We start from the raw sequence: 60,948 nt of genomic DNA, 5'->3' as shown, positions 1-60,948 counted from the left end.
ATCAATTCTGCGAACCAATCCTAATGAAAAATCCATGACAACACAGTGCCATTTATATTGAGTGGTCTCCCTATCATATTTGAGAGATATTTCTAGAACGGATCCTATAGTTTAATGGGACTCTGATAATGTTGTACCTGAGTTGTTTTATATTTGAAAGTCATAGTTGATAGTCTATTATTTCAAACATTTTACCAAACCCGTAAAAGGGGATATTTTGTTGTTTTAAAAAAATTAAAAGACTGAAAAACAATAATAGAATTACAGACATGGGCTCTGTCACTCAAGATGGGAGACATGACCATAGCCTTGCCTCCATTTTACAAAAATTGCCGATAGTGTAAACAGAACTATCCACAATAGCGATCAGCAACATTACATTGAACCGTTAAATAATGTCCATCATATAGACACTATCAGCATGGAACTTAGATAAGTCAATTTCAAATCCTAATACACATTCACAGCCGAAACCAAATGGAGACATATTGTTTCCCTTTTCACTATCCCCTTCAACACTCAACTTTGCTAGTTATGAATTACAAACATTAGATTAGAAACCGTATATATTAGAAGCTTGGCCGCTGGATTTTTATATGTGGATTGCACCAGATCTTGAATGTGTGTTACCTTGTGATACTATTTTTCATGAACAAGAGGAGAATACACAGGGTACCACATATTGTGTCGGACATACTCCACAGTCTCCTCCTGCAACATTAAGCAGTGGCAAAATATTATCATGTGAAGGGTGGGACTTATTCCTGTTGCTAAGTTCACATGTTAACACACTCTACACATTCTACAGGTTAACCTCCATTCTGCCAGAATTTCTAATATATCAAAATCTCGAGTAATTGGGAAAAGTTACATACTTTTGACATGTGTGCAAGTTCTCTAGACCCTACTTCGCCATATCCCTCTGCCAGATCTTCTTCAACTGCTGCTCGAAGCACAGCAGCTCCAACCTCTGCGGTAACATCACGTATGCTGCAGTGTGCAAAATAGCGTTAATAAGATAAAACTGTAATTTCAACAACTTAGAATTGGCAATAATTTCAACTACTGAACTATTTAGTTTCTCAACAAACAAACCAAATCAACAAGACTGTTTCTATTATAATATGAAAGTCAGTGAGTAGCACACATCTTTTTAACCAGATCTCAAGCTACCCCAAAACGGACTGCTGCATATCTTAGACGAGAGTGGATCAACACCTATTTTGTTAGATTTATGGTATCAAACTTTGCTTCAAAATTCTAGATAACATTCAGAAAACTACATCTTAATTTCATTAAAAAAACTGCAAACTTCATTTGTTCTACTCATCATAAACGAGATAGGAAATGCAGAGCCAAGTAAAAAAAAATCAAAACATATCAGAGGGAAAAGGGAATATTACCTATTAACTGATGGATATAGAATTCCTTTTAAGATATCTTCCTCATCCATGTATGAAGCAAGGCTGTCAGAATGACAATGTATAATGTTAGTAATTTATATGACAAGATGCATCAAGTGACAACCATCGGGAATGGAAAAATAAAATAAGATTGCAATTTAATCCAATGAAATTTTGATCATATGCGTTGCTTTAAGAAATGCACTGAATGATAACAAGCACTGTAAAACCTATGGTGAGTGCATGGGCCTGACATGTATAGAGTTATCATGTTGATTGTTGACAATTTTAGCAGCAAAATGTACTCTCACAATATAGTGCATGTGTACTTTTTGATAAAATAACCTACTCAAACAATGGATCACGGATCACGATTCACATGGAACAGATTTCAAAAAAATATAGTTAATGGAGAAAAAGTAAAAACATTCAGCAACACATAAAACAAGGATAAACTGCTCAATGACTCATTAACTCGGATGTCATGGCAGCCTATTGAATTCTATTATAATACTCGATAAATTTAAAGATATTGTCAGATTTTATATTGGGCCTAACTCATCCTTACAAAACCGGCTTGTAAGGTGAGGGTTGCCAAAGCTATATAAACACTACACAGGCCATATCTCTTAGCAATGTGGGACTAAATCCACCCCTTTACACCCAACACAATGAAGGTGTTGGAGGCTGCAATGAAGGCAACCCAAATACCGCAATTAGGCAGATGGGGGCGGACCGCAATGAAGGCGGAATATCCAACACACCCCCTCACGCTCAGGCCCAATGGGCCTGAAGCGTGGACGATGCGGGAAGCCCAATAATAGATCAAGGATAGGCTCTGATACCATCTTAAACCCTAGCCGCCTTCATTGCGGTCATAAACCCTAACTGCCTTCATTGCAGGATTAGGATTTGTTACTACTGCCTTTATTGCAGTTTTAGCAAACAGTTGCGAAATCACTGTTCACGTGGTACTGTTCATCTATGACTGTTCACGCGCGTACTGTTCATCCGCGACACTGTTCACGCGTGTGCTGTTCATAGCAGTACTGTGCGTCACTGTTCATTCAAAAAAAAAAACTTGGGTTTTTTTCTATTTTGTTCTCCTTATTAAGACAATCACATGACATCGGTCAATATGTCAAAAAAAGGATTTGTTCCACTCAACCAAGATGAAATAAAGAGGTTGAAATCTTTTCTTAGTGAATTGGAGACACCAACAACGGTTACAACTTCTCTGGCATATTCAGGTATGTTTCCGTTTCCACTTTCTCTTGGTAAGTCTCAATTTTCTGTTGGATTTAATGCTTCGGATAAACCCTATAACCAATATTGGATACTGGATTCTGGAGCCGCTGACCACATGACACCCTTACCCACACAATTTTCCACTTATTCACCTTGCCTCTAAAACTCCTATGGAGGTTCTATCCTCATTTTATCCTGATGTGTCCACCCCTTGTAATCTCATTCCTAGAATATTTGGGTGTAAGTCGTTCGTCCATATCCATAGTGATGGTAGAGGGAAACTTGATCCTAGAGCCTTAAAGTGTGTCTTTATAGGGTATTCTTCCACCCAAAAGGGTTACAAATGTTATCATCCACCGTCTAATAAATTATTTGTCTCTCGAGATGTCACCTTTCATGAACAAGAAAGTTACTTCGCTCAAACTCATCTTCACGGGGAGAACACAAGTAAGGAAGATGAGTCTCTTATACTTCCTGACCTTAATCTCGGACCACAAGTTGAGGCTGAAACTAGAAGTGACAATGTTGAGACTGAAATTGATTCCGAAAAAGATGGAAATGTTGGTGTTGATGTAAGATATGGGAAGAATTTAGTATACACAAGAAAAAAGAATATCATTCCTGAATCTACTCATATCCATGAATCCAATCCAACATTACATGAAGAAACTTTCCTTGACCCTTCAAAATCTAGTGATTCAATTTCCGAATTTTCTCCTGTTCAGGTACCAGAATCTAGTTCAACCTTACAAGAACCCAACCCGATAAAAGATAAAAAACCAAAATCAAGAGAAGTAACACCAATACACTCTAAAGACTCGCATCTCCCAATTGCCCATAGGAAAGAAACTAGAACCTGCACCAACAAGCCACTTTACCCTCTATCCAATTACTTATGCTTTGAACAATTATCAACTACCCATAAAGCCTTCCTCACAAGTCTAAACACTACCACAATACCTACTTCCTTGTCTGAGGCATTGTCTGATAGGAAATGGAAACAAGCCATGGATTTGGAAATGGAGGCACTTGATAAGAACAATACTTGGGAATTGGTCTCTCTACCAAATGGAAAGAAACCTGTAGGGTGCAAATGGGTATACACTGTAAAATACAAGGCTGATGGATCTATTGAGAGGTACAAGGCAAGATTGGTAGCCAAAGGGTTCACTTAGACTTATGGAATAGATTACTCTGAGACATTTGCTCCAGTTGCAAAAATGAATACTGTTAGGGTGATATTATCTTAAGCAGCTAATTACAATTGGAACTTGCAGCAATTTGATGTAAAAAATGCTTTCCTTCATGGAGAACTTGAAGAAGAGATCTACATGGATGTACCGCCCGGATATCGTGAAGATATTGCTGCCAACACCGTGTGTAAGTTAAAAAGGGCTTTATATGGACTAAAGCAATCACCACGAGCTTGGTTTGGAAGATTCACTAAAGTTATGGTTGGTTTGGGCTTCAAACAAAGTCAAGGAGACCATACTTTATTTGTTAAACACTCTAAGTCAGGGGGAGTCACAGTGTTATTGGTGTATGTGGACGACATTATCGTAACAGGCGATGATGAACAGGAGCAGCAAATGTTAAGTCAACACTTAGCCAAGGAATTTGAGATTAAGACCTTGGGAAAATTGAAGTATTTTTTGGGAATAGAAGTGGCTCACTCTAAGAAAGGAATTTTCATATCCCAACAAAAATACATTACCGACCTTTTGCAAGAGACTGGCAAGACAGCATGCAAGCCTGCATGTACACCAATTGATCCAAATATAAAGTTGGGGAATGCAGAAGAAGATGTTGCGGTTAATAAGGAAATGTATCAAAGATTGGTCGGCAAACTAATATATTTATCACATACTAGACCTGATGTTGCTTTTGCTGTAAGCTTGGTCAGCCAATTCATGAACCAACCAAAGGAGATTCATCTACAAGCTGCACTCCGAATTGTTCAATATTTGAAAGGAACTCCAGTAGAGGAATTTTGTTCGAACGAAATGGAAGTGTGGGACTTGAAGCATATACTGATGCTGACTATGCAGGGTCAATTGTGGATAGGAGATCAACTACAGGATATTGCACTTTTTTAGGTGGAAATCTTGTGACTTGGAAGAGTAAAAAACAAAGCGTGGTATCCAGATCTAGTGCTGAAGCAGAGTTCAGGGCAATGGCACAAGGTATATGTGAATTACTATGGCTGAAAAGCATCTTGGAAGACTTGAGGATAAAGAGTGATGAACCAATGAAACTCTATTGTGATAATAAATCTGCTATTAGCATAGCTCATAATCCAGTGCAACATGATAGGACCAAACATATTGAAGTTGACCGACACTTCATCAAAGAAAAATTAGATAGTGGTCTAATTTGCACTCCATATGTCTCTTCCCAAGGCAACCTTGCAGATCTTCTAACTAAGGGGCTGAACGGCAATAACTTTGAAAGAATTGTTTCCAAGTTGGGAATGATAAATATTCATTCACCAGCTTGAGGGGGAGTGTTGTAAATAAATAGTAAATATTCTATTATTAGGAGTAATCTTCTATTAGTAATTTGTATTTGGCCCATGAGCCCATTAGGTTAGAATAGCCTATATAAACACATTAGTGATTGTAAATTATTCATAACTTGAAATATAATAATATATTCAGTTTTCACAGATATTTTGCCAAACCTCCATGAACCTAAGCTCTAATAGCTTTTAAAAAATAAAAATAAACACCATACCGTTCAGCAGCTGCCTGCAACATTCCATCTGTAATAAGATGAGCACCTGATAGAAGTGTTCCCAAACCAATTCTGAAATGTAAAGTTCAAAATAAAAGTTACCCCAATAACTCAATCGTAAGCATATAAAATCCAAAAAAAACATGCCCTACCCGGGGAAAAGGTACATATTGTTTGCTTGATTTACATGGCCTACTTTCCCATCACCTGCACAATTTTCATTGCAAATAAACAATAGCTAATGAAAATCTGAATTATACAAGATTTACCAAAACCAATGAAAGAGGTAATTACCAAAATCTACATTTTCGAAAGGACTTCCACTTGCAAATACTATATGTTCCCCAGCATGATTAAAAGCATCAATAGCAGTGCACTCAGCTGTCCCGTAATACACACAAAATGTAAAAAATAAGCATAAATATTATTATGGAAATGAGAATGCTTAATAAGCTTTGTACAAACAAACCATTCAATGTGGGATTAGACATGGCAAAGATAGCAGGTTTTGTTGAAACAGATTCTCTCATTGCCTTAAGCACCTGAACTGAATCTCAACCGTTAAATTTTAAGAACGAAACTAAGAAAAGTTCACGCAGTAACCAAAGCTGTCAAAGATATCTATTTAATAAATTGTTGCAACTACAGAAGGTAATTACCTCCTCATTGAAAATACCACCAACACCAGACAAACCTAGGAGCACATGTGGCTTAACCTTCTTAACCTAAAGATCAATAGGTTCAACTAGTAAAGGATCAACATAAGTATGCAATAATATTTAAAATTAGCATCACTAAATAGGAGTTTAGTTCTTTTATATCAAAATGATTCTTTTCAATATCATAAGAGTATATAGCCTTGGCCCAAATAGAATTTTCCTTTATGAATCTTATAACATTTACCACTTCAATTATACTAGCACCCTCAGTAAGCCCATCTATGTCTCTTGGATTTTTAGCAAACGGTGCAGCAGCTGGATCTAGATTGTTCCTTTCTGTTGTGACTAGACCCTGCATACGAATATGGCGTTGTTATTAGTCAGAAAACAACAGTCAAACATGAAATAGCAGCATCCATAAATTGATTGCACACAATACAGTTACTTATTTCTTTTATATGCAAACAACATTAGGAATTAAAACAAATAAATCAAGAAAAAGATTGACATGAAAAAAAATTAAAAAAATTGTTTGTATTACACAAAGGTCAGTCAATCACAATCGAATTAGACATTTTGTTATGTATATGAAAGTCAACACAATATGATTATCAAGCTTTGCAACTTAAATGGACTGAAAATGGTAGTAAAGATTGTGAGTGAAAGCATACATTTTTATCGATCAGAAAGAATTGACTTTTGGCAGCTGATTCACTGCACCCAGAAATTCTTTCAACTGCCTGGATGGCCATTTTCAGAACCCCTAGCCCTGCACTAAAATCCAGGCCAAATAAGAAATGTTGAAGCAAAAAGTAGCAATAATGAGGCACTTGATAAAACAACAATAAAACAAAAGAAAATTAACACTCAATATCTTTTGTAAGTACCTCCCAGCTCCAACCACAACTATCTTTTGGTTCACAAAATCAGACAATGGTCGACCTTGAGATCTTACACTTCCCAATAATCCAGCAAGTGCAACACCAGCAGTTCCCTATAGGGCACAGTAACATTGATGTTTCAGTAGCAACTTCAATAACACAGCATTGGAAACACCTTAAAGATATTCTACATTAACAATACTTAATGTCACTTTCTCACCTGTATATCATCATTAAACATGCAAAACCTTTTCTTATATCGTTCTAGGGTTTCAAAAGCCCACTTCATTTGGAAATCTTCAAACTGATAAAATTGGCACAATAATTTAGCTACAACATTTAATAATTGATGAAATCTAAAATGATGGAATATATATATATATATACACACATTCAAATCACCAGAGAAAAAGAAAACAAAAAACCTGCACAATAGCCTTGGGCCATCGAGCATGAACTGCTTCCATGAATTCATCAACAATTGACAGATACTCTTCACCTTCCAGTCTTGGTTGTCGAAGTCCTAAATCTATCACATGAAAACAACACCAGAAAATCCAATGCCTATCAGGATAAGATAATTTAGCGGCTAGATGTCATGGTAGTCTTTGCATTTTCAGAATGTAATTACATGTCAAGGATAAACTAGATGAAATCAAGCAAGAAGATTCAAGATACAGAAGTAATTAAAATCTATTTCACAATTCTAAATATGGTCAATATTTTATTTGAATTCATTCATGTTTTAATTTTTTCCCGCTAATACCTTCACTTTTATTTGCATGAAGTAAATGAATATATAAAGACTTGTTATTAATAATTAGGAACGGTTTCTCAAAAGATCAAGAATGACAATAATCAGTCTGAAACTTCTAAAATACCATTTGTACAGTAGTCAGATATACCCAACCTACAGTAATCGTTTTTTAACATGGTGTCACGGTCATAGTAGTCAAAGGCAAACAACTGACGAGCATGACAGATTCCATTTTTGCAGGCATAAATTCTTATCCCTTACTGACTGAGCCAAGGAGCGCTAGAAGGGGCTCTGACTCGCAAAGCTCAAAGCTAAAAAATTATATATAGAAAATTTGTTATCATTGAACTTAGTAATAGTCTAATTATTTGGTTCGGTTTTTATGCTGAAGGTAGAAACAGTTTAATTGAACAAGTGACTTTGGTAATTTCTTCTCTAGTTGACACGCCCAACATAAATCTTTTTGTTTCATCCCTGCTCCCCAATAAACTAAACTATGAGACATAGAACAGCTATAAATAAGCAAACAAAATATCTAAAAGAATAGTTTTACTCACAAAGGCGATCTCCAAGTAGCTTTTGATTGTTGGTGCCAACATCTAGCATGACTGGAAGTATCTGCAATATTTGAAAATACAACATAGGTTGAGCTAACAGGATTTATTACTACTTTTACCAAGTGGTAGTTAAACCAAAGGAACCTAATTGACATATTATTCCACGTGACTGATCTTGAGAGAAAAAGATCATGAAAACACAGCCAACTCGTATATAAATGCCACATAACTACACATGACAACGATAGATGGCCAGTATCCTAACACAGGTAACGATCCTACCCATAAGGCCCCTGGCAATATGCTTAAGCTGGCGCTCGCCAGAAGTATGCTAGAAATTAGAAAACAAAAAAAAAATACAGACAGAGATTGAGACCGCAAAATAGGTACAGAAAAGAAGCATACTCTTTGTGGGTTGATACCAGCAGCAGCAACATACACATCAAGCTTTCCGATGGGTATTCCTATTCCTTGAACTCCAAGATCACCCAATCCAAGAATTCGACTTCCATCTGTCAAGACAATCATGTCTACCTGTAAAAGAGCAATAAGATGTTGAAACAAAGCCTAATGTACGAATAAATGTAAGACGGTCTATTTTCACTTAATGAACCGAGTGATGAGAAAGCACCCACAATTAGAGTATGAGATCTAACTCTAAGTCATCGAAAAAATCTATACAAACTAAAAAGTGGGTATCAACTTTATGCATGGAACATATTTTGAAAGTATAAAAGAATCTCCCTTTCAGAAGGCAATAGTAAGTTGAGGATTGCCTCTACTTTATAAACACTTATTCAGGCCATCTCGCAACCGATGTGTGACTTCTTAACTCGCGCCCAGCACTATTGGGCTTGGTATGCGGATATAAACGGTGGGCGGCCCAATAGCGGATATAAACGTTGGGCGGCCCGATAGCGGAAACCTGATAACAGGTGGCCCAACGGATCGTGGAGAGGCTATGATACCATCTTAAAGTTGAGTTGAGTATTGGGCCTAACTCATCCTTACAAAACCGGTTTGTAAGGTGAGGATTGCCTCTACTTTATAAACACTTATTCAGGTCATCTCACAAGTGACGTGGGACTTCTTTAAGACACCCCCTCGCGCTCAGCACTGTTGGGCTTGTTGCACGGATATAAATGGTGGAGGGCCCGATCAGAAACCTGATTGCAGGCGGCCCGACGAAGTGGCCCAATGCTCAATTCTAAGAGATTTCTTTTACTGAACTACTTAATAAGAGACTATTGCAAAACCAGGTCAATTGATTTTCTGTTTATTACTCAAAGAGCGCAAATTTACAATATTTAGCATAAGGATTAGAAAATTCAAGTTTTCATAATATTGAACAGTATGCTATAGGGATTAGATAGCAAGAATGAAAGGTGAAGAGTTATTTCGAATTTAAACAATGAAATTAAGAAGAAAATTATATTATATCACTGGAACTAATGCAATACCTCATGAGCTGGCCAGTTATAGATCATTGACATCATCTCTCCTTTGTCTTTGGCACTAAAATACATTCCACGTGGCCGTCTAAATAACCCTGAATAATTTTGACACACTAATCCAACTGTAGGAGTATATATTATTGGAGCAAACTCTTTAATATTATCAATAAGAACCTGAAGAAAATAAGAATCAGACACAAAAAATCAGTTATGCTATTAAATCACCAAGCAAATCGAGTTCAAAATAACCAAAAAAGAATATGTAAACTTCGTCATCAAACTCACTCTGTAGTACAAAGTTTCATTCCTGTCATGCAGTCTATTTAAGATTCTCCATTTCGCTAGGGAAACAACTTTTTCTGGTTGTCCATGAGTATTCTTCTCCAAAGATCGGAATGAATCCACTGAAAATAATAAAATAAAATTATAATATATTGCTATCAAATATTGGTGAAGAATAAAATTACAAATGCCTTCGACGTGAGTTGGACCCAAAAAGCTCTCTTAAGACGAGAGTTGTCCTCCACTTATAATTACTATGAAGGTCATCTCATTGTCTATGTGGGACTCTCAAACACCCTTTTTGGGTCCCAAACTGAACATATGGAGCTTGAAGTTTGCAAGATTTGACGTGTGGACGGCCCAACAAATTTAAGATGACTCTAATTCTATCTTAGAATTTTGATTTAACATAACTCAACATAAAAAAAGCTAACTCTTTGGATGAATGTTACCCTACTTACTACCACTATTCAAACAATATCACTACCTAATGTGAAACTCAACAAAATGAATAAAAAGCATGAAACCAGACACATTATTATATCAGAAGTATAGACCTCAAACTTACTAAAGCGATCATATTGCTGCTCGAATGATATAACACGAGGAGGAAGAAGCCCCCGAAGCCCCAATCTATCCCTTTCAGTCAAAGGAAACCCAGTATCCTGCATTCCAAGAATTAAATACCAAAAAATTAAAACAAATACCGATTTCAGGAATCCTGAAGAACAAACTTAAAGACAGGTTTTCATGACTAATTGATATCATCCACCATATTACACAAAACAAACGGCCACGAAAAGCAGCATTCAGTATTCAGTTACTTACACATACTCAGCAGCACTCAACCAAATTCTAAACACATGCCATAGAAAACATCAACAACAACAACAACAACAAAGAAAGTAAGCAGCGTCAAATAAAGGTTTGTTTAGATCGACTTATTTGAGCTTATCTACTGACATTAGTTTTGTGAGATTGTTTGGAGGAACTTATGAAAATAGCTTATTATAATTTTCATAAACTTTTTTCAGTTTATTTTCACAAGTTCTCCAATATAGCTTATCAAAACAGCTTATTACATATACAAAAACAATTTAAATTTATTTTATCTTTCGCTATAGAAATAACTTATGTAAGCTTATACATAAGTCTTATCGTGATAAGCACTTGTTTAAAAATTCAAGATACGATACGGCCAAGATACTATATAAACATAACTAAAAATAGTTTTCCTTGCGTCAAAATAAATAAATAAACTAAATAGTTTTCCATATCACATGTCGTGTCGGTGTCACTCAGCCGTATCATATATGTGCTATTCAGCCTTATCCAACCATATTGGCCCATATTTTAAATACAAATTTAATTGCCGGACACTTCCACTTACTTATCTTATCGTATAAGTGTCAGATGCGTGCGCTCTACTCCAAGCTTCTAGTTAGCTAAAAAAAAGGGACTCCCTAAGTGGGGCACATGGGTTTGTGAAGAGAGGAGTGCTAGCAACACACTCCAATGACAAACACACTTTAACACACTCTATTTTATTGGTTAAAATTTATATGGATCCCATAAAAGTTATATGGGTCCACATTTTTTATGGGACCCATGTGAATTTCAACCAATAAAAGAGAGTGTGTTGGAGTGTGTTTGTTAAAGAGTGTGTTGCTAGCATTATTCTTGTGAAGATGTGTTGGTTGATCCGGAGACATGGCCACTACTGTCCTACGGTCCTGTCAGATTGCATAGCACATGCTAATAGCTGCGATGCCTGCCAGAGGTATATACTCAGCGCACGCCGCTTCCGAGTTATACCCGATTATCAACCCTTCAGCTAATGGAAAGCGCACGGGATCTACGAGCTAAGAGATTTTTCCACCTCAAGCCGTCAGACACACGTATAGTTTGCCAACTTTGGAGTATTCGGGCTTCATAGTATCCAAACAGATAATTCGCTTTTCCCCCTATTATTCATCCATGATATTTAGAAATAAAAAATATCAATTAACAAGCATTGAATGTTTCCATAGCAAGAGTAAAATGTTTCTGTGGCAATAATGAACATCAATTAACAAGTGTAAAATGTTTCCATAGCAATAATAACAACAAATTCAAAGTAATCTACACTATAATTAAACTGATTCATTCAAACAGTGACTTATATTCTCACTCATCAAATCAAATCACAGAAACTAAACAATAATATACTTTTCTTTTCTGCTAAATTAAGCTGAATTTGTAGAAATTGTTATAGTGAGAGAGAGAGAGAGAGAGAGAGAGAGAGAGAGAGACCTTGTTGAACCAGGGATCGTGGAGGATATCAGCACCGCGTTTGTGAACAATGCAAGGACCGGGAATCGCGGTGGAGAATCGACGCGATCGGAGGAGTTTGGAAGCTGAAACGACGCGTGCGAATTTCCACATTCTTTCTTTCTTTCTTTCGCTTCTTCGTCCAAGGAAAGTCGAAATTGAACTCAACGCTGACTTATTAACTAATAATTAATTACCCAGTCGAATCTATAAGCTGAATTATAATTAATTACCCAATCGAATCTACTATAAGCTAAGCTGAATTATTGTTCTCAGTAATTTCTCAAGTGTGTGTGTGTGGCTACTACTATGCTAAATGCTGTGTTTGTTTTCTACAGAGAACAACATTTTCAAGCGGTAACCGTAAAAAAATAATAATAATACTAATAATTTTCAGGCGGTAATTTGAGTCCAAAAAATCAAGCGGTAATATTTTAAACTTTTTTCTACTAGTAGGTAGTAGCCGGTAATTTTAGTTTGAGAGGATTAAGTAATTTTGTTTTTAATCATACTATTAATGGTAATGTCTAGTTTGAATTCGAGTGTATCTCGTTACCTATTCAATTGTACAATTGTTTGGGTAAAATATGTTCGTACGAATGTTTGTTTCACTTGTTCATAACGTTTAGAATGGACTATATTAGTTAACATTGTAATTGAAATTAAAGTTAATTAAACTATGTCTTTAATTAGGTTTCTTTGTGACTCTCGTATGTTTTGACGGCCTTGTCGCAGTTGAGAGTTCTTTGTTGATTTTTAGGCGGTCATTGGAGGTTTGTTGTTTTCATTACTTTTGGCGTCATTTCTTGTAGATGGTGAATGGTTTCATGATCTTTGACGGCATTTCATGTGAAGGGTGGCACCTTTTGACAACAACTGAGTGATTGATTGACTTCGTGATCTTTAATGGCATCTCCTGCGAAGAGTGGTGCCTTCTAACAACATAGAAATTATGATTTACTTTATAAAAGTATCCTTCATTAACTATTGGAAAACATAAATTAAAATAATTGGGGAAAAAGTAATAAATAGTAACGGGCATAATAGAAAACATTAATTTATTGATTTTGTAAAATAACATAAATTGAGATGAGCATAATTTGCTGACATAATTTGAGAGTTGGGAGTAGTACATTTAATATTGATTACATAAATTATGTCTGAGTGAGAGTTAGCATAGTAGTACCATTAGGCTTGTCTAACATACCTAATATCAAATCCAAATACATTACACTTTTTTTAGATTGTTTGGAACAAAGTATAAGTATAAGGGTGCGTTTGATTCGTAAAACAGCAAGAACTGAACTGAACAGCACAGGACAAAACAAGATAATACAGGACATGACAAAACTGTACCGGAGAGATATAAGGCGATAATATTTTTATATATTATTAAATAGGTATTTTCATATTTTTTATAGTTGTACTGTGGATAAAAAGTTATACTGTAGTTTAGTGAGGGACAAAAAATTTTGTCCTGTCCATTGTTACCTAATTTGTCCAGTCCCATAATCAGTTTCAAATCAAACAAAGTATAACAAAAGTTGTCCAGTCCAATCCCCTGTTTTTTAACAGATCAAACGCACCCTAAAGGCATACTCAGGAAACTAGCAAAACGATGTTCTTATTTTTCATCAATGTTTAATTCAATCCAACTCCATTTTCACTATTAACCCAAAAACGATAAATTATCGACTAAAAATCCAAACCAATTATAGTTGAAATTTGTTCACAAGTACATCAATTTATCGCAAAAATAGCAACACGTACACAAAACTTGATATGTAACTCTTCTAATTCACCGTTTGAAACAAGTCATCAACTCAAGTCAATGGTTTTTTTTTTTAAGTCAAAACTTGAAAAATTGTTGAAGAATTGCAATAGAGATGGTGAGCTTCTTGTTTCCCACAATAAAATCAACCATTTATCAACCTGTTCAAAAATAAATTGTATGAGTCGCAAGTATACATTGTTGGAAAGTTGCATAACATACTAAAGAAACGCAAACAAAAATGTCATTATAAATCTTATGCAAAAATTGTAGAAAACATATTAGTTCATGAAAAACAGATAATAGACATATTTAAAAGTTTATGCTCAACATACAAACTAAAGAAAAGTAAACATAAAGGAAACCTAACATAAAAAAAGCAATAATGAAGTAAAGTTTCCCATTCAGTGACAGTGACAGTTCTCATCCTAATTCAAGAAACTTAACGGCCCATTAATCTTCTTCCTCTAATAAAAGAACTTATCCCACTTCAAGAACCTTTCATTTTTTTTCCTTCCCTCCACTCTAGTTCACCAGAACCCATGACAGAAAGTGGTCCCGCAACCATCTCACGGTGGAAACCACTCCAGCACTACAACCTTCTTATGTGAAATTTCCATCATTGATTCATCTACTACTTAACATAGCAACAAAAATAAAAACAAAGATAAAAGGAAAGATAGAAAGCAGAAACTTGGTGAAAAAGTGATGACAAAAAGAAAGATAGAAAGTCGAAACTGGATGAACCCATCTGACAGGATCTGTAGCAGGAAACTAATGACATCTTGCAGTTATCACTACAAAAAGAGGGTGAAGTCAACAACTATAAAACATGAGGATAACAATAACACAATAAAGGATTAGATAAGTTTTTTTTTTTTTTGACAGGAAACATATTTCATTAAAGAACAGAAACAGGAACTACAGCAGAGTTAGCTTGAGTTGGGACATACCCCGACCAAGTTCTACAACCAACAGTTTTTGACAAATTAACTAAACTATGAGCAACAACATTTAAATCACGCTTAACAAACACTACATTCGAAACTTGAAAAGCTAGAAGCAAGTCTTTGCAGTCCTGAACAATATGATCAATGGCAGCTACATGAGCCTTTGAGTTGTACACTTCACAACAACTTCAGCATCAGACACAATAGTCACAGTCTGCCAATTTGCATTCTTTGCAGTTTGCAATCCCCACCGAATACCAAGCACTTCTGCAAGAAGAGGATCAATTTCAATGCTTTCTTTTCGACAAGCAGAGAGATAAATTGAGTTGGGTTGATCATAAGCAACCAGACCCCAACCTGCTGAACAATGTGAAAAACAGCCTGCATCAACAAAGATAGTATAACTTTCAAATCTAGTAGACAAATCTCAGACATCAGTTGGGAGGGGGCATGAACATGACCCAGAGCATTTGAAGAATTTAAATCTAGCATGTAAAAATTGACTTTAGTGATTAATTCAATGGGGTTTGGAGATTTAAGATAAGTTTCAACTAGGTAAGTCGGGTGTTTTCAGAGCCATCATCCACTAAAATATTGCAAGGAATGTTCAGTGTCGGTTGACACACAGTTCCAAGTGCCTAGTGGCTACAAAGTTCCCATAATGCTACGGCATTGTGAAAAAATTGAAACTTTAGCTATTTCAAAACAACAAAATGGAAACATTGAAAAAGGTGGATATTGGAAACATTGAAACAATAGCATTTACCTTAGAAAATCAACATCAATTCCAAAAAATTATAAATGCATTCTTCGCACCCTGTTCGAGAGAGTGTGTAGTGGGTATACTCGATTTACTTGTGTGTCATAAATCTATTTTCTTTTTTTTTTATTTAAGTTTAATTGTTGTGCCCTCTAAATTTTTTATTTTTTAATTTAATTATTCAATTTAATATTTAGAGTTTAATTATTGTGCACCGTAAGTGTAAATGGGGAGCAGCAGCGGTTATGGCGCATCTGCCGTAATTTGACCGCCGGAATATACAATTTTCCTTGTAGTGAATGACAGCTTCCTCCTCTCAATTACTTCAAATAAGGTTCAGTTGTTGCCTTTATGTTTTACGGCTACCCCCTTGTGTATCAAAGAGTAATTACTATTATTTCCTCTTTATATCCATTGTTTTTTTTTCCATAAACTTCTACTTCTAGTATCAGAGGGAGTTGTTTTTGTTGGCCTCACTTTTTACTGTAAATAAATGTGTTTTTCCGTCCCCGTGAGCATGACTCAGTTGATAAGGACATTGCAGGTAATATGCAAGGAGCAAGGACCGGGGTTTGAACTCTGTTACTCCTTCCCCCTATTTCACCTTAAATAAGTGAAATTCTACTCACTAAGCTACTTATTCAGATTTCATTTAGAGATTCCTAGATGGCCAAAAATAAACGAAAAAAGTTTTTTCCCTACCTTGAAAAATGGAGATGAAAATAAATACAACAAAAAACTCATGAACAATCTAAACCGCGATAACTTTTATTTTAATTTTAAATTTTTCCAACTTTATTCTTCTCTCCCCATTCTCCACCAACATTGAAACTTTCTTCGGTTACCTTCTCCTGGTGTTAAGGCTTTGTCAGGGTTATGATATCACTGTGAAAGGCACTCATCTGGTTCACCAGAACCTATCTGGTAGAAAGTGGTTCCGCCATCATCTCACGGCGGAAACCACTCCATCACTACAACCTCATCTTTTATTCATCTACTTAACATAGCAACTAAAAGAAAAAATAAAAACAAATGGAAAGATAGAAAGCAGAAACTTTGTGAACTCGCCTATTAATCAAAGAAATTACGGTCGGTGAAAAAGTAGAAATCATCATCGGATCTTCAAATGGAGGATGCCACGAGGTGTTGTCCGGCGGATCAAGATCTGGTAGAAATTAGAAAAATGCAATTAATAAATGCAAGAGAAAAAGTGGGATCTGATATAATGGGAAAAATTGAAAATCCAGTCCAGGGGACATACATATAGCCAAGCACATGGCAGCACGTTTGAGAAGAAAAAATGGATAGTGAAGGGGTTGTTGTAGCATCTAATTATTATTAGGTAATGTGTGGCTAATTACTTTGATTCACCTACCTATATATATATATTTGTTTTGTTTGTCTTAAGTTCAATGAATCTTCTTCTTTGCGTAAGGTTCCTGAACTAGATAGAGCAAGGGTATTAACAGTGTTCTCCCTATAATCCAAACACACCCCTGTTACAAAATTTGTTGAAATTTATTCATCTTTCATTGTCTACGGGCATATGCATGCATTCACTATTATTATCAGTAAGTGAGTTGAGTTTTGACTTTCAAAACATTGAGATATCAAGAAATTGAGGGACAAAAGAACATCATTCATACCGTTGCAAACAAATATCTGAAGATTTCATCAGGTTTTATTTTGTTTTCGACAAGCAAATATACTAAATATTTGATCACATAAAATTATCTTATTAGTGATCATTAAGCATTTGGATTAAACAAATTGAAAGAATGAAATTTAGTGTCAAACTGTCAATTGATCTCATAGATCCCTATCTACAATATGCATATATACCCAAAATTTGATAAAACAGTGATAATCCATAAAGGAAAAACAAAATTTGATGAAAGAGATAACACAATAAACAGACTTGGTAAAAGAATTTTACCTCCTCCAATAACAACTAATTTCATCTTTTTTCCATGATAGTTTTCACGGTGAAATTATAACACTTTCTCTCGAAGATCACCATAATCATCCTTGTCACCCATCAAACTCTTTTGTTGCCTTTATGTTCATGAAAATAAATATATAAATACAATATCATCAATTTTCAAATATAGATAGAGTATATAATCTAAAAAATGAATCGGCGAAGAATAACATAATACAACAACAACATACCACAGTGGAATACATTACGGTATGGATTACTTTGTTTCAATGTGTGGCTTCTGAGCATCTGATTATCTTTCTCCTCGCCAAATTCTGTGTTTATAGTAAAGCTATTATGGTTAAAATAGCTTTTACGCCAAAAAAAAGTTGGGCCAAACAGTACCTAATACTACTAATACTTCTGATAAAAATTAATATATTTAATATTAATAATTTAAATTTATTACTAAGCTATCTATACATAGATAATTCATCATACCAAATCGAGGGCTGATGGACTCCTCTTATCACTGTTGAGTACTTCATCTTAAGCTAGTTATGTGATAGAAGTCAGACTGGTGTTATTATTAAACTATTAAGTTGCTATTTTGTGCGTCTATGGGGTTTGTGTTTATACTTAGATAGTACAGATGTGGTTTAACTGGCTAGGAATTTGTATTTTAAAATGGCACTTACTATTGACAGACCTTGTTGCCTCACCAGACAAATAGTAATTAAAATATATCTTACCATTTCTTAAAAAAAAAAAAAAAAAAAAAAAAAAAATCATCATACCGTAATGGGTATAGTGTGTCATAAATCTATTTTGTATGATATGACTATGAAAGGCACTCATCTGGTTCACCAGAACCTATCTGATAGAAAGTGGTTCCATCACACTACAACCTCCATCTTTTATTCATCTACTTAACATAAAAACAAAAGGAAAGATAGAAAGCAGAATCCTTGTGTGAACTTACTCACCTATTAATCAAAGAAATTACAGTCGGAGTAGAAATCATCCTCATCGGATCTTTAAACGGAGGATGCCACGAGGTGTTGTCCAGCAGATCAAGATCTGGTAGAAATTAGAAAAATAGAATTAATAAATAAATGCAAGAGAAAAAGTGGGATCTGATATAATAATAATAATGGAAAAAAGTGAAAATCCAGTCCAGGGGACATACATATAGCCAAGCTCATGGCAGCGCGTTTAGTGAAATCCTATCTAGAGAGACTGATATGCAGAGTTGAGTTTCAAGCACTTTATTTATGGGTTAGAAGAACGAGACTGTGCTCTGCTCAGTGTGCTCTATGACGGAAGATCGATTTGGGTTGCAATCTAGCATAACTCAGCCTTTAAAGAGTGGTTAGAGTAGTGCATCTTGCATAAGTCGAATACAAATTCTAAAAGAATACTCCCTCTGGTACATAAATATAAGAAAAAATGTGTATTTTTTTTAGATTTATTGAATAAATCTATTATAGTCCAGATACATTTATTATTCAATGAATCTAAAAAGTGCATTTATTGTTATATTTTGTGTCCATAAGAAGTATGTGTCTTTTGTTGCTACTAAAAAATTAGGGGTATTGCTAGTATTATGAAAAATTCACACAAAAAACTCATGTATTCTCTTTATATATAGTATAGAAGTATAGGTTCAATGTTACATTGAAAATTTATGTCACATGGATATCCATAATTTTTTTTAAATAAAAAAAAAAGGTTGATGGTATTTTATTGAATATAATCTTGATGAGTTTCAATAACATATTTGTTGTCAACATGGTCATCGTGATATTATGCATATATTATATGTTTTGCTTGTGTGTGGTATTACAGTGGGTATGTTAGAATCACAGTGGATCACCGTAATTCTGACTCACTCACCGTGATATCAAACATACACTAGCACACGTTGGACCATGTACAATTGTATTCATGTGTTAAGCACACACCGGTTGTCTTTCAGAAGTAGACAATATAGAGGAAAGAACATGGTCCAAGAAGAGACGTGGGTAGGAGTGAGTGGTGACCTAAAAGTGGTAAACAAAGAAAACTGAGTGGTGCGGTCATAATAGGTTAAATCATTGAATATTGTAGTGTGCGGTGTGTTTAATCTATTATCGAAGATTTAACGGTGTAAAAGGACATATAGCCTCAAGTCATAACAATACGGTCATATGGATAACGGTAGTTATCAGAAAATAGAGTAAGCAACAAGGGGACATAGTTCGACAGCGTATCAACGTGATGCCCTGGAAATTGAGACTTAAGTTTGTAGGTAAGGTAACTATAAGATGTTTATTGAATGTGATGCAAACGCAACACACATGCGTTCAACATCATGAACGATTGAAGGATGAGTTGCGTATGCAACTTCATTGCAAAGATTGATGTAGTTAATTCGGCTCGGTTGTATCTGCAGTATAATTGAAATTACGAGCAATCATTGTGCAAGCTAGTAATGTGGATGGAGTTGATTCCATGTATAATGAATGATCTACCAAGTGATTTCTTCCAACAAAGTGACAAATAAAAGAGGAAAAGAAAGAAACAAAAGATGGATTATGGCGAGAAGATGAAGAAGAATGTGCCACAATTATGAAGATTGATAAGCCAAGAAGATTCGCCACAATGGTAAGGATGTCATTGATAAGAATTAATTAGGGTTCCAATCCAAAACCTAAAAGCTCTGTTATACTCTCATGAAGAAAGAAGTCAAGAACCCAAATCAACAACAAGTCCATGGAAATTGTGAAAAAACATTAACTTTTTATTCTTCGATTTATTTTGTTTTTTTCCTAAAAAATGATAAATGTGATTTTCAATTTAAAAGTTAAATAAAAAATACACGTAAATATCCACGTCATCAACAAGTCCTATTTAGCATATTTCAAATCATCAACAATTTGACATGTCAGCAAAAAATCAACCTCATGGACCTTTTTGAAAATTTTGAGATTTTGCAGGAACTAAAATCAAACTTTTTTTTACAGGGACCAAAATCAAAACAAGACGTAATTGCAGGGATCGTTTTCATATTTAAGCCTATATTACACGAAGATAATTTTGTTTTTTATGAATACGTGCTCTCCTTTCAAAGTATGTCGTAAGAAAGGGATATGAGGGCCGCTAGATATTTCTACTGTTGCGATATTATCATCTAGACGATCGTAATCAAAATTACTATTATATGTGTGTTGCTCGTCTTCGACAATCATATTATGCATTATAATGTTATGCATACATTATTATATCTTTTATTGTATTCACGTGTCAAGCACACACCGGACCATGTACAATTGTGAATCAAGATTGAAGAACTACAAATACTCGTTCTACGTCCTTTCTTGTGGATTTTCGTTGTTGTGGCATCGAGATAATCTTGACATGTTAAAACAAAAAATGTTAGAATCGATAATATCTCATTAATTTTGGTTTTAATGATAATAAAGCAAAGGAACAATTTATTTACTAATTGTGGGCTTAAATGTGTATTGACTATTGAGGAGGAGGAGATACTGTATCTTCATCTCCGTAAAATCATTGTGCAGTAAAATATTGTTCATTGTTACCATCTTCAACCTAAGCGACATGCCAGGGTCATTTCATTAAGCTTTCAGGTAACATCAGATTTCATGATTCTCATGACATAATGTCTTATAGATAACACCATCATCTTTCATGAATCTCGTAACATGTGTCTACAATCATCATTGATTGTTTTATCAACCAAACAACAAATTTTAATCAACATGATTATATAAATATAACATTAGAACACCTGTATTTTTGTGCAAGAGGTAGAGGTGAGTATTGGAGCTTAGTTTTAACACCTGCTGAAGCAAACTTAGCATCAGTTCTGGATGCTCTTCTAGCTCAAATATCACCCACGCCTGGTGAAAATGATACGGCACATTGGTTGCCGGACAAGGTGCGCGGTTTTAGCGTCAAATCCTGCTATGAACTGCTGCAAAACATGTCTTGGAGCAATTTAAAGAATAGTTTTTTATAAAATTTGGTAGCAAACAAGCATGTGTTCCATTAACTGTTATGACACTGTTTTAATAGCGCCATCTTTAAATGAAACAGGATAAATTTTTCGCGTTTGAACTTTGAACCAATCTACTGATATCCTTATAGTTATGTTATGTCAGCTGAGGACTTAACAAAGAACAAACATATATCAGGCTAAAAGTGCTCAAATGTTCATCAAAAGATAAATGAAGAAACTGTGATGGCAGTGAAATGGAATGACAATATAAAGAATCTTGAATCCATGATTAACGAATAACATTGAAGGTTACTAATTTCATAATCACAGAGGAATGCAGCAACACTTATAGTTATGAGGAAATGAAAATATAGAGAAAAGTAAAGAATGAATAAGAAGAGCTAAATGTGACCAACCAAAGCTACCATATCATCACATAGCTCGGAACACATAACAGGTAAAAAAGATAACAATTAACAAGTATAGTTCCAAAGCAACCACATTAAATCAACCATACTTTCAAGTAATCCAAATTGAAATTAAAGCATCATTTCGAAATTCTGTAAAACAGTTTGAAAAGACCTTACAAAATCAGTCATCTTATTAGTCGAAGAACAGAACCAAACCTCTGTTTAAGTCATCAATGTCAAATTCAAGCGGATTACAACATAAACCAAATCTATATTTCTGCTCTAAGAAAAATATTCCTTCGCGGAATTTTACACTTAAGTTTAAGGTTTAGGGTTTGAGGTTTCAACATCAGATAAACCAGCCAAAATATCCTTAACAAACTTAATCAAAGAACAAAGACCCCCTAAGAAATTATGATCAATAGCACCTTTAGCATCAACCACGTGAGCAAAATCAATAAGCTTAACAACAGCACGTGCACTTTTCTTCGCTTCAATTTCTTCTTTGTCATAAACCACAAGAATAGAACATGAACAAAAATGAAAAATGGTTTGAACTTCAAACCATTTCTTAAGCTCCAACAATTCCTCCAAAACATGAACAAAAACCCTTGAAGCAAAAACACAATCAGGCTCGTCAACATTACCATCAGATGAAACAAATTTTCTCAAAATCAACATAGCATCCTCAGCAGAAAGATCCATAAGAACCTTTCTATGAGGCTGCCATAATTGATTAGTGGGACCCATAGACCTCAACCCGGAGATTCTAAACCCTAATTTGATTGTGGAAGTTTCTCGATCTTTCTGGAGGCACTTACGAATGTAATCTTCGGAGGATTGTGGGTGCCATGTTCTAGAACCGATCTTGATGTCGGCCACAGAGGGGTTGGTGTAATTGCTGACGATATCTTCTAAGACGATGTGGGGATGTAGACCGGAACCGTCGGAGGCATCGACGACTTCAGTGCCGTGAAAAGAAGGGAAGAATTTAAGAATGTTGGAAGGGATTCGTGGATCGGAATAGAGGGAAGTGTAGAAAGCAAGTTCATTGGAACCTCTTTCGTCATCTTGAAGAGGCTTGTAGAATTTTCCAGAATCGTCAATGAGAGGACCTATGATTCCAGTTTTTGCTTGGTGACCGGCAACTTGATGGTCTGGGATTTTCAGCTTCACCATTTTGCTACTGAAGCTGTGTCCATTAAACACAAATAACAACAACATAAAACAAAAATTGTCAAAAAATTAATAAATAGATGAAATCAAAAGAGAGGTACTATATATGAAAAAGGAAGACAAAAACCAGAAAATGATAAGCGGGGAACCACATGAGAGAGAGGAATGAGGATAGTTAGTTACGTATCCAGAACCTTAGATTAGGGGATGCAAACTATTTAACTTCAATTAATAATTATAATTATATATATATAACATAGGCTTTGGCTAAAAAGCCAAAAGTAACCAGTTTCTCATACCATGAGTATAATCATATGTGTCAGTGTCCGACACCAGGACACACCTACTCTGAGGAGAGCTGCTTCATAGCTCTCACAGACACAGGGTCACACACCCGACACAAATGATTTCACTGAATTATGTCATTTTCTCAAATTATTATTGATGTTGACATCCATACGTGTTCGGTATTCGTGCTTCAAAGGAAAAGAGGCCAGGCTTCATAGCTCAAAACTACAAACATGACTCTAGGTAATTCAAATGTGAAGATCCAATTATAATCATGCAATAATATGCAATGCTTGAAAGAGACAAAACACTCTAATGGATCCAATACTAAGAAAGTAGAAAGAAATCATACAAATAATTTTGCAAGTATGTTACAACAATGCAATAACAACAATGTTCTTCAGATTCAGATTACAACAATAAAATACACAATTCCCAATTTTCAAGTATCACAACAAATTTCCCAATTTTAAAGAATAACACAAAATCCCCAAATTAAGAAAACCTAAAGATGGAGTTTTTGATTACCTTGATGTTGAATTGTGGGAGGAGATTTAGAGATTGAGGTGGAGCAGGAGTAGTGTGTTGGTTATGGTGTGAATATAAAGTAACAATATGTAATGCAAACTTTACGCTAGAGATTTCAACCCACTTGTGTGATATTTTTTGTGTCGTATTTTCAATTTTGGAATCATATGTTTGTTTGTTTGTTTTTGGTTGTTGGAATTATATATACTTGTTTGAATGGTTGTTACTTGTTATGATATGAGATCAGAAAAGGTTTCCTGAAAAGTAATTATTATATTTTTTGCTTATAATTTAATCAGTAATTCATATTATAATTTTTTTTTTAAGACGAGTAATTCATAATTTCATATTATAATGAGATCGCATCTACACTAATTCTTGAGATCACATGCAAATTAATTTTAATGAGATCGCATGCATGCAGACTAAAGAATATTCTGAATCGGTAATTCTCACAATTTAGATGCACCTGATGTTAACATGTAGTTTGGGGGATTTGGATTCACCCCAGTCAGACACATCTATACCGTCCTATCAAGATAAGATGGTTCAGATTTTATAATTAAATTTTAATTTTAATAAATGAAAAAAAATTTGAGCTTAAATTTTTAGACCGTTCGATCTTAATCAGATGTGATTATTGTGCCGATTATACCGCAGTCACGATAGGTCATGTGTGATTTATACCCACAAATCAAACTAAATAAGGCTTAATTAGTAAAATGGTCCCTTAAAGATATTTTTGGTTTCAGATTGGTCCCTTAAAGAAAAAAATGTCCAAATAGGTCCCTTAAAGAAAAAAATGTCCAAATAGGTCCCTTAAAGAAAAAAAATTCCGAATAGGTCCCTTAAAGACATCTCCGTTAATCAGTTTGGTCATATTTAGACCTATTTTTAGGGACCAAACTGATTAACGGAGATGTCTTTAAGGGACTTATTCGGACTTTTTTTTCTTTAAGGGACCTATTTGGACCTTTTTTTCTTTAAGGGACCAATCTAAAACCAAAAATATCTTTAAAGGACCATTTTACTTATTAAGCCAACTAAATAATGTTGGTGGTGTGTCCAATTTTTGACACAAACATTGACACCGACATATGTAAGACAAGTAATTATATTAAGTTAATTTCGTTTTTTAAATTATTATCACTGGCAACATATTTTCAGTGTATTTCTAAGTGTGTCATTTTTCCTTAACAATTCAATTTTGGTTTACTCCAAGTTATCATCTTTTTTTACTCAGCCAAACAAAGATCAAAGCAGCCATGAAAACACTCATCTAAGATTTAACTGTCAGAAATATGTATGATACAATACAAAAGTGAACATCTTTTGTTATACAAAATGACACAACAAAGACCTTAAAACTACGATTTCTTTACAAGAAATGGTTCAAGAACACAAGACTTAGGATTCTTCATAGGAGGACCTTTTTCTCTTCTCTCCAATTCTTCAAGCCTGAAAGTGATCAACTTATCCCAATTCCCTCCTTCAAAGAGTACTCCTGCTTTACCATCAGTGATTCTTTGAACAATACCACAGTACATGTAAAAAGGATTATTTTCATTTTTCACAATAGCAATCATTCCTGGAAGTAACATAGGAAGTTCTGGTGGTTTTGGTTTCTCTGACGATGAAAGTTGAAGTCTTTTATCATTAGTATCAGGTTTTGGAGGAGGGTTTTCTTCGATAAATTTTCTCAACCCTTTTTCACCGCCAGGAAACCCTCCGGTTAATCCCATTAACTCTTTATCGAAACCATCTTCAGCAACACTTTCAACGGATTGCGTTGAGTTTTCTTGATCGTTGTTACCTTCTTCTGATGGTAATGGTTGGTTCTGATCATCGAAACCAACTTCTCTTTTAAGCTCTTTTAGAAGACCTTCTTCTCCTTTGCAGAGTCCTCGGCCTCCCATGATTTGCAGCAAGTCGAACTTGGCACAAGGTTGTATTCTTTTGTAGGTTGGTTTGCTTTGAATGGTTGAAGCCTTAGGATAAAGATGAGTTAAGCTGCCATGGCCTAAGAACTTTGATCTAAGAAAAGAGCCATGAAAGCTTTGAAGGGCAATAAAGGAAGACATTTTTAGTTAACTGTTTAGAAAATTGGTAAAAGACAGCGTTAGTGAGAGGAGAAGGTGGAAGGGAAAGAATAGATTCATAATATAATCATAGCCACAAAATTATTGGATAGGCCTATCTTTATTTTGAAATGAAAAACTACTAGAAAATATTCCTCACATGTAATCTTGACCACAAAGTTTATTCTTTTGGACAAGAACTGCAGTATGTAATAACCATATATTTCTAACCGCTCTGCATATGTAATAATCTTGACCACATAATCTTTTGATTAAATACATTTAGTATCAAAATATATTTATCCAAACACACAATTTATGATGAGAAATTAAAGCAGAGAAAAGCCAAGAAAGTATATTTTCAAACCTAGTCAGAAGCATGGCTTACCTTTGAGGCATAACAGTGGTTTCTTACACCTAGTCAGAAGTATGGCTTAGTGCATTTGTGAACATCACTATCTTAACTCGCCAATTTTTTTATATCCAAAAATTAGTTGAGCTGTTTTTCTCAAGAATTTACATAGATTTATTTTACAACAATCTAAATGTAGTAGGAGATATTGAGAGCACATGTCATTTTTAATGATAATCAACAACACTCAAATGCTACCAAGGGAGGCTTATATTGCATCTTCATCACTTAGCTTCCGTTGTAAGTGTTAATTTAACGCCATCTTTAAATGAAACGGGATTAATGTTTAGAGTTTGAACCAATCTAGTGATATCCATAGATATGTCGGCTGGGGACTTCACGCCTCGGTCAACCTGAAAAATAACGAAAAACTTAAACGCGTCATAGTAAACCACAATTAGGAAAGATGAGATGGCAAATGATAGTGTTAGCAACCTGCTCATATTGACATCAAAAGATAAATGAAGGAAGGTAAGAAACTTCTTCTGCAACACAAATTTTTTGTGATAAATGAAGCACAGCGCTTACCGATGAAGCAGAGACTGGTTTGATTAATGAGGTGTCATGCCCTCTAAATTGTGCAACCGCCTCAGCCATTTGAACGCGTGATACCCTATCTGATCCACCAACATTAAGTAACAATTGCATTTTCTTGCCCTCTGACAATAATATGAATTCAAATCATGAAAGCAAATTTGAGATGCCTCGTTTTGAAGTAGTTTAAAGAACACAAGAAAGTGGAAGATGGAAGAAGAGGGGACAATTGTTAGAATGATTAACTTATCCGCAAGAAAATGAAAAATGTCATACATAAATGTAATTCAGTTATAGGATATAAACAATTTTCATAGATAAAGATCAAGCTTCTCGAATAGAATACTGTTTTGCAACCTTAAAAAAGGTTCTAACTGAAAATTGGTTTCATTAAGAAATTCTTTTGCAATATACCGATTGTTTAACCGATATATCAGCTTAGTTACAAAAAATTCTGTACCTGATAACCATTGGTTTGTTAAAGCTAGTATGACAGTTACAAGATCCTTAACATAAATCGGACAACGGAACTCATCATGAAAGAACTCCAATGTTTCTCTTTTAGAAAGGGCACCGTCAATCCACTGCAATAGTTAGACAGTATAAGTAAATTACACATCAAGTAATTATAAGAATTAGAACAAGTACCTAATATGCAATAATGGACAAGTACAATATTCGGCTCCACAACAAGGATAGCAAAAAATTAATAAATGAACATCACAAGCATTCAAAGATTTTCTCGGTTATTTTTATTGCAGACTGAAAATGGTTAGCCAAGCACTACTACCGTCTTTTGAGAAAGAAACATCATATTCATCGTGCAATATCTAGCAAAATTTAAAAGCATCATTCACATTGCAAGTTTAATCGATCCAAATTCTGGAAGCATCAGTTTTCAAATAAAGTATAATTCCACATACAACACATGCACCTGAATAGGAAGAGATTTTGGAACTGGTGAGAGAGTTTGTGGCCCATAGATGATACTGCTTCTCAAAATTACAAAGTTTGGACAATTTTCTGAAATGAACTTCTCCGCTGCCACTTTAGTTTTTCCATAAACATTTAGTGGAATAGCAATGTCTTCTTCCTTGTAAAAGGACTTCTCCCCTTCATAAACTGATAAACATATATAAGAATTTAGCTAAAACTCGAAGGGTAAACGAATGTGGATGTGGATAACAAATACAACATGTTGGTAACGATTAGACTGGTTTACCCTGATCTGTGGAGAGATGAATGAGTAGAGTACTGTTCTGTTGAAAGCTTTGCAGCCATTTGACGAGGGATGATGGGACATTAATAGCATGTGCTGAAGCAGGATCAATTTCACAAGCACGAGGCACTGAGATGGCGGCACAATTGACAACCACATCGGGCTGCAAATAATAAACCAACGTAATTGTCAATGCAACAATGAAACGGGTCACAAAAAATGTTCTATAAATTTGTGAAATGGTAAGCCTGCACATGTGATTCTTTATCCTTATGTTTTCTTGTGATGAATTTCAATTTAGGAACATTAATAACCCCGAGATATATTTAATGGATGAAAAGCTCAAACTCTTGTAATACATTCGGAACTATTCAACTTATAGATGTTTTAGAATTCATCACATGAAATATCAACATGTTCTCTCTTTCTCTCTAAGATCCTCTTGCACGAGAGCATGCACACACACATACTCACATTAGGGCTTTGGCTAATATGAACAAGTGCATCATGCCTTTCATGGTGCACAAGTTCATGATATCGTTATAATGAATATGAACTTTGCAAAATCCACCGTTGGATTGATAGTTTACACCATATAGATCATCCATGTCAAATTTTAAATAAATTAATAATCATATGATATGGCATTGAGATACATCAAAATTAATGGTATTTAATAAAAACTCATAAACCGTTAATCTTGATGGATCTCAATGACATATCATATGATTTTCAATTTCTTTAAAATTTGACATGAATGCTCTATATAATATAAACTATCAATCCAACGGTGGATTTTGTAAAATTCGTATTCGTTATAACGATATCATGAACTTGTGCACCATGAAAGACATGATGCACTTGTGCATGTTAGAATAGTATATATATGGCAAGGAAGAAAAATGATTGATGAGTTCCTATCAATTTAGAGGAAAGGGAGATGTGACAAATTTATATAAAAACAATTTTCATAAGTTCAAAAACATGCAGGATTTCAAATGCTTTAACTAATTTAAATTTCAAGGATGAACAGAAACAGGAGCTGCTAAAATACGAAACCAAACAAAAGCTTAGTGCCAAACACAACCATGGTTATCTAAACTGTCCTAAAACCAGTCGTGTGGTTGAAATCCTTTTATAACCATTAACTACTATGAACACTCAATCATGCAATGCAATATGTACTGATATACCAAGTGTTATCCGCTAAGTGCATGTTTTACAGTGGAAGATGAGAAACTTGATTTCCTACTTGCAAAAGTAGTTTAGTTGTGTTTAACGAATAAATCAGCATTTTAGTCCTCGAAATTCTAACGGTCGCTCAAATTTACGAAATAACAATTTAGTCCATTAAATTGAACAATGATAGTCAATTTAGTAATTTTCTTTTTCAAATTTAACACCACAATTATGTCTCTCCAGATGCATCATCAAGAGACTACTTAAGTCAAAATTGATTTCGGCATTTATGTCGGTTGAGCTAGAAAAATCCTAGCAATTCAAAATCAATTTAAACAAATTAATTCTACATAACCAAGTCAATTTGCCAAACACTAATCCATAAATAAACTAAATTAACAACACATCTAACTTTTTCTTATGCTGCTAACCCCTTTTACATTTTCCATTCAATCTGAACAACCCATTAATAAAAATCAAATTTTGCCACTGACCCAATTGAATTAAAGGTTAGAAGATTGTAAAAATGAGAAGAAGAAAAAAAACCTGGCCAAATGCGTTGGAAATGGATTCAAATCCAATGGCGGATTTAAAATCGACATGGAAAGATTGAGAATCAGGAAATGCATCGAGCAAAGGTTGAGGAAGAGGAGTGGAGTGGTAGGTGAATGCGACAGTGAGATCGTAAGAATGAGATTGAGAAGTTTGATTGGCATTGTAGGATTGTAGTAGATGCTGACCCAAGTAACCTGTACCTCCCACAATCAATATCTTCTTCTTACTCATCTCTCACTTTTTGTTTTGAGATGTATCAATGTTGTAACTGTGATGATGATGATGATGATGAATATTTTGTGTCTTTGATTTTTATTATTTTATTGCATTTTGCATTTTTGTAGGATTTTGTGGGTTCATTCATTTTTTTTAAAATAAATTATGGAGTTGAGATCCTCTCCATTTCTTATGTTTTTCATTTCTTCCATTATCAAAGTTTTTAAATATTTTGGGGTGTATAAATGACATTTGGACCCACTTGATGTCACATTTTTGCATTTATATTCTCAAAACTATATAATAATGGAGGAAATGGAAAGAATTGGAAATGGAGAGGATCCTAACTCTAAATTATGAGCTAAGCAAACATGTAAAAAAAAAAAAATATAAATGGTGGGTCGAGGTCGACGTAGTAGATGGTTTAACGAATCCATTAAAAAAAATGGTTTAACGAATTTTGAACACGGACTTTATTACCATCTTGAAATTTTGTGTTGAGTTTAATTCAACTCTAAAATCTTCTTATAACATGAGAATTGTCACATTTATAAATATATTTTTATGTCATCTCTCATTGCAAGAATTTTAACACTACCAGAGAGTTTCGATTCATGATTCATGCGTATGGAGAAAATTCGACCCACAGATTCACCGACAGATATTAGTCATCGTTAATGACGTTGAAAACTTAAAAAAAATTAAATATAAAAAAAATTAATATAGTGTTAAGATTTTAATTGTTAGTTTCTTTAATAAAATTTAGAAGTTGTAAACGTGGGATTAGTGGTTTCCTATTTTCTAGTATTCTAATTGGTTGCTTTTGTATTTAATCATTTTCAAGTCAATATATTAGTTTGAACTTTGCAGCAAATATTTTCTTATACATCTGCAACATTTGGTATCAGAGCTCCCTACTAGGCTTGATTTGATTTTGAAAAAGCCGCAGCTTTCATTCTTGCCGTAGCAAGATTGTTATAATGACTTATGAAAATAGTAGCTTTGTTCAACCTGCTATTCCACGCTTCGATGGTCACTATGATCATTGGAGTATGTTGATGGAAAATTTCTTGAAATCTAAGGAGTATTGGACTCTTGTGGAAACTGGCATCACTGAACATGCTAGTGAAACTACTCTGACAGAAGCACAAAGAAAGACGTTGGATGATCAGAGATTGAAGGATCTAAAGGCAAATAATTATTTGTTTCAAGCAATTGATCGTGCTGTATTGGAGACCATCCTAAAGAAGGACACCGCTAAGGATATTTGGGATTCAATGATGAAGAAGTACCAAGGCACTACACGGGTAAAACGTGCACAACTCCAAGCTCTTCGCAAAGAGTTCGAAATTCTTCACATGAAGGAAGGAGAGTCGGTCAATGATTATTTTTCAAGAACATTGTCAATTGCAAACAAGATGCGTATTAATGGAGACAAACTGGAAGATGTTGTAGTCATTGAAAAAATCCTTCGCTCCATGACACGCAAATTTGACTATGTGGTGTGTTCCATTGAAGAATCGAATGACATTGATAGTATTTCGATTGATGAGTTGCAAAGCTCGCTGATAGTTCATCAACAAAGGATGGGTAGCTATGTCGTGGAGGAGCAAGCCTTGAAAGTCACTGCTCATGAAGGAACCATTTCTCGAGGACGAGGACGTGGGGGATTTCGAGGAAGAGACAGAGGACGTTACAATCAATTTGACATGTCAAGGGTGGAATGTTATTACTGTCACAAGCATGGCCACTATCAGTATGAATGCCCTAACAAAGAAAAAGAAACTAAGGTAAACTTTTGTGAAACTGAAGAAGAATTGCTCTTGATGGCTTACATAGACAAGAATAATTCACCATTTAATACTTAGGATTTAGATTCTGGTTGTAGCAATCACATGTGTGGAAACAAATCTTTGTTTTATGATTTTGATGAAACATTTAGAGAAACCGTAAAGCTTGGTAACAATTCTTGTATGTCTGTCATGGGAAAAAGGGATATTAAATTTCACATAAAAAACAACATTGTGCATACAATTTCTAGTGTGTTTTATATCCCAGATTTGAAAAGCAATCTCATTAGTATGGGTCAACTTCAAGAGAAGGGTTACACCATCATCATCCAACAAAGTAGGTGTCAAATTCATCATCCGAAGAAGGGCTTAATAGCTGAAGCTGAAATGACAACCAATCGTATGTTCCCTCTGCACATTAAGAATGATGTCCATAATTGTTTATCGACAAGAATACAAGATCCAACATGGTTATGGCATCTGCGTTATGGTCATTTAAGTTTTAATGGCTTGAAAATCTTATGTGAGAAGAACATGGTGGAAGGACTGCCCAATATCAATAATCCTATGGAAATGTGTGAAGATTGTATTGTTGATAAACAACATCGTGACTCTTTCCCGCAAGGAAAAGCATGGAGAGCTAAGAAAATTCTACAGTTGGTGCGACATCTAACGGAAACAAAAGGTACTTTATCACCTTCATAGATGATTATAGTCGAAAAACATGGGTTTATTTCTTGCAAGAGAAATCTGAAGCTTTTATTGTTTTTAAAAGCTCTAAGGCTCGAGTTGAATGATAATCTGGCGAGCACATTCAGACCCTTCGGACAGATCGTGGTGGTGAGTTTAACTCGCATGACTTTGCAAGTTTTTGTGAAACATATGGAATAAGGAGGCATCTTACTACTACATACACACCACAACAAAACGGTGTAGCCGAAAGAAAGAATCAGACAATAATGAACATGGTGCGAAGCATGCTAGTGAAAAGGGGTATTCCGAAGATATTCTGGGCAGAAGCAGTCAATTGGAGTATTCATGTACTCAATCGAAGTCCCACCCTTGCTATGAAAAACATAACACCACAGAAAGCTTGGAGCAAAGTAAGACCATCGGTTGATCACTTCAAAGTCTTTGGGTGTATATCGTATGCACATGTTCCAAATGAAAAGAGAACAAAGCTTGACGATAAGAGTGTGAAGTGTATCTTTATTGGTGTTAGTGATGAGTCAAAGGCGTACAAGTTATATAATCCTGTTACCAAGAAAATAATCATTAGTCGAGATGTTCTCTTTGATGAAGAAAATACATGGTATTGGAGCAACAACGAGCAACAACAAACTGTAAAGGATGTTGAGGAATTTGTCGAGAAAAATCAAGAGTCTGAATCACAATTGCAGCTTCCTACTCAATCCCTTGGAGAAGTTTCACCAAATCCGTTAACAGCTGTGTCAACTCCACATGAAGATGAATCGTCAATTTCAGAAGCACCACGACAAAGGAGAAGACCACCTTGGATGAATGATTATGAGAGTGGAGGTGAATTATTTGATGAAGATACAACGGCACATTTTGCTTTATTTACAGGCTCGTATCCTATAATGTTCACAGAAGCAGTGAAAGAAGAAAAATGGAAAAAAGCTATGGATACTGAAATTGAAGCCATAGAGAAGAATGAGACTTAGGAGTTGACTGATCTTCCTAAAGGGCAAAAAATTATTGGTGTGAAGTGGGTTTATAAGACAAAATTGAATGAAAAGGGGGAGATTAACAAGTTCAAAGCAAGGCCTGTTGTGAAAAGCTACAAGCAAGAACATGGAGTTGATTATGAAGAAGTTTTTACTCCTGTAGCAAGACAAGATACTATTCGGTTGGTGGTTTCATTAGCAGCACAAAATTCATGGACCGTCTTCCAATTTGATGTAAAATCAGCTTTCCTTAATGGTGAACTAGTTAAGCAAGTCTACATTGAACAACCTACTGGTTATGTGGTAAAAGGTAGTGAACATAAGGTTTAGAAACTTAAAAAGGCCTTATATGGTTTAAAGCAGGCACCACGAGCTTGATATAGTTGTATAGAAGATCACTTTGAGAAGGCAGGTTTCATTAAATGTCCATATGAGCACACTTTATTTATCAAATCTGGAGAATGAGGTAAAATATTGATAGTTTGCTTATATGTTGATGATCTGATTTTCACCGGCAATGATGAAGCTATGTTTTCTGATTTTAAAAATGCCATGATGGCTGATTTTGACATGACTGATTTAGGAAAGATGAAATATTTTCTTGGTATAGAAGTAGTGCACACAACTTCTGGTTTGTTCATTGGCCAAAAGAAATATGCTGAGGAAGTTTTGGAGAGGTTTCACATGGAGAATTGTAATCCAGTTGGAACTCCAACAGAACCAGGATTAAAGCTCTCAAGTGACCTTGATGGAGAGAGGATTGATAATACTTACTTCAAACAAATTGTTGGAAGTTTAATGTATTTGACAACCACTAGGTCTGATATTATGTATGTTGTGTGTTTCATTAGTAGGTACATGGAAAGTCCAACAGAGCTACATCTCAAAGTCGCAAAAAAGGTGTTTCATTACTTGAAAGGAACAACAGATTTTGGTATTTTCTATATGAAAAATGGAGGATCTGTTTTGACTGGTTTCACTGACAGCGATTATGCGGGTGATTTAGACGATAGGCGAAGTACATTTGGCCACGTGTTTATGATGGGATCAGCTGCTGTATCATGGGCATCAAAGAAGCAAAACATTGTTACTTTGTTCACAACCGAAGCAGAGTTCATAGTTGTGACAACTTCGGCATGTCAAGCAATTTGGTTAAGAAGACTTCTTGAAGAGCTGCATTTTTATCAGAATGGCAAACTGTGATTCATTGTGATAATAGTTCAACTATCAAACTGTCAAAAAATCCAGTTTTACACGGGCGAAGTAAACATATAGATGTCATGTATCATTTTCTTCGTGATCTTGTGACTGATAGAACCATAGATTTAGTTTATTGTCGAAGTGAAGAACAAGTGGCAGATATCATGACAAAGTCTCTAAAACTAGAAGCATTTGCAAAGCTATATGGGTTGCTTGGAGTTTGTTCAAGATCAATGTTAAACGGAATGATAGATAACATTCAGTTTAAGGGAGGGTGATAAGATTTTAATTGTTAGTTTCTTTAATAAAATCCTATTTATTAGGAAGGTCCGTTGCTTTTGTTATTTTTCTTAGGAGTATTCTTAGAAGTATGTTATTAGAAGTTGTAAACGTGGGATTAGTGATTTCCTATTTTCTAGTATTCTAATTGGTTGCTTTTGTATTTAATCATTTTTAAGTCAATATATTAGTTTTAACTTTGCAGCAAATATTTTCTTATACATCTGCAACATATACTTCAATAAACTTAAATTACTAACAAATTTATAATTTAGTCAAAACTATATAGTCTAATATTTGTTTTTGGTACATAGTATAATTAATTTCAGGTACAAAGTATATAGTAGTCTAATATGGTGTTAAAAGAAAAATCAATTTCTACAAAAAAAAAAAAAAGAAAAATTATTATAATTCTTTTTTTGTAAGAGAAAAATTATTATAATTCAAAATTAATTGAGAAATTTGGAAAACAATTCCACCCCAGGCCCCAGCACCATCTCTCTCTCTCTCTCTCTCTCCGATGAGCGGCAGCCTCCGTCTCTTCACCACCGCCGCTTTTGCCACCCCTCCGCTGCCGCTATTAAAAGACAACAAATTTTAGGTTCTTACTGCAGCACTCGTGCGTGCATTGCGATAACAAAAACCTCTGGAAAACAAAAAAAAGAACGTTTGTTGCCACTGGTATGTGCACATTTGTTGAAATGATACCATTTCTAACAATTTCATATTCAATGTATATTTCTATTTGTTCTTGTTGTGTTTCAAATTACTTTGTTGAGTTTGGATAATAACCAAAAATTAGGGGTGAATCATCTATTGTGATCAACCTTTTCATCATTATTAGGGTTCTTTACCTTCAATTTACTATTAATCATACCTTTTTATCATTAGGGATCTGTTTGATAAAAAATATCAGATAAGTTAATTTATGGTAGATGAACTTATTGTGGAAAACTTGTAAGCTATCTTTTTTTTTTTTTTTTGGTACAAGAAAACTTGTAAGCTATCTGTTAGCTTGTAACTAATAAACTAATCGATTGAATTTGTAGTGTTCGGAGATGACATAACTTATAATTATAAATATGAAATGACATAAAAAAAATATGTTTAATTAATATTTTATTTTTTTAATTAAGATAACATGGGTAAAATTGAGAGACAAAATGATAAGCTACAAGCTACAGGGGTAAAATAAAGTAGCTTATCAAAGGATGCTATAAGCTAGTAAAAGTATAATCTTGCGAGAATATGACGGTTACCAAATGAATCTTTTTTAGTTGTATGAGCTTATAAGCTAGCTTATTGTGTTTGCGACTCTAGGATTTTGGTCACAATTTGTTAAACACTAGCCAATACTGTTGATTTGTTGAACAAAATGTATGAAATAGTTTCTTGTGTTGCCTTACGAGTCTCATTTAAAGTAATTTGATTTTGATTTGCCGTTGTCAGTGTAGAATGTAGCACTGTAGGAGAAGTTTACTTGAATATCCAAAGAGCTATGAACTATACGGCGTCTACGATGTGGTCAAATTGGAAATGAGATGACAATCATGTATGACAATTGTTCCTGTCTCTCTAGAGGTAACCTTTGTGATTGCTTATTGGGTTATGATTTTTACCGGAATTTCTTTTCAGCATTTTATGGCTGTTATAGTTATCTGTTTATATACTTGCCCACGACATTTGATTTCCTTGACTATTTCCTTTTTCACTATTCTAAAATTTTTTCTTTTAGTAATTAGGATCTTAGGTGATGTTGGGTTCATTTGCTTATGCTTGAAATTTAAGTTTTTTCTGCTCTTTTTTGGCTGTTGTATTGCTACAGCGTTTTTTTATTTGTATTAGTGATTTCAAGAGATGCTGGCCCTTACTGTTGTTTTTTGTTTTTGTGTGTGGGACTATTATAAGCAACTTGTTAACAGAAATGGTAATATGGTCCATATTTTTTTGCTCCGGCAACACTAGTACTTATGCATTAGGTATTTTCAACTGAAACATGAGGTGATCAGATTTTTTAACATTTAATTAGCAGACATGACATTTATTAGCTAATTCGAAAAGCAAAACAAAATCAGGATCTTAATCCAAATTCATAAAATGAATCAGCAACCATGTAAAAGATAATTTGAGGCATGATCAATATCAATAAATATCAAAATTTTGAATGTCATTACTAGAATTCGATAATTTCACCCTAAACATAAACATAAAATCTAAATTAGATTTTTTAGTACCATTGTTATGGTGCCATCATTTTCAACTTCTAACTTAACACTCCATCCTGTCGGGATTTCGTCTCCATTAGGTGGACTTTCTTTTCTCTTAGGTGCCATATAAAATCAACAGACTTTTCCCCCGAAATAAAACTGTGAAAGGTCTCTTCCTCCTTTTACTTTCTTTGAAATATTTTTCAACCTAGGTTTGTGATAAGTAGACGATAGGGAAAAGGGAAAGACTGCAAATAAATAGGCACCTCATCCAAAGTCACATGTTCCCATTTTTGCACATGCAATCATCAACAATCGAATTATTTCCGAATTCATTTATGTTTTTTTTTTTCCTTCTGTGGGACTATTATAAACGATTTGCTAAAATAAATGGTAATATGTTCCATATTTTGGTAATGTATTGACCTAATTGGCTTCGGTTATTTATAAATCGTCAAAAATCGAATTATTGGCCTACGTTACATTTTCCTTAACATTCCTGGATTACGGACTAGATTCATTATAAAACTTCCTTCTAATGATTTATAAATGAATCTAGTCCGTAATCCAGGAATGTTAAGGAAAATGTAACGTAGGACAATAATTCGATTTTTGACGATTGCACGTGCAATAATGGGAACACGTGGCTTTGGATGAGGTGCCTATTTATTTGCAGTCTTTCCCCTTTCCCTACTGTCTACTTATCACATACCTAGGTTGGAAAATATTTCAAACAAAGTAGAAGGAAGAAGAGATCTTTCACAGTTTTATTTCGGAGGAAAAGTCTGTTGATTTTATATGGCACCTAAGAGAACAGAAAGTCCACCTAATGGAGAAGAAATCCCGACGGGATGGAGTGTTAAGTTAGAAGTTGAAAAGGATGGCACAATAACAACGGTACTGAAAAACCTAATTTAGATTTTTTGTTTATGTTTAGGGTGAAATTATTGAATTCTAGTAATGACATTCAAGATTTTGATATTTATTGATATTGATCATGCATCGAATTATCTTTTACATGGTTGCTGATTAATTTATGAATTCGGATTAAGCTGTTAATTTTGTTTTGCTTTTCGAATTAGCTAGTAAATGTCATGTCTGCTAATTAAATGTTGAAAAATCTGATCACCTCTTGTATCAATTGAAAACACCTGATGCATAAGGATTAGTGTTGTTGGAGAAAAAAAATTCCCATTTTGAATTTTTTAAAAATGTTCAGTGTTGTTATATAGTGGTAACGGGTTTGAACAAATTGCTATTGTCCCATGATACACTATTTAGTACAAAATGTCAAAAAGCGGTGCTATAGCAAGGTTGCATAGCGGAATTTGAACAAACCACTATTTTCTGCGATTTGCAATTGACAACACTGAAATGTGTGAAACAGAGTCAAAAGGGGACTAATTTCTTCTCATGTATTTTGTGAATGTCATCATAGATGCTGGAATGAAACTAGGCGACTGCCAACTGTTTCTATGGGTCTTTTTTCTTTGATAACAATGTTCATAATTGATTAATTCCCTGTCTTTGATGTTTGGTGTTATATATATTGATTAAAAGAAGGGAACGGAAATTTGCGGAGACGGGATTTGAACCGTGACCTCAAAGTTAAGAGCCTTACGAGCTACCAAGTTGCTCTACCCTGTTATAGAAGAATTGATAATTAATGGAAAACAAAGATTGAATGTGCCCCCCACCATATCTGTACAAATAGAATAAACCATTTATACAAAATGGTAAAGGGACCGTCCTATGATCGCCGATCATTAGAATGATATGTTCTAACGTTCAGTTTCATTCTGACTAAATTGTCCTAGATTGCCTCTATAGCGCTTGTCGTGTAGTCTTTCATTGTTTCCTTGTCACAATACCCTATTTTTTAATATAGATAATTCTGTGCTTCTAGCCTTAAACTACTGAATGCATTTCTTGCTTTAAAGGACCTTTCTCTGTTTTCCAATTTTTCATGTCTCAAGCACCACTGTGTCTGGCACATGTCTAAAGAGTGTCACATAGGGGCCAGTGTTGAAAACATGTGTGACATAATAGTGTATGTAAATATTAGATGTAATAGCCTAGTTAGAAAATGTGAAAGTAGCACAAGAAAGAAATATAGTGTATGAAAAGTCATTGTATTTGAGATAATGGTTTGAAATTATACATATCAGCAGACGTGAAATTCGTATTATGAATTATTGTTTATTAGTCTCATCATGGAAGTAAAATAGCATTTAGTTCTATGTGCCTACTAAATAGCATTGATCCATTATTCCTATAATCCATAATACTAGATACCGATAGATTCGCATTAAATTTTTTGAATCTTTTGTCTTCCCTTAATCACAAACGAGTAACGATATTTCAAAACTACATCCAATGATCCAATAATTAATGCTGACTTGCTTCATTTTATTTTGGGATAAAGATGATATTTTTGGAATTAGTGTACTCTTTGTTAATAGTAGTAATTCACAAATGACATTGGATGGTAATATTTGTTAATTATTTATCAACAACAAAGTTATCCTCTTGCAGAATTATAGTGGAAATATTTGAAGCAGCGATTCTATTTTATATCTCTAACATAGAGAGCAAATTAATACTATTAGTATTCATGTAGAAAGAATGAAATGAATATGTGAATACTCTCCAATGTATCTTTTTTCTATGAATGTCTATCAATGACTGTGTTGCTGTATTTTTCTGTTGTAGACTTATTATTGTCCTGATACTGGACAGGAGTTCTATACATATCCTAGTCTAATACGCTATGTTGATTATGCCAAGAAAAATAAGATTGGCATCTACGGACCGGTGAGTTGTATTTCATTTTTCCTGAATCATCACATCAACCGAATGTGTTGTTGTTCTTATCACGCCCGGGATTTGCCGTCAATTTTGTGAAAATTTCTTGCATTTTGGACATAATATTTTAAATGTGTTTCATGGAAGTGTCAAATGATTTTTTTGAATGCTTTATAAAGTTTCAATGTAGTTACTTTACTGCTGGAGTTGGAGAGTGTGACTCTTGAGAATTTGGATCTCCTGCACTCACCGCATAAATTCCACTGTAAAAAAAAGGGTCTTACATATTTTAGTTATGTAAATCCTCTTTTTTGTCTCTCTCCCACTAGTGACTAATGTGTCGTATATGACAACTACATTTTCTACTTCGAGTTTAATTTTCTCAGTTGGAGTCTGCAATTACCTTACCTTATGTTAGTCTATTATATCCTATGAAGCACGGACACAGACACCGGACACGACACTGACACAGATAATAATTTGAAAAATGATAAATCAATGTAATAGTAAGTGTCAGTGTCAGACACTGACATGTGTCCAACACCAGGACACGCATAGTCCGAGGAGTGTCCGTGCTTTATATATCTAGTTTTGAGCTAAGCTATGAACGACAACCGGGAACATTGATCTGATGTTTCTTTCTATTTGCAGGTATTTAAATCAATCAGAAAATGGGAAATCGATGCGCTGAAGAAACAAAATCCCATTGGTCATAGGAAGACAACAACTGCCTTGTCGATTCCTGGGAGACCGAGTCTACCAAACTCAGATTCATTAGCAGCAGACCAGGAACATTATGTTAGTATATTATATAATAGTCTATTAGATAATAGCCTATTATATCTGGTGTTGAGCTAAGCTATCAACGACAACCAGGAACGTTGATCTGATGTTTCTTTCTATTTGCAGTTTTTAAAATCAATCAGAAAACAGGAAATCGATGCGCTGAAGAAGCACAATCCCATTGGTCATAGGAAGACAACAGGTGCCTTGTCAATTCCTGGGAGGCCGCGTCTACCAAACTCAGATTCATTACCAGCAGACCATAGTAAATTTCTGAACAGAACTTTCAAAATTTATAATGTCTGCTTATGATTATAGGAGGCAGCTAAACCATAGGATTATACATAGGCTAATCAACTAGGAGTTTAATAATAAGGAACATTTAAGTTGCATAGTGGCCTACAAGGTTTTAAATAGTAGTTGTAGTAACGGTCACATCGCAATCTTTAATATTGCAGACAACCACAACAAATATGGTTAATGCAACTTCAATCGCGATCACAGCAACATCAAAAACTTTGATGTTGCTCATAGTCACGAACCATTTTTTAAAACCTTGGCGGCACACATCTATCATTATGTGCTTATTCGTAGTCAACAAGACAATTGATTCAGTATATGTTTCTTTCAGATGATGATTCTAAACCATCCAGCTCAGGTAAAAGTACTGATGAGGACGTTGAGGATTATGTGCCCGAGCAATATGCTGATGTCTCTACTAACATGGAAATTGATGAAGCGGATGAATTCCGTAACTCAAGAAGTAAAGAAATAATAAATAACTGATCAGTCATTCGCTGTTAAGTGTTTGTCATTATGTTCTTTACTCAGGATAAACTTTCATGTTTCCAGAGGATTTATCTCATATACTCTTTATTTCCCTGTCCTTGTTTTCAAATGAGAAAAATGGTCTCGACATTACTTTATATGATTATGATTATATCTATACATTCAGAATCATTTTGTTACCATTTTCTTGGGAGGATTTTTGATAAGCAAATTGTCGCGTGTTTGTTCTTAACATGTGACGCGACTTTCTAGCACAAGTTTTTAACAAGCCATTGATATGTGATATTTTCCAAATTATGTTTATTTCCCTCCTTTAAATTAAATAATACCCAATTAGAAGAGAAAATATGTACTATATTCTCCAAAGCGAAGTTATTATATATATATAAAAAAAAGTATTCTTATTTTGAAGATGATAAATAATATATATTTATATAAAAATGTGTACATATGATTTTATTCATCGGCTAGTTCATACACTATTCATATATTTTTTTAAGTAGCTTATTTTCTATTTTAGCTAAAATGATTCTTAAAATTCCAAAAAATATAATAATGCTGCTCTTAGGGTTGTCAATTTGCATCCGGTGGAGCGGATCCCCGTGGGGATTGCCCCGTTCGGAGCTTCGAAAACAAAGATTTTATCCCGTGGGGATGGGGATGGAGGCAAAAATCCCTCCACAGGCACTTCGGGGCGGGATATTATTATTATTATTATTATTATTATTATTATTATATATTAAATGTTGATTTTTTTTTTAAAAAAAGAAGTAACTTGAGGAGTCATCCATTATTTTCTCCACTGATTGTTCGCTAATTTCAAGCGTTCATTGCGTATTTGCGTTTTTCAAGTTCCAACTCTCAACCGTAGAAAAGTGGCTACTTTCTCCTAGACCTCAGAAGTAATTTTATTTATCTAATTTGGTTGGATATTTACCAATTACCAACAATTTTGAGATATTTTGGTTATGAATTTTTGTATGATTATGCATATTTTGCTATGGAAATATTTTGGCTGTTAGGTTTTGTATGATTATTAGTAGCCAAATGTTTTTGCAATGGTTTTTGGTTATGAATGTATTATGTGTTGTTTTTTATTTTTAAAAAAAGAAAGATGCAAAAGATTTATTTTTTAAAATAAGACAGAAAAAATAATGTCATACTACTGTCACAATTTGGCCGAAAAATATAAAAATTTTGTTAATATTTGATATTCGTGAATCTCCGCGGGAACCGTGAGGATCTGTGGGGATGAGAATGGAGACAAATATTGCCCCGTGGGGACGCGGATGGAGGCAAAATCTCCCCCGCATGCACTTTGGGGCGAGGAACGGGGAAGTTTCCCCCGCACATTCCCTGCCCCGTTGACATCCCTAGCAGCTCTGGACTAAATTAAACTAGTGCATTTTCTCTCTTGTAACCAAACAAAAAAAATTAAACTAGTGCATAAAATATTATGTTGAGCAAAATGTAGTTTACATCAAAAGGGATGAAAAACAAAACAGAACACTATGAGATCATCACACCAGAAAACACATTGATCAATTAAAATTCTAAAATGGACTTGGTAGATTTTGGATCTTGAAAATATGTAAATCCTTCATTCACTTCAATAATCTCTAGCTGATTGTTGCCATCCACCAATGATTTCATCATCAGCATTGTAACTCCGTTCAATATTTCTCTGCAACCAATAATGGATAGTATAGTATATTTGAGTAGGGGGGAAAATAGGCATAAAAACATTAACAAGTGTGTTTGATTTGTTAAAAAATTAGGAATTACACATAACAAATTTAATTATAATGTGTTTGATTTTAAAAGTGTTTTTAATATTGAACATGAGGGCCAAGGGACCAGACAAAAATTGAAATTCTTATCTTCCACTGAACTATGAGATAATTTTTTATCCTCTGCACAAGTTATTTAAAAATAGTAAAATAATCTTTTGTCTATCACTAAATATCGTACAGACAAAATTTGTTCAATACTTAAAAACTTTATCCTGTGTTGTTATATTATGTACTCTTTTGTGCGGACCTTAAAGAAAATTAAGATAAAAACAGATTCTATAACATTATTACCTCAGCAGTAAAAGTGAGAGCAACCTTAATCTCACCACAAAACTTTTGGTCCTTCACAATATTGTAGGTAGTCTCTGGAAGGCTACCCTCTTCAAGCACGGCATCTAAATGAATTCTACAGATAGAACAATGCATATTTAGTATGCCAAAATTGCAAATTTCTCCTTTGTGACCTCTGTAGTTTTTTTTAACCAAACACAAGACTAATTTCTATGAAACACAGACACAGACACGTCAACATGGATAATAATTTGAGAAAATGACATAATTCAATATGATGATATATGTTGGATCTCAATATGTGTCAGACACCAGAGCACACCTAATTCGAGGAATGTCAAAGCTATAGGTTACTAAAATCATATAATACTAACTAAACTACACGTGTCATCTAAATTGTTTTTACATCAGGCAAAGCAATTTTGATACTTCTCACCATCTTCTTTTTATTTAGGTAATAGGAAATATAAATTAAATAAAACTAAAAGATACAGCGTTTGGGGAACATTAGACCTGACTCAGTTACAACCCAAATGGGAATACATCGCAATCATACAAATCAGGTAGAACAACCCTAATCAATTCTAACAATACAAACACTCTTCATGAGTGCAACCCAGGAAACCTGCATACGTGCGTGAAACCAAGTTAAAAAAAAAATGAAGAGTGAGAGCAACAACACATATCAAGAAGGTTCAAACTTAGTGCCAACACGGTATCAGATCCAATTCAAAGACATGTGCATGAAATATGAAACAAAACATGTTCTATCTAGCAAACACAACCTTGCTCTATTAAATTCTAACCAATCTCAAATAAAATTTGAATGGAAAAGCAAGACCCATCAAAGCAAAATTTGCAAGTTAAAGAATTTAACTCACACTACTTCTCCAATATTATCATCATTAGTAAAGTTGTCCTTTTCCATTATCTTTAGATTGAGCTCAGAAGCACTGTCAGAAACAGTGAAAAGAAAAGTCTCATTCCATTGAGGGTTAGATCCAGCACCTAATATTTCCATAATACAATATTCAAATTAGTCACTAAAGAGAAAAATAATACAAACAAATAATCAAACTAATACTACTTATGTTTATGAAAATTTTACCTTCTTGCACACTACTCTTGTGCTCTTGTGACTTATAAGTAAGAATCACATAAGGATCTATGCTAGCTGCTCATTCAGAACAAAGATCAATATTTTAGAGAATCATCTTCGTCAATTTCAATAGTCAAATTGAAAATTCAACATTATTATAAAGATTGTCAGAATCGCGAGTTTGTTTTAGATTGAAAGAGGATAGAAAGATCACAAAGTCTAAAAATGCAACCCAAATTGAAGGATTCTACACATTTATTTTTGTTGAACCGAAATGGGATAACAAGATCGCAAAATCGTTGATCGCAACCAAAATCGAAGGATTCTAATCATATAATATTAAATATATTTTATAAAGTGCAACTACTCAAAATTTGAAATCTTACAACAAACATAAAACAACCGAGTTTCAAATCTTAAATATAAAACAATCAATTCAAAAAGCTTAAACATAAACGACCAAAAGAAACACCCAAAATCATCACCAAAAAACACAGAATAGGTAGAAACCTATTGGAATCGCAAGATTTTACTGGGATTTTGCGATTCGATGTGATTTCACATGGATTTTGCATAACTTAGGATTCTATTCAAGATTCAGATCGGTAAGACAGATCAAAATTGCAAAATCCTAGGAGTTTACGATTCTACTCGCGATTATAACAACAATGATTATTATATTATCATAGTTATACTCCTAGGAGTAACAATGGTTACTATTAGCAAATAAATTAACAAAAATAAAATAAAAAATAGATTCATTTAACAAATTTTATGAACAACAAATATATAGATCGACCAGACCAACTTAACATGAATAATTTCTCTAGATCAATAATCAAATCATGATGAACTTTAATGTAAACAAAAATTGAAAGTCAAACTTTTAGATCCATTGTTTCATATATGTAGAAATTTCAATAAAAAAGTGCATAGTATTAATAACTTACAGAGAAAATCATTGTCCTCAAGGCCTTTGGCACTGATCAAAACAACTTCAAGTGTTCCACGAGGCATCTTTCTTTGATTTTGGAATACAAATCTCACAAATTCTAAATTGTAAAGAACTTTTTTTCTTTATTTATGGATGCTTCTAATATATTTCTTCTTAAAGGTTTAGTGTACCAGAAAATGCCCGAATCAGTATATAGTATTAAATTGAATTGGATTTTTCCTGGATCCAACTTGTACAGTTGTACCTTTTTAAATGTTTTGAGTCCCTTTATAGAAATTTTTTAAAATTATAGTAAACAAAATATTTAATTTGTGTCATTATTGTTCGAAACACTATTGAATATTGAAGGTAAAATCGACACCTATATTGATTGAAATTCAAACATTGATCTGCATGAGATACTGACCTATTCTGTTGGACTCAACCACTATTAGATGTTATACACACGTATTTCAATTCATTCCAACATCTTATATCTTATATAAGAATAAAAATTATTTGATTGGTGCAAATTAATCTACACCGATCATTGTATTCTTAGAGTAGAAATTAGAAAACTTTTTACTCCCACCGTTCTATAATAAATAGTGATATTGGTCCCGTGAGCTTAACTCAGTTGGTAGAGACATTGTACTATATGTGCAGGAACTCGGGTTCGAACCCAGGACACTCTACTTATTCACATTTAAGGTGGATTTTCTAGCCACTAGACTACTTGAAAAAAAATAATGAGTGATCTTGTCAAAAAAAATTTGTCTCATTTTTTATGTTTAAGGCAATATCAATTACTTGTTTTTCAATTCTGCTATTTAATTAATTTTACTTTCACCATTCTCAAGTCAATATATTGTATTTCATTACGTATTTATAATAATGATGTCATTGTGTCAATACATGATGAAAAATACAATAGTAAAAATAGCACCCACCGGACCACCTAATCTGATTTGAGAGATCAGTTCTGGTATAAAGTGGTTTCAGCTCATTCCTAATTGCAGTTACGAGAGATCAAACTGTGGTCCTTTCTATCAAGTTCAGCGTCAGTTACCATTGGACCAACTAACGATTGGTAAATGAATCATTAAAACTACGAAAATGTTTATGCTACTTTAAAAAGACAAGCTACCTTCCTACTGCCAAATTTTTACAAATAATTACAAATCTCATGCATATGCAAATTATTATAAATAATGCAGCATGTGTTTTTGGTAATTACTTACCATATCTAGGTGGCAGGTTCCTTGTAACAATCATTACATTCATTGAATCATTACATTCATTGATATAAGGTTTTGAGAGCATCTCCAATGGTGATATTACATTGGGTATCATATATTACTAACAAGTGATCCATACAATGTCATATAATATTTATGTAACATATACATATTTTACTCCAATGGTGATAGCACTTTTTGAGTATCATAGATTAATGACAAACGTTAATGTTTTGACATACATGGAAGCTATTAAATTGGATTTATATACCAAAAATAAAAATAATAATAACATTAAATTGATGATACGATACCTTATTTAAGGTACCGGTATCATCAATTTTGATACCCTCTGTGCCACGTCATAGAACTCCAATGATAAAAAAGTTAAGGTTCCGTATCATTAGTCTATGAAACTCTCTTAGATACTCTTATTGGAGATGCTCTGAAAAGAGGGAAACCAAAACTAAAGTATGGGGACTGTTTTTTCTTTTTCTTGATAGGCAAAGAGTATGGGCTGTTTTATTTCTCTATTAAAAAACTACTTTTGGTTTCCAAAAAAGGACTCTGGGTTCTTAAAAATTAAAAAAGAAAAAAAATTAATTGATTCATTTATTTTATTGAACCATTTAATAAAACTATTTAATTTTTCTCTTTTCTTTGTTTTTAAAACTGAAAATGCAAACCACGATATTGGGCTCAAAACGATGTGGCAAAATGTCTCAAAGCTTACTACAATGATACATCATGGCTTTGACATCTTCGATTTGGGCACTTAAATTTTGGAGGCTTAAGTTTTACGTCAGAAAAACAAAATATGGTGAGAGGGCTACCATTAATCAACCATCCAGATCAACTGTGTGAAGGAATCTTACTCGGAAAGCAATTCAGGGCAAGTTTTCCAAAGGAGTCATGCTCAAGAGCCAAGAAGCCGCTCCAACTTATACATGCTGACGTCTATGAGCCAATCATGTCAAGCTCACAAGGTAAAAACAACTATTAATTTTCTCCTTTTCATTGATGGTTTTTCAAGAAAAACATGGGTCCACGAAGTCTTCAATACCTTTAAGAAGTTCAAAGTTGTTGTTGAGAAAGAAAGCAGCCGAGAAATAAAAGCCATGCGAATGGATCGAGGAGGCAAATTCACTTCTAAAGAGTTCCTGGAGTTCTATGAAGAGAATGAAATCAAACGTCCATTGACAGTTCCAAAATCCCCTAACAGAATGATGTGGCCGAAAGGAAGAATAGAACAATTTTTTATATGTCCCGAAGCATGCTAAAAAGTAAGAAAATGCCGAAATAATTTTGGGCATAAGCTTGACATGTGCAGTCTATCTATCCAATCGGTCTCCAACAAGAAGTGTGTGGGAAAAGACACCACAAGTATGGAGTGGAAGAAAGTCTGGTATCTCACACTTATAGGTTTTGGGAAGTGTAGCCAATTTTCACATTCCATACCAGAAAAAAGTCAAACTTGATGACAAGAGTGAAAAATTCATCTTCGTAAATTATATCCAAAGCTCAAAGGGCTACAAGTTGTACAACCCAAACAACAACAACAACAAGATTATATGTAATTGAGATAAGTATGTTGAACTCTCTCTTAATTAGAAGCATGTAAGTCTCTCTTGAATCATGTAGAATTCCCTTGAAAGCTTAAATAGGTAATAATTTTGACTTCTCACAAATATTTTATCCTCCTCAATTTCTCCAAAAACCACACTATAACCTTCTCTTTTTTAATAGGTGACTGCTTCACATGAAGGAAATTTTATGAAGCACATTTACATACAAGACATATGGACACCAAATACAATATGAATAATATCGATAATTTGATAAAATAATATAATTCAATACAATTATATATATATATATATATATATATATATATATATATATATATATATATATATATATATATATATATATATATATATATATATATATATATATATATATAGAGAGAGAGAGAGAGAGAGAGAGAGAGACATGCCTGAAAAGAGTAAAGGAAAATAACTCATTTTGATACTAGTGATGTTTTGGATATCTTTTGGTGTATGAAATATATTTGAAATGTATTTAATTTTTCAAAATCAATTTCATTCAACATCCAATTTATATAAAAGAAAAACGTTTACGGTCTCACACAAATAACTCAGTTGATAGCTATTAAGAATACTACTATTAAAGAAGTCTCAGTTTGAACTTCAAATTTTTCACTACTCCATACCTGTGGTGTATGAGTTTATACTAGACTATTAGAGGAGAAAAAAAAAAAACGCAATTGCACAGTTTCACCAAATATAACTCTCTTCATTCATCCTTGTAATTTCTAGTTGATTCCATTGCTCTTATTCTCATGCACCTGCCTCTCCTCGTACCTGAGCCTTAAGATGTTAATTTAAAATGGGACAGAAAAAAAAAATCTACAATTAAGAAACATTAAAATTCAAAAGTTTTAGGTCAGTGGATCATAACAATGCCCGAACAATTTTGCCAACTCTATTTTTTAAAAAATATACGATATTATTATAATCATAATTCAAAAGTTTAATGAAATACATTTACAATATAAAATAGTTTTACACCATAATTTAATAAGAGTTCATATGTCGTCATATAAGCCAACACTATTATTATTTTTTGAAAAAATAACTATCAAAATGTCAATTATTATTGAACATTAGTGTAAAACTCATTTATACCGATAATGCATGTCTTGTACTTCCTTCGATTCTTTTTATAACAAACAACTCAATTATATTATTTATTAAATAATATGAATGTATTTAGTTTATAATATAGACCAAATATATCGATTATTCAATAAACCTACGATAATGCATGTCCTCTTGTACTTCCTTCGATTCTTTTTATAACAAACAACTCATTTTTTATTTATTAAATAATATGAATGTATTTAGTTTATAATATAGACGAAATACATCGGTTATTCAATAAACTTAAAAAATCAATTGTTTCTTATAAAATAAACCACAAGATAACTACTAACTTTGTCCATTTAAAACTTTTGTCATTGAAAGAAGGATTTAAATTGGTACTACTATTTATACCAAAAAAAAATTGGTACTATGTACCAATTAAGATGTGAATACATGATGTCTTGGTACTACTAAGGCCTCATTTCCTAGAAACCAAAGGTAAAAGAAAAAAAAAATAATAGTCATATCGATTTCATTAAAAACAGTTTACCATTGAATCAAAAACACCTGCCACTGATTTACCAAGCTCTTTCTCTTATCATTGGAGCTGAAAAATAGGACCCCTATGTTAATTAACACATGTTCCTAATTAACAACTCTTAATTTTTGTATAAAAAATCCTAATAATTTCATGCCAATAAAAAGTGGTGCAACTGCTGGTATGCAACAGTACAAACAAAACATAAAAAATGGTTCTGGCTATGGCAGATTCAATGAGTAATTTTTTTACTCGATCCAATGGGTCTCCAAAACCTTTTTTTTTAAAGATTATTAGTATATAAAAAAAAAACTTTCTTATGATGTAACACTAGGATAAAATCAAAGTCTTTAGATTAAATAGAATCAACGGTTTAAATTTGATGTCAATTTCTAGCAAAACCTCTTACTTTCCACTCAACCCATGGAACCTTAATAAATCATGTATGTTTAAAAAAAAAAATCGTAAATCATGTGCAATCTTAAACAAATGAATGGAGGGACCCAAATCACACTATAAGTTCACAATCCACTTTAATCAAAATTACTGATTTTTTTCGATCTTACTGATTTTCTTTCCACAAAAATTCAACTACTATGGCGACAAAACCTTCTCTCTCCACCACCACCACCACCACCACCACCACCGCCGCCGTGCCGGAAATATCAAAGGATATGGACCCAAAACACGTTGCTGAAACTCAATTATTTGTTAAGCTTATGAGTATTGGTGTTCCCGTTCCTGAAAACTGCAACACCAATGGCTACTTCGATTCTTTCCTTCGTAATTTCATCAAAGTTGATCAAATTCAACGTGGTCGAATCTCTTGTACCATTGTCGCCAAACCACCTATCTGTGTAACGGAAACTTTCTCTTCTTTCTTCATTTTTACTTTACTTTATGTGGCAAAAAATCTCTTAACTGTTTAGTAATTTTCAACTTTTTGATTTGTGAATTTGTTGATCAATGTTGAGCTAATTGTGTTCTTTTTGTATGTTGAACTGTTTTTTTTTTATCAATGTTTAGTAATTAGGATCCAATTTCAAATTTGAGTCTTCTAATTGAAGACATGATATTGTCACTGAAACATAAACTAGTATGAAGCACCAACACAGACACCAAAAAGACATGGACATGGAACATGACACTAATAATTTGAGAGAATGACATAATTCAATGTAATTATACGTGTAGGTGTGTCAGACACCGGCTCATGTCTAACACTGGGACATGCCTAATGTGAGGAGTGTGATAATAATTTAAGAACATGGAAATGATTGAATGTAATCACATGTGTCGGTGTCGGACAATAGACTATTAGACATGCCTACAAAATAAAGTGTATAGGTTGGGAATCTATCTTACAATTTGTTCATCGATTTTAAATTGTGATAAGTTTGATATGGGGTCTCGGCTAGGTTGGACATAGAAGTTTGACAAAAATGGATTTCCTGCAATTAGGATAACCGTACATTCACGCAGTCAATGCATTGGCGTCTGTTGGAGTCAAATCCGATAGTTCACAAAATATGCATGTTTTGATTTACTTTTTTGAAAATCCAAAATACCTATTTTTGATCCTATAGTCACTGATATGCTGACTGCGTGAATTGAGGTCATCCTGACTTCAGAGTATCTTGATACGAGTTTGACAACCTTGTATACTTTACTATAAAGTATAAACTCGTCAGATTCTGTCAGCTCAGTTAGGTCAACCGGGACTTCAGTGCTTCCAGCTTAGTCAAATGAATTTATCACTTCTCTGGGTTCGAAGTTAAAAATTTGACTGAAAATAGAGGGTATATAAACAAACAAATGAATTTATCACTTCTCTATTGTGTTTAGAGACGGGAGTTTTCTCACTTTTCTCTGTTGGAATTTCAGAATGGCTATGGAACACTGCATGGAGGGGCTGTTGGGTCCTTGGTTGAGGTTCTGACAACTGCTTGTGCTAGAACTGTAGTTGCCGAGGACAAGGAACTTTTTCTTGGGGAAATAAGCATTTCTTACCTCTCTGGCACTCCAATAAATGTAAGTTCTTGTTTTCAGTGGTGATTCTTTGCATTGATGTCCATGGCAATATTTGCTTTTAATTCAAATCAGTAGATGTTAGATAAAAATGGCATGGAGCCTTTAGAATGGTTTATTATGCTGTCCGAGCAAATGTAATGATTTATCCTCAGTTGCATCTTGAAACAGCACGCAAAGCTGAGGGCATCAAAAAGTTGAATACAATATGAGTGAAAGGATCTTCTGCAATATGATTTAATGAAACAATAGCAAATTACAAGTATTATGGACTAAATCCATTTGAAGATATAGAAAAGATAACTAGTACACAAAGTCTAGAAATAGAAGGAACGGAAAATTTCAGGAGGGAGAGAGTATAGAGTTTCCACAATTTCTTTTATGCCTCTCACATCATTCATCGTTTCTCTTTATAGAAATTTTCTGTTAGTAATATCCCCTTAATTATTGATCAAGTGACACATGTCCATTTTCACTAACCAATTTGTTGACTCCGCTTTGATGACTTGGCTTTTTCTCTATTGGTATCATAACATTATCACCCCCATTATAAATCAACGTTGTCCTCAAGGTTGAAGCTAAGGCAAAACTGTTGGGGACTAATAATATCTACCCAAGTGACCTTCAAGTCAAGTGGATCTTCCCAGCGGAATAAGAATACGTCCTCCTGGATCCCATTGTTTGAATTGTAAGGACCACTTGTTATGGAAATACTAATTGAGGGACTGGTTGAGACAGAAAGTTTTCACTTGGTTGTAAGGATCGTTTAATATTGAAAAAAAATAGCAAAGAACACTCAAATCATTCACATGATTGGAAATAGTAGTTTAGTCCAACCATAAAAGTAAATTTTTTTGCAGGAAGAGTAGCATAATTCTGTTTCCACTAAATGTATATGAGTAGTTGGACTGATGTGCCAATTCTTGAGAAGCCTGAGCAACCAAGAGAATTTCCTGCTAGATATATGTCCCATTATTGCTTCTACACATTTAACTTGAGGTCTGTGGCACCTTCAGCTCATAAAAACCAATCTTGAGTGAAATCCTTCAAGTTTTCCTAAGCCACCATTGCAAGACAATTGAACTGACCCATGCCATTCTATTTGTCAAATTTATAGGCAGTGTAATGCTTACAACTTGAACCTTTAAAACTAATAGCCTTAACACTACCTATAGTGGTCACTTGTTCTAGGCCATAAACATACTGCAGAACATATATAAACACCAACCAAGGGTGCTCTATTGGGGTGCCTTGTAGACGATCCCTCCTTGGGTGACAATGACACATTCAAAATAGGACTCCAGATTAGAAATCCTATCAAGTCCTCATTATACAGGGTATTAGCCGTGGTTGACAAAGGCTTCCGTATCTTATTCTCCAGAATTGCATTAAATCTTGTAATTGATGTTATAGTGCTTGGCAACTAGTGACACATGTACCCCCTGCTAACAAAAAGTGTTGGCGGTACTGGCAACATGTTGATGGCTGGTGTACACAACTGATAGATTTTGCGAGACGTTTTAATAATGGGAGATGTGAAGGGAAACTCAATTGGGTGTCCTAAGGTCTCTATGGGTGATTTCATAACACCAGTGGAAGAGCCCTATGAAAGTATTGTGGTTGCAGATTTAATTTAGCTTCAATTCAGGCCTATACTCTGGAACCAGAGCCGTCGTAATACGCCAGTTTTGGCCATTGAGCATTATACTCTGCTGTCTGCTTCTAGTTTTTGCCCAATGAGCTCCTACCGCGATAACCTATGCACTCTTCCATGGTCAAAATGAAAGCACCAATGTAAGGGTTCTGATTAATTGCAGTAAATAAGTTGACTACATGAGTGAAAGGACTTCTGCAATTTGATTTATTGAAACAGTAGCAAATTACTAGTATTATTGAATCAATCCATTTGAAGAAATAGAAAAGATAACTAGTACATAAGGTCTAGAAATAGAAGGAAGGGATAATTTCAGGAGGGAGAGAGTATATAGTTTCCACAATTTCTTTCATGCCTCTTACATCATTCATTCAATCTTTCTCTTTATAACAATTTTCTGTTAGCTATATCCCCTTAATTATTGGATCAAGTGACAAATGTCCATTTTCACTAACCAATTTGTTGACTCCGCTTTGCTGACTGGGCTTTTTCTCTATTGGAATCATAAGTTCATAACACTACATCAGTTGCTTAATGCTTACTATACGGGTTTTAAATAGAGGTCTGCAACTGTGATCTAGGCAGTGGCATAACGATTTTCGATGTTTCCGGAACCACAATGCAATCGCGTTGATGCCGCATGGCCGAATTTGACCATGATTCTCTGCAAATCAAAGATCACGATGCGACTCCAACTTTATAATTTGGTTTAGTGTGATTAGGACCACCAACCTTATAATAGTATGGCTGCGTCTGCGTCCACGTCCACGTCCACATAAGATTGTGATTGGTGAATTATACTTTCGGTTTTTCGGTTTCTATGAAAGGACTTAAACAATCAACTGATAAGTACAAGAAAGAATGCATTTTGTACTCCTAGAATGTTATTGATGGCTCCATAATTTAGTATTCGCTAAATATGTAATATTGCTGATTAAGTCTGCGTTGACATTTGCTAGATGGCGCTCATACACCTCTTAATTGCGCATGTTGGTATGGTGCATAATGCAATTTAGAGCATCAAACTATCATAACCCATTAAATAAAACATGTTTAGATTTTCATTTTATATATAAAAAAGCATTTCAATAAGATGATGCTCTGAATTTGTTTGAAATCAACTCCTAGATTTTTTATTGTTCATTATCCAATACCACTTGTACTTTATAGCATCCAAATCAATATATATAAATACCTCTTGGAAATAATGCTAAAGTGACATCCCTATTGCTAACTGGGAAGTCTAATAGACTCTAATATGTCATTTTTATGTTCATGTCCACTCTTGATTTTTGAACTTGTATAATGGAATTTACACTATATGCATATGCAGGAGGAAGTGATAGCTAATGCTTCTGTGGTGAAGAGTGGAAGAAATTTGACTGTAGTTGCACTTGAATTTAAGCTGAAGAAAACTGGGAATTTGCTTTATCTTACTCATGCTACCTTCTATAACATGCCAGTTTCCAGCTTATGATAATTTAGCTTTCTGGTGGTGGTTCTGTAATTCCATTTGATGTATGTAATAATAAAATACTTCAAATTAGTTTGGCTGATTCTAATCATAAATACATGTATAGTGTTGTTATCCTTTTTATGCCCATTGCCATATCCATTGTGATGATAAAACAATTTAGGGTTAAATGTTTAGTTCCTACAAAATCACTACAAAATCATCACGTTCTTTCAAGTTTAGTCCCTATTAAATTTAATAGTAATTTTAGTCCTCTATAAATATTGCAGCAGTTTGTAAGAATAATCTCTATTTTGAAAACTTTTTACAAAAAATGATACTTTTAGTCACTCAAAATAGTCCCTAACAAATGCAAATAGGGACTAAAGTGAATAAATTTTTTTGAGGGACTAAACTTAAAAAGTTCTTAATTTTGTAGGGACTACAAATATATTTAAGCCAAAACTTTATGTATCGATATTGTCAACAGTTTAAGGGTAAAATATGTTTTTAGTCTCCACTTTTATGGCAAATTTTGATTTTCGTCCCTGTAAAATAAAATCACTTGTTTTCATCCCTATAAAAAAATTTCTTTTGTTTTTAGTCCCTAATGGGCATTTTTTTGACATTTTTTAAACATAATATGGACTTATAAACAACTTGATATATAGACATAATATAGACCATTTTAAACATAAGAATGTCAAAATTTTGACATTAGGTTAAACTTGTTTTCATCCCTGTAAAAAGTAATGTAAAGAATAATTATAATGAGCAGTTTGTATTGAGTAGAACAAATAAAAAACTTGCACATAACTGCCGGAACATTTGATATGTAGGGGTACAATTTACCAATGAAATGATGAAAGCAATGACCAGAGAAGAAGAGAGAATGTTGAAAGAAACCATTGAAAGTGTCAAGAATTCGAGGGTGAAGTTGGAAAACATTTGGTCTATGATTGAGGTGTTATGTCATGAGTTTTTTGGTCAAAATGTGACCGTAGATGGTCAATCAGAAATAGGATAAATATGAAGGATCAAAATTGCATAATTTTTTTTTTATAAGCAAATATTGAATTATAAGGAGTACAAGGAGTACCCAACCCTTACAATTCTTAAATCAACCATTACATGCTAATAATGCAATTTAAAGGATCCTTACACCAATCTGAAAAAACACAAGAAGACTTACTAGCTATTTTACCTATAAACCAAAACCATGAAATATAAATAATCTTGTCTTCTAAGGCTTTCCAATTAATAGCTTCTCCTCTAAAAACCACATTGTTACGCGCACGCCATATACACCAAGTGGTGGCCAACCAAATAACGTGACGAGCTTTTTCATATTTCTTATTTTTCAATAAAGCTCCAAAAGAGGAAAAATGTTTCCACCCGTCATCAAAAGAGATGAAATCCACATTCATCCATTTAAAAATCCGCTTCCACAACTTTTGAGAAAAAGAGCAATTAAAGAGCACATGAGATAATTCCTCTTGTTCTTCAAAACAAAAAATGCAACATAGCTCATGCGGATTAACAAGGATAGATTTTCTTGCCAAGGCCATTCGAGTCGGAAGTCTTGATAATAATAACCTTCATCCAAAAATGCTTACTTTGGATGAAACATCATTTAACCATAATTGTTGTAAAGCTTTCACTACATTTTCATCAATAGCCACAACAACTTCGCGAGAGTGAAGGAACTCGTAAGTCGAATTCACCGAAAAAATACCTGATTGAGTAAGCTCCCGTCGTCTGTTATCTGTGTCATTGCTCACATTAGTCCTGAACCACGCATCATTCTCAATACCCCCAATCTTCATAATATCACGCCACCACAAAGATTGACCTTTGACATTGCTAAGATTAGAGTGCAAAAAATTATCAGCCAAGCTCTCATATCTATGCTCTAATAGTTTGGTCCATAAGGTATTATGATCACACAAACCTCTCCACTTCCATTTACAAAGTAAAGCTTGGTTGAAATAATTTAGATTCTTTATACCCAAACCACCTTTATCTTTTGGAAGGCAAATTGTGTCCCAACTAACCCAACAAATCTTCTTAATATCAGAACATCCTCCCCAAAGAAATCTCCTTTGGATAGTAATCAATTCTTGTAACACACACACCGGTACCTTGAAAAAAGAGAAAAAATATAATGGGAGACTAGAGAGTACCGAATTAATGAGTTTAACTCTTCCGCCAAATGATAAATTTCGACCACTCCAAGTATTAAGTCTTTTCTTCATAGCTTCCACTATAGGATTGCAAGTGACCCTTCTCCTTGGGTTAGCTCCAACTGGAATTCCTAGAAAACGAAAAGGGTTCGATTCTACTTCACAGTATAAAAAGGAGGACGCTGCGGACAAAAAATTATCATCAAGATTAATGCCATAGAGTTTACTTTTGTAAAAATTAACCTTCAGTCCCGATACTAATTCGAAACTTCTCAACACAGTTTTAAGCGACCACAAATTCTCCCACTTCCCTTCACCTACTAGAACGGTGTCATCTGCAAATTGAAGAGTGTGAAACTGTAAGTCATCATGAACTTTAAAACCATGATAATTGCCATTGTCAACAGCCTTCTGCATTAAGCGAGTGAGACCTTCTGCAACTATCAAGAAAAGAAAGGGACATAACGGATCCCCTTGTCTCAGCCCTTTACCAACAACAAAATCCACCGTAGGACTACCATTTACAAGCACAGACATTGAACTAGTAAAAATACAGGCTCTCATCCACTTCAGCCACCTCTGCGCAAATCTCATTCTCCGCATCATATACTCCAAAAAATTCCAATTAACCGTATCGTACGCCCTCTCAAAATCTACCTTCAATAATAAACAGTTGTCTTTTCTTCTCTTGGCAAAATCAATCAGTTCATTCACTACCAAAACTCCATCCAGAATTTGACGATTAGGAACAAAGGCCGTTTGACAATCTGAGATCAATTTACCGATAACTTTTTTTAGACGAGCCGCCAACACCTTTGAAAGGATTTTATACAAACAACCGACAAGGCAAATGGGTCTATAATCTGATAAAACCTGAGGATTGTCCTTTTTTGGTACTAGTGTCAAGAAAGATGCAGTGATCGCCTTTGGAAGGGAAACACTACTGTGAAATTCGTTCAGAAACTCCATAACATCTGTTTTTAAGATGTCCCAGCAAGTTTTCAAAAAGTTAAAGTTAAACCCATCAGGACCGGGACACTTATTGCCATCACTATTCCACACAACCTCTCTAACTTCCTCAACCGAAAAGGGAGATAATAAAGAAGAATTATCTTCTTCCGACAAGGAGTTAAACGAAAGCCCATCTAGAGTAGGACGGTTACGCCATTCTTCGGTGAAGTTATTAGCAAAATAATTTTTTACAAAATACTTGATCTCATCGACCCCTTGAACCCATTTGTCACCATCTCTCAACGCCACTAGTTGGTTATTCCTCCTTCTACCCTTTAAAGTCTGATGAAAAAATTTGGTATTAGAATCCCCTTCTTTAACCCACTTTGATCTAGACTTCTGTTTGAGTAAGCTATCCTTAAAATGAAGTTGCATCCAAAACTCCTTATTTAAACCCTCTAACATAAGGTAATCAACATCCCCATTAGTACTTGAAAGAAGGCCTTCAAACTCATTAATATCGGAGACTGTCTTCTCTATGTTTAGATCCAAATAACCAAACACCTCCTTGTTCCACTTCTTTAGACTCTCTCTAAGAAGTTTTAGTTTTTCTTTCAAGACAAAAGCTTTTTTACCCCTAATATCGTAACTTTTCCAAGCTGATTCCACAAAACCCTTAAACTCTGGATGTTCTAACCAACCGTTTATCACCCTAAAAGGTTTAGGGCCCCAATTACACGACGAGCTTAGGAGCCAAACCGGACAATGATCAGATATATCACGGTCTCCAATCCATTGCCCCTTAACATCATTCTTCTTCAAGAAGCCCTCTGATAACAAGAACCTGTCTAAGCGGCTCATAGCTATACCGTCTGGGCTAAACCAAGAAAACTTCTTCCCCAGCACAGGTATATCAATAAGCTCCATGTCATCCACAAACTCTCTGAAAAAGTTAACCTCACTCCTCCTTGTAGCAACACTACTTCCTTTTCTTTCGGATAAATGAAGAATAGCGTTAAAATCACCACCAATACACCATTCACCACTCTCCCCTCTTCTAAGATTCAATAAGTCTTCCCATAATTTTCTTTTGCCCGCTAGATTACAAGGAGAGTACACATTAACAATGTTCACCCTCATACCCTCCCAATCAACACAAAGCCCCACAAAGCCGTCACCATAAAAGATATTTAGCAATTTGAATAAGTTAGAGTTCCAGATTGTTAAAATACCTCCAGATGGTCCTACTGCCTCCTTTGCCGCCCAGTGAACATCTTGATGCCCCCACAAATTATGAATCATAGAATCATCAAAATGTGCTCTCTTTGTTTCTTGTAACATACATAAATCAAACATACCTTTTTTGAGAAACTGACTCAACCTCCCCCTCTTAGCACTCCCCCCCCCACCCTCTCATATTCAAGGAAACTATCTTCATTTGGCACTCTTTTTCTGTTGCGCCCTTAGAATTCTACCATCCTCATCTCTTCTTTCATTATTTTGAATGTGGTGAATACACACATCTTCATCCTCCTCTCCTCCTACACCTAAGTCTCTGGCCCCCTTCCAAATTTTTGACGTAACTTCCTTTTCTCTATTCTTTAAAAACACCTTGTTACAATTTCTAATATCTGACGATTGCAAGGAGCTACAACAAAGTACCGTGCCTGCTGAAGAAACAGAGTTGGATGCAATATTTGGTTTCTTAATTTTTCCAACAGGATTACGCGTGCACTTGTTGTTCTTTACCTCGAGACCTTTAGCAGATAAACCAGTAGAAGTTTTATTTCTACTAGTGTCATACAAAGGGGGGCGATGATGAATTATGTTATTCTCCTTAATCAAACCAATGCTTTTTTTCTTCGGGTTGTTTTTAACCCCTCCCTGCGCAACACAGACAATAGGCTCCAGAATATGATTCAGCTTAGAATTAGCTACGGAATTAGCACATCCCATGACTCCCTTAGATACTGGCTTGCAACCCATTCCCCTTTCTTGAGATAAATTCAAGTTGATGGACAACACTGGACTGTTAGCATTTGGTTCACTGTTAACTGTACCTTTCTCCACACTATTGACCGCCGGGCTAGAAATAAATTGACTATTATTAATAGAACCATTATCATATACGCCCAACTCACCCTGGTCATCGTGAGAATCTGAATGTAACGAAAAAACATTATTATTGGGTTGATTAGGAATAACTTCTTTAGGCAAACTTTCCTCTACGATTTCTACAACCTCAACACTGTTAACATTTGAATTTGGAAGAGCAACCAAAGCCAAAGAATGCAT

General features: G+C 34.3%; 8 protein-coding genes and 1 long non-coding RNA gene across 14 annotated transcripts; 3 read left to right on the top strand and 6 right to left on the bottom strand.

Annotated features, from left to right (window-relative positions):
* Positions 1–261: 261 nt before the first annotated feature.
* Positions 262–12,686, bottom strand: LOC123894345 (NAD-dependent malic enzyme 59 kDa isoform, mitochondrial). 2 transcript variants are annotated; one of them, XM_045944315.1, is made up of 20 exons: positions 12,267–12,596; positions 10,543–10,639; positions 9,978–10,096; positions 9,699–9,866; positions 8,644–8,772; positions 8,239–8,299; positions 7,350–7,453; positions 7,145–7,228; positions 6,931–7,037; positions 6,715–6,817; positions 6,288–6,395; positions 6,044–6,109; positions 5,854–5,926; positions 5,679–5,765; positions 5,537–5,591; positions 5,385–5,456; positions 1,404–1,466; positions 876–990; positions 631–711; positions 262–528 (listed from the first exon to the last, which is right to left on the bottom strand). In XM_045944315.1, exons 1-19 carry the CDS (start codon positions 12,396–12,398, stop codon positions 640–642), a joined length of 1,815 nt encoding a protein of 604 aa, XP_045800271.1. In that variant the 5' UTR covers positions 12,399–12,596; the 3' UTR covers positions 262–528; positions 631–639. The 2 variants fall into 2 exon arrangements, with proteins under 2 accessions (XP_045800271.1, XP_045800272.1); XM_045944316.1 differs by having other exon boundaries at positions 262–711; positions 12,267–12,686.
* A 2,229-nt stretch (positions 12,687–14,915) lies between these two features.
* LOC123894344 lies at positions 14,916–19,031 on the bottom strand. Its single transcript, XR_006803720.1, has 5 exons — positions 18,876–19,031; positions 18,673–18,766; positions 17,938–18,021; positions 17,702–17,820; positions 14,916–16,930 (listed from the first exon to the last, which is right to left on the bottom strand). It is a non-coding gene; the product is annotated as an uncharacterized LOC123894344 (long non-coding RNA).
* A 3,237-nt stretch (positions 19,032–22,268) lies between these two features.
* On the bottom strand, positions 22,269–24,273 carry LOC123894343 (inositol polyphosphate multikinase beta). 2 transcript variants are annotated; one of them, XM_045944314.1, is made up of 2 exons: positions 24,092–24,273; positions 22,269–23,297 (listed from the first exon to the last, which is right to left on the bottom strand). In XM_045944314.1, the coding sequence occupies exon 2, from the start codon at positions 23,276–23,278 to the stop codon at positions 22,421–22,423; it is 858 nt and encodes a 285-aa protein (XP_045800270.1). In that variant the 5' UTR covers positions 23,279–23,297; positions 24,092–24,273; the 3' UTR covers positions 22,269–22,420. The 2 variants fall into 2 exon arrangements, with proteins under 2 accessions (XP_045800270.1, XP_045800269.1); XM_045944313.1 differs by having other exon boundaries at positions 22,269–23,291; positions 24,092–24,272.
* A 1,078-nt stretch (positions 24,274–25,351) lies between these two features.
* On the bottom strand, positions 25,352–26,814 carry LOC123894342 (NAD(P)H-quinone oxidoreductase subunit S, chloroplastic). Its single transcript, XM_045944312.1, has one exon. It carries the CDS (start codon positions 26,170–26,172, stop codon positions 25,459–25,461), a length of 714 nt encoding a protein of 237 aa, XP_045800268.1. The 5' UTR covers positions 26,173–26,814; the 3' UTR covers positions 25,352–25,458.
* Positions 25,352–30,375, bottom strand: LOC123894341 (methionine adenosyltransferase 2 subunit beta). The gene is made up of 6 exons (XM_045944311.1): positions 30,060–30,375; positions 28,338–28,497; positions 28,050–28,237; positions 27,576–27,699; positions 27,110–27,240; positions 25,352–26,934 (listed from the first exon to the last, which is right to left on the bottom strand). The coding sequence occupies exons 1-6, from the start codon at positions 30,297–30,299 to the stop codon at positions 26,806–26,808; spliced, it is 972 nt and encodes a 323-aa protein (XP_045800267.1). The 5' UTR covers positions 30,300–30,375; the 3' UTR covers positions 25,352–26,805.
* A 3,942-nt stretch (positions 30,376–34,317) lies between these two features.
* Positions 34,318–35,240, top strand: LOC123896195 (uncharacterized mitochondrial protein AtMg00810-like). The gene is made up of 2 exons (XM_045946614.1): positions 34,318–34,961; positions 35,078–35,240. The coding sequence occupies exons 1-2, from the start codon at positions 34,318–34,320 to the stop codon at positions 35,238–35,240; spliced, it is 807 nt and encodes a 268-aa protein (XP_045802570.1).
* A 466-nt stretch (positions 35,241–35,706) lies between these two features.
* LOC123894340 lies at positions 35,707–42,007 on the top strand. Of its 4 annotated transcripts, none has more exons than XM_045944308.1 (6): positions 35,708–35,922; positions 36,696–36,822; positions 40,188–40,262; positions 40,905–41,051; positions 41,163–41,301; positions 41,668–42,007. In XM_045944308.1, exons 2-6 carry the CDS (start codon positions 36,796–36,798, stop codon positions 41,820–41,822), a joined length of 543 nt encoding a protein of 180 aa, XP_045800264.1. In that variant the 5' UTR covers positions 35,708–35,922; positions 36,696–36,795; the 3' UTR covers positions 41,823–42,007. The 4 variants fall into 4 exon arrangements, with proteins under 4 accessions (XP_045800266.1, XP_045800264.1, XP_045800263.1 ...); XM_045944307.1 differs by having other exon boundaries at positions 40,161–40,262; XM_045944306.1 differs by having other exon boundaries at positions 36,691–36,822; positions 40,161–40,262.
* Positions 42,008–43,259: 1,252 nt separating this feature from the next.
* Positions 43,260–46,401, bottom strand: LOC123894339 (elicitor-responsive protein 3). The gene is made up of 5 exons (XM_045944305.1): positions 45,959–46,401; positions 45,018–45,083; positions 44,791–44,917; positions 43,910–44,024; positions 43,260–43,509 (listed from the first exon to the last, which is right to left on the bottom strand). The coding sequence occupies exons 1-5, from the start codon at positions 46,023–46,025 to the stop codon at positions 43,435–43,437; spliced, it is 450 nt and encodes a 149-aa protein (XP_045800261.1). The 5' UTR covers positions 46,026–46,401; the 3' UTR covers positions 43,260–43,434.
* A 4,421-nt stretch (positions 46,402–50,822) lies between these two features.
* Positions 50,823–55,661, top strand: LOC123894337. Its single transcript, XM_045944304.1, has 3 exons — positions 50,823–51,241; positions 52,269–52,415; positions 55,400–55,661. The coding sequence occupies exons 1-3, from the start codon at positions 50,981–50,983 to the stop codon at positions 55,541–55,543; spliced, it is 552 nt and encodes a 183-aa protein (XP_045800260.1). The 5' UTR covers positions 50,823–50,980; the 3' UTR covers positions 55,544–55,661.
* The last annotated feature ends 5,287 nt before the right edge of the window (positions 55,662–60,948 follow it).

Source organism: Trifolium pratense, linkage group LG7, assembly GCF_020283565.1.
Source record: "Trifolium pratense cultivar HEN17-A07 linkage group LG7, ARS_RC_1.1, whole genome shotgun sequence".
In the NCBI taxonomy this organism is placed as follows: domain Eukaryota; kingdom Viridiplantae; phylum Streptophyta; class Magnoliopsida; order Fabales; family Fabaceae; genus Trifolium; species Trifolium pratense.
Note: the sequence above shows the minus strand (reverse complement) of the source record. Positions and strands in the feature narration are given on the sequence as shown.

Excerpts from the sequence above, each read along its gene's own strand:
- LOC123894339 (XM_045944305.1), bottom strand. The coding sequence starts at position 46,025 with ATGCCTCGTGGAACACTTGAAGTTGTTTTGATCAGTGCCAAAGGCCTT. Across the intron at positions 44,025-44,790 it reads GATAATATTGGAGAAGTAGT|AATTCATTTAGATGCCGTGC; the intron begins GTGAGTTAAATT and ends TTCTATCTGTAG. Across the intron at positions 43,510-43,909 it reads CTCTCACTTTTACTGCTGAG|AGAAATATTGAACGGAGTTA; the intron begins GTAATAATGTTA and ends TATTGGTTGCAG.
- LOC123896195 (XM_045946614.1), top strand. The coding sequence starts at position 34,318 with ATGGCTGATTTTGACATGACTGATTTAGGAAAGATGAAATATTTTCTT. Across the intron at positions 34,962-35,077 it reads TTTTATCAGAATGGCAAACT|AACCATAGATTTAGTTTATT; the intron begins GTGATTCATTGT and ends TGTGACTGATAG.
- LOC123894345 (XM_045944316.1), bottom strand. The coding sequence starts at position 12,398 with ATGTGGAAATTCGCACGCGTCGTTTCAGCTTCCAAACTCCTCCGATCG. Across the intron at positions 8,773-9,698 it reads ATAACTGGCCAGCTCATGAG|GTAGACATGATTGTCTTGAC; the intron begins GTATTGCATTAG and ends GCTCTTTTACAG. Across the intron at positions 991-1,403 it reads CTATATCCATCAGTTAATAG|CATACGTGATGTTACCGCAG; the intron begins GTAATATTCCCT and ends TGCACACTGCAG.
- LOC123894341 (XM_045944311.1), bottom strand. The coding sequence starts at position 30,299 with ATGAGTAAGAAGAAGATATTGATTGTGGGAGGTACAGGTTACTTGGGT. Across the intron at positions 27,241-27,575 it reads AACAAACCAATGGTTATCAG|AGGGCAAGAAAATGCAATTG; the intron begins GTACAGAATTTT and ends TATTATTGTCAG. Across the intron at positions 26,935-27,109 it reads AACCAGTCTCTGCTTCATCG|GTTGACCGAGGCGTGAAGTC; the intron begins GTAAGCGCTGTG and ends GTTATTTTTCAG.
- LOC123894340 (XM_045944307.1), top strand. The coding sequence starts at position 36,796 with ATGACAATTGTTCCTGTCTCTCTAGAG. Across the intron at positions 36,823-40,160 it reads TTGTTCCTGTCTCTCTAGAG|ACTTATTATTGTCCTGATAC; the intron begins GTAACCTTTGTG and ends TTTCTGTTGTAG. Across the intron at positions 41,302-41,667 it reads TTCATTACCAGCAGACCATA|ATGATGATTCTAAACCATCC; the intron begins GTAAATTTCTGA and ends TGTTTCTTTCAG.
- LOC123894343 (XM_045944314.1), bottom strand. The coding sequence starts at position 23,278 with ATGGTGAAGCTGAAAATCCCAGACCATCAAGTTGCCGGTCACCAAGCA.
- LOC123894342 (XM_045944312.1), bottom strand. The coding sequence starts at position 26,172 with ATGTCTTCCTTTATTGCCCTTCAAAGCTTTCATGGCTCTTTTCTTAGA.
- LOC123894337 (XM_045944304.1), top strand. The coding sequence starts at position 50,981 with ATGGCGACAAAACCTTCTCTCTCCACCACCACCACCACCACCACCACC. Across the intron at positions 51,242-52,268 it reads TCGCCAAACCACCTATCTGT|AATGGCTATGGAACACTGCA; the intron begins GTAACGGAAACT and ends TTGGAATTTCAG. Across the intron at positions 52,416-55,399 it reads TCTCTGGCACTCCAATAAAT|GAGGAAGTGATAGCTAATGC; the intron begins GTAAGTTCTTGT and ends ATGCATATGCAG.